The sequence below is a fragment of the Gracilinanus agilis genome, chromosome 4 (genome assembly GCF_016433145.1).
Source record: "Gracilinanus agilis isolate LMUSP501 chromosome 4, AgileGrace, whole genome shotgun sequence".
NCBI classification, from domain to species: domain Eukaryota; kingdom Metazoa; phylum Chordata; class Mammalia; order Didelphimorphia; family Didelphidae; genus Gracilinanus; species Gracilinanus agilis.
Window position 1 is genome coordinate 513,105,007 of NC_058133.1, and position 66,364 is coordinate 513,171,370.

General features: G+C 41.3%; 2 protein-coding genes across 2 annotated transcripts; one reads left to right on the plus strand and one right to left on the minus strand.

Annotated features, from left to right (window-relative positions):
• The first annotated feature begins 15,251 nt into the window (after positions 1-15,251).
• Positions 15,252-21,837, plus strand: OTOS (otospiralin). Its single transcript, XM_044673225.1, has 3 exons — positions 15,252-15,309; positions 16,303-16,329; positions 21,653-21,837. Exons 1-3 carry the CDS (start codon positions 15,252-15,254, stop codon positions 21,835-21,837), a joined length of 270 nt encoding a protein of 89 aa, XP_044529160.1.
• Positions 21,838-32,616: 10,779 nt separating this feature from the next.
• Positions 32,617-60,735, minus strand: LOC123246897 (zinc finger protein 432-like). The gene is made up of 7 exons (XM_044675675.1): positions 60,583-60,735; positions 60,290-60,434; positions 59,723-59,799; positions 43,627-43,753; positions 39,062-39,157; positions 34,624-36,068; positions 32,617-34,455 (listed from the first exon to the last, which is right to left on the minus strand). The coding sequence occupies exons 1-7, from the start codon at positions 60,733-60,735 to the stop codon at positions 33,712-33,714; spliced, it is 2,787 nt and encodes a 928-aa protein (XP_044531610.1). The 3' UTR covers positions 32,617-33,711.
• Between the last annotated feature and the right edge of the window lie 5,629 nt (positions 60,736-66,364).

Here is a 66,364-nt window from a genome sequence, read left to right on the forward strand (position 1 = left end):
GACCTTTATCCATGGAGCATGCATTCCTTCTAATGCCTAACTCCCCCATGAATTTATGAGGGAGAGATCTTTTGTGTAAATTAGGAGCCACGATAATATGTACTCAAGATGGTGATATTACATTAGAACTACCTGAGGAATCTCTAAATGTGTTCCCTGTACTCTTTCTAGTCAGGAGATGGAAGAAACTCACACCTCTGGAATACCAACAGATATACCTGAATCTCTCTGGGCTACATCTTCTTCTGATGTAGGCCTACTGAAATCAGCTGTTCTGGTTCAAATTAGAAAAAACGGTGGCTCACCACTTTCCATTCTTCAGTATCCATTATCAAAAGAAGCTAACAAGGGAATTACCCCAGTGATAAATTCTTTAATTAAACAAAAAATAATCCCATGCAAATCAGAATATAATACACCTATCCTGACTATTAAAAAAAAAAACAAAATTAGCTGAAAATGGAAAACCTGTTTATCTATTTGTTTAAGATTTTTAAGTGTTGCTAATAATCATGTCATCAAAAGACACCCTGTTGTTCTAAGTCCATCGACCATTATTTCCTCTATTCCTAGCACCACTAAATATTTCACAGTAGTAGATTTGTGTTCTACCTTTTTTTCAATACCCATGCATGAAGATTCCTGAAAAATATTTGCATTCACCTGGAAAGGGTCTCAGTACACATGGTGTTATCTGCCTCAAGGTTATGTAGAAAGTCCAATTTTATTTTCCCAAATTTTGACACAATATTTGGCAAATATCGAGTTTAAGGAGAACCATTTAATACACTTTGTGGATGATTTGCTCTTGGTCTCACCAAATGCCACAGCATGCCAAGAAGATATCAAGCATCTCCTATTGGAATTATATGAGAGGACACAAGATTTCAAAGGCAAAAAGGTTCAGTTATCTCTCTCAAAAGTAGAGTATTTAGGATTTGTTTTAGATAATGGTGCCCACTTCTTTTCTCCTAAGCATGTCGAAGTGTGATATTGGAAATTTGGGGACCCTCGAACTTATTTTGAGGTCTCTGGTCTAAATTTCCTGTGGACATTTGGATCTCATTTCAAACTACATTTCCCATGATTCAATGGGCTTCCTTCTTACATGGTAATGTGAGCCAACATAAAGAGAAGCTTAAATAGAGAGAACTTGATTGGTACTTGCTCTTTCCTAAGAAGCAGCCAAGGGGTAAGGTATGGTGGCACATTTGAATTGGATCTTAGCAGGCACATGGTTTTCTTAATTATCAATATGGATTACATTAAACCCTTAATATTTTTAAATATACCCTTCTATATTAATTTTATTTATAACAGAAGATATCAAAAAATGAGTGCCCCATCCACTAAGAGACAGTTGAAAGCAATTTTGGAAACAACAGCATTTTGCAGGCAAGATATTCCTTGCTATGGGAAAATCACCAAACCCCCTTATAATACTGACAAAATATACAGTCACTGAACCACTTAAGTTGGAGACAGAATACCTAGCAGTACTTACTAAATTAAAACAGGCTATTCCATCTGCCCCTGCTCTAGGCATCCCAAATTACAACAAGCCATTCACTATAACATGTACATTCCACTTCCTCATTAACACTTCTGGAATTCTCACCTCTCTCCCCAAACATTGAGGCCAAAGCCACATGGTCAATTGTCCAGTCCTCTTTGCCTAGCTAGGATGACCTGGAGTTGTTGTACTACCAGCAAAAAGTTCCAGGGACACATATCACCTTCAACTTCTAGGAAAGCTGAGACCTGGGAACTCAAAAGCAAGATCACTTCAACTAAATCCTTCACCCTGAGGCTCAGATCTTGGTCTCAGCTGAGAACTATATCTCTGGTGGTGATATATATCATCCATTATATCTAGGATGGAAAGCATCTAGGATCCTTTCCAGTAAAATCATGGATAAAACAAGAATATTTAATGACACTACTTCTATATGACCTACGTAAGGGTTAAATTATGGAGCTCGACAAAGTGAGGAGAGCAGTTTAACAGAAACTTTGTTTAATTTAAGAAAGAAGTACTGATAGAAAGATAGAAAGGAGGAAAGAGAGATTATTAATCTTATACCCTATAAATATACCTAAAATTCCTAAAACTACCTAAAATTTCCTAAACTATCTCTAACTATCTTCCCAAGACAAGTTCTTCTGACTGGCAAACCAGGCCTAACCTATTCTACTCCATCTGTAAATATTCACTAACTAACTCTACTCTATCTGTAAAATTTTAACTAACTCCCTAAAATAATAGACAGCCACCACTCACTCACTCCTTCAATGTTTGCTATAGCAGCCCAGCTGTCAGTAGCCAACTGCCAGCAGATCCTTGCTTCAGAGAGAGACCTCCTGCTCTCTAGAGATCCCAGAGGCAAAAGAACCCCACCTGTCCGCAGCTGCTTCCTTTCTCTCCTCACTGGCCAACTGTCTCCCATAACTTCTTGTCAGAGGGCAGGCTACTTCCTCTCCTCAGTCTGGTCTCCCTAGTAACAGAATCTTCAGCTTTGGCTCACTTGACTCCTCAGTTCTGATCTACTTAGAAACCCTGCTCTCTAGCCTCTTGAGGAGACAGAGGGAAAGATTAAGAAAATCCCTTTAACACTTACTACAAGAAATGCTGGCTACAGCAATAAGATAAAACAAAGAAACTGAGGGACTGACTGTGGGTAAAGAAACAAAATTACCACTTCTTTAAAGAACCCTCAGAGGTCAGGTAGGTGGCCCAGTGGATAGAGTACCAGGATTACAGATGGGAAGTCCTGGTTTCAAGCATGATCTCAGATACTTACTAACTATGTGACCATGGACAAGTCACTTAACCCCAGTTGCCTAGTCCTTGCTGCTCTTCTGCCTAGGAACAGATTTAGTATTAATTCTAAGAAGGAAGGTAAAAGTTTAAAAAAAAAACAAATTTTGGACACAAAATTAGAGAGTTGGGAGGCACCATACAGATGTGATTGTAAAATGTGCATTTGTAAGCCTGAAGATGCTTAAGAGGTCTGGAGCCCAGCAGCTACTTAGTGTTCTCTAGCCAGATGACCGCTTGGGGAAAGCTCAGCCTCTTGGAGCTTCTTTTTTCAAATTTTCAAATCAGAAATGATACTTGCACTGCCTACCTCACAGGGTTGTTGTGAGGAATGTGCTTTGTAAGCCTGAAGATGTTTTATGGTTTACAACGTAAGTTATTAATAAATGTGAGTTAATTCTAAAAAAAAAAAAAAAAAAAAAAAAGATGAACCCTAGAGAGTCAACTAAAATTTAAATAAATAAATTGAAATAATAACTTCAGCAAAGTTATAGAATACAAAATAAATCTGTAAGAAGGAAACCTGCCCTCCTCCCTTTCTTGGATCAAGCAAGTGATGTCATCTATTATTGACTACTTGGTGTGAGCCTGAACTTGACCCAAAGGATTGTGTGAAGGAAATCATTGAGTGAACTGGGTCAAGAGGACAGAACAGTGCCAGAAAAAAACAGCAAACAAGATGGGGGCCAGGTGATGCCCCCTGGGCAGCTCAGGCAAAATAAAAAGCCACAGTTGGCTTACAAGACATAACGTGTGAGAGTTAGTGGGTGGAGAAAAAGTTTTATAAACTGAGGCAAGAGCAGATTTCACTCTCTTCTCTTCTATGTTTGTTGCTGGCTAGACTTCCCTGTGAACATGGTGAAGGGGCCCTAATAGCTATGGAACAGAAAAGAAAGTATATATCTCTCCTATTTTCCCATCTTTTTCCACTATTACTTTTGATTTAATAAAATTATTCAATTATGTCCAGTCTCATAATTTTCCCTTACAAATCCACACAAATGATTCAAGTTTCTATATGAGACCAATAAAACCTTGCAGGAGGAGAAAGAGAAATTCCATTTAAAGTTATGATAGAATATACAAAAATAGTTGAGAATCTACCTATAAGATACACACAAGAATTATATAACTACAAACCAATCCTTGTAGAAATAGAATCCTAAATAATTTTTAAAATAGGCGTTGCTCATGGATATAAGGAGTTAAATTTACAATTCTGCCTAAATCAATTTACTTATTCAATGCCATCTAATCAAACTATCAAAGAATACTTTATAGAAGCATGAAAAAATAAGAAAAATGATATTGTGTTCAATAAACCTAAGTTTATTAGGTTTCAAAAGTTCAAAAAAACCTAAGAAATAATGCAAAAGAAGGAGAAAGAAGGAAGCTTAGCAGGACCAGACTCAAACTATGCTATGAAGGAGTAATTCTCAAATAATTTGGCACTGGTGAAAAAATAAGACATTAATTAGTGGATCAGAGGAGATACACAACATACAGAGAAAAGAATTTTTAATCTGGTTTTTGACAAACAGAAAGACCTCAGCTACTAGGATGAGACTCACTCTGGTAAATAACTGCTGAGAAAATCAGGCAGCAGAATGGAAGAAATTAGATTTAGATGAATAACCCATACCATCTCCCAAGAGATGGTCCAAATGGATATGTGCTTTAGCTATAAAAGGTCAGAAACATGGAAAAATTATGGATAGAAGAAAAGTTCATGAGTAAACAAGAAACAGGTGATCACAGCAGATAAAATGGAGAATTCTGGTTACATATTCTTATGGGGAAAACCAGGGGAGTTAACTTAAATATTTTATGCGGGTTCAGGAGGGTGTGAAGGAGACAGGAATGACAAAAGGTGGGACCACACAAGGTAGGGAGACTGGGTTTAACTGCTAAGGAAATGTCTGTTAACAGAAGTGGCAGTTAGGCCTGTCACCCTGCACCATCTAGACAAGGGGCCTATGGAAACTTGCAAGCAAATGACAAGAGTTTGTAACAAATTTAATTAAGGGAACTGTGGTAAAGGATGGGAATAGGGGTTTCTACACTTCCAGACTAAGGGCAAACCACAGGGTCAGGGGAGGGACTTATCTACACTCAATGGAGACCTAAGCAAGACAGGGCCCAGAGAATAGCAGGACTGAAGTGAGCATCCTCACAGCAGAGTCCTGACACACTCCAGCGATGTTGCAGCTCTTCCAGGACCACTAGGTGTGCTCTTTCAGGTGGGTAGATTCTGGGAGCTTAACCCAGCCCAAGTTAACCTGCCACTCAGGTTGGGATTAATAGTCTCTACCAAAATCTCCCCACAAGTAGATGTCAGTCTTCCTTCAGGATCTCTGGAAATCTGGGTGCAAACTCCACTTCCTCTGCGGTCTCCCAGGATCAGTTACAACTTGTCCCAACCACCATGGAGTCCGTCTCAGAGAGAGACACACTTCCTGCTTCCCCATTCCATTTAGAATTCTCTAGCCCTTCCTGTTAGGTCTCCTAAATAATAACTAAGTAATCCTCCTCACAACAATATGTCATTTGAAAACAAAGCCCAAAACCTGAGTTTTGGAAATAATTTTATTAAGTCATTTGACAAAGTAGGATAGGTAGGTAAATGGTGTGGCTCCCTCTTAGCAGCTCTCTGTGAGATTATATATATTGTCCAGGAAAACATACTAGCACATAAACTGTTCATACATAGTTAGGCAATTTCCAGAAAAAGGGAGTACTGAGTGGACCAAAAAACACAAATATTTTAGATAGATTCAAGACCTGGATGAACCCAAAACATTTCTCATAGCCAGCACCAACATTCCTGGAGAATCACTGAAGCCAGTGCGACATTCTAGGTTTAAATAAACTCTTGTTACAAAAGGCTAGATTTAAACAATATAGGAATTAATAGATTTTCAGAACAATTTAACAAAGTATTTTTTCACACATAAAATTTAGTTAAAAAAAAACCACAAATCTAATTAATCTAAGATTACAAGGGAAACATTAAGGGGGGGTAGAAAATTTTTGTAGCAAGTCTCTCTGATAATAGTTTCATATCTAAGATATATAAGAAACTGATGAAAATGTATAAGAATCATTGTTCAATCAATGGTCTTGTGATATGAAGAGGTACTTCTCAAGAAACCAAGATTTTCTATAGCCATATGCTTCAAATCACAAATAATTAGCAAAATACAAATTAACTCATCTTATCTGTCAAGATGACAAAAAAAGAAAATGATCAGATGTGTAAGAAATAAAATTAATATAAATACAAGGCTGAGGAACTTATGAGAAAGAAAACTGGCCACATTCAGAGGAAGAACTGTGGGAGGAGAAACACAGAAGAAAAACAACTGCTTGAACATATGGGTTGATGGGGATATTATTGGGGATATAGATACTAAGTGATAACTCTAGTCCATCTACCAATAATATGGAATTAGGTCTTAATTAATGATGCACGTAAAACCCAGTGGAATTGCACATTGGCTAAGGGGGGTTAGGGGAATTTTGGGAGAGGGAAAGAACATGAAATATTCAAAATAAAAACTTGAATATCTAAAAAAAAAAAAGAAATAAAATTAATATAAATAGAGGGACCCTGAAAGCAAGGACACTGATATACTAATGGTAGATCTATAAAATGAATACAAACTATGAGAAAGCTTTGTGACCCCAGACAAGTCACTTATCTCCCATTGCTTAGCCCTTACCACACTTCTGCCTTGAATACTGGCTGTGGATTCAAGGATTTTAAAAAGAAAAAAGAAAACCCCACCATCCTGAATTCTGGGGGAACAAGGCCTCATGAGACTAGTGCTGGGAGGAGTCAGCCCATTTGGAGTTGATTTTTTTTTTTTTTGATCACAGCAATGTATCAAGAACTGCCCACTGCAGTGTGGAGGTAATGATATCATTCACTGCCCCCAACCCCGCCAAAAGTGTTGGCCTCCATTTGGATGAGCATCCAAGGATTTCTAAAAAAAACCAAACACTGATTATTTAATCATAAAGAAGGGTTTTTTAAAGTGTCTTCATTGATCTGAAAACCTAAGAACTAAATCTTATTTTAAAAATACCAGCTTGGCTAAGAGCTAAGTGCTCACCCTCCTTCCAGGCCCCCAGAGGAGGAAGTGGCTGTCACATAGAAGGGGCTCACTCTCTGCTCCACCCCTCCCACCCAAGTCTTACCCAGAAGATACCCCTGAGGGGTGAGATCGGTGGGACCAAGGGGCCACCACCACCAGTGACAGAGAGTCCAAGGGCAGGGCAGCCCCTGAGCCCCAGGGCCTACTTCCAGGTCAGTCCCAAGCAGGCCACTGTCACCAGTGGGTTCCCCGTCCCAGCCTGACCTACTGGAGTTTCTCAGCAGGAAGGTCATCAAGAGGCTGTCTCCGACCCTTCCATAAAATCCCCTTCTGGTGGCGTCACCCACTGGAATGGGGGCTCCTGGAGAGGAGGGACCCTCTTTTTCATGCGGTCCTCAGAGCTTAGCCCAGAGTTTTGCATGTAGTGACATGAAATGCTCCTTTATTCAGCGCCGCCCCTCCTCCGCCGGCACTGAGCGTCAGGAGCCCCCATTCCAGTGGGGGAACAGACACCCCCTCCCAAAGGGTCCAGCGCTGGGTTTTGGCCTCCCTGCCTACACTGAGCAGAGCAGGGGACACCCAGAGGAGTAAAGGGGAGAGGGATCAAAGGTCTTTCCTAGGCATGATGGGAACCCTGAGTCCTGGGTTAGGAAGAAGTGACCCCCAGGAGGGGGTGGAGCATGTCCTGGGAGTGGGGGGGGGGTCACCCAAGAACCTCCATCTGTGCCTGCCAGGGCAGCCTGCCCAGCCTTCCCACCTCCCCATATTCTCACACCCATACAGGATCCCCCAACACTTTCTCCCACTCAGGGACCACGCACATCCACGCAGAACATAAGCTCTGACAGGACCCCTAACCCCGAGCAGGCAATACTCCCCCCAGGGGAGCCGCGAGAGGGGTAGCCAGCCTGGAAAGGGTTCTAGCCCAGGGCAAGGGCGGGAAGCTTGTACCGGCTCCCGCCTGGGGCTCCGTCCCCAGGCCCAGGGGGGGAGTGGCTCCCCGAGCCATCCTCACAGGGGTGGGAGTGGCCGCCACGTGCGTGGCCAGGCGGAGGGGGCATCTGAATGGGAGTGACGCGGTGACCCACGGACCCGCTGCCCTTCAGGGACATCAGCCCGAAGGGGACCACTGAGCCCCTCTCGCCCAAGTAGCCAGGATCGTGGGGACAAGGGGTTCAGGTACAGGAAGCGGACTTTCCCAGCCAGGGCGGAGCTGGACCCAAGGATGGGTCAATGAATGGGTGGGGCCGGGCTGAGAGTCAGGAGGTGGGGAGGGGCCAAAAGGCTGGGGAGCTCAGGCCCACGCGTGGGCACACCCACGTGCCAACACCTGCGCCCACACCGGTGGTACACGCGCAACTCTGTCACTTGCGTGTGTGTAAGTGGAGGGGCACGCGGATGTGGGTGCCGCGCCTGCGCACTCTCTTCGTTTTCCCCCACCACTTTCTCTTCCGCCCCTCCCCCCCCAGGATCGGCCCTCGGACCCGCGCCCTCACCTGACAGACTGTGGGGCCCAGCACTCCGAGCCCCAAAAGGGCCATTCCCACAATGCATTGGGCTAGAGGGAGGTGAGCGATCACTGTTTTTATAAAAAAAGGAGTCTTCGGTTGAATTCTGGGAAATAGAGTCTGGCTGCGGGGAGGCGGTCTGGACGCCCTGCGCATGTGCGACCCTGGTCCCCCCCCTTCCCCAATGGAGAGCCCCCGCGCCTGCGGCCTCAGCATCCTTGAAGTCTAACGTCACTTTGGCCTTGACTTTGTCCGTAGGCACAGACGTGTGTACGTAGCTATGCGCACTGGCGCGTCTGCGTCCGAGATCCCCTCCGCGTCTGGGTCTGTGGTCCTAAGGCCAGTCGGGGCCAGGCCTAGGCAAACTAAGTCCAGGCACAGGCTAAACTGATCAACTGCTTGAGGAGGATTTCCCTGTCCCCAAGGAGCGCGGAACTGCTGAGAGTTTTCTTCAGGCTTCCTATCTAAGGAGCATTTAAGGCTCCAAGTATACATTCCCTTCCCACAGGACAGGATTTGGTTAGGTGAGGTCCGTAGGAAGACGGGCTTCGAGTTCCCCAAAGACTACGGGAGGAACTTCTCTGAGTCTCGATCAATAATAGGAAAAGAAACAATTCTCCCGACATTCCAGACGGCTGACTCACCGGGATCATCGCCTTCAACGGAGCCCTGCTGTCACGATCAGCTCTTTATATCGCGAGATGAATTGTGTGGATAGTAAAGAAGTGGAACTCTCTACCACATGCAATAAACCATTCAGATCCGTAACTTGGTCCTTCTAAAAGGGAGAGGCAAAGCCTGTAATCTGTGCCTTTGGTTCCCCTATATTCTGCCTTCCATTTAGGCAGCCTAAGGAGAGGAGCCACAGAGTTGGCTGTTGTGATGATAATTTGTCATCTTTTATTTCCTTTTATTCGTTTTTATTATGAGGGGCAGCTCAGGGCCATTTGTCTCTCTCTTTTTCCTTTCTTATTTCTGTTTGCCACTTCTTTCTCGGGAGGTGGACATTCACAAGTTATTCTTCAACTATTAATTCTGTAACTGTATAAAATGTTCTCTTGGCTCTACTCATTTTGCTCATATAATTTCATGAAGGCCTTTCCAACTTAAAAAAAAAAATTAACCTGCTCATCATTTCTTACAATGCAGTAGTAACCCATCACAATCATATACTATGTCTTGGGCATCCGTTCTCCAGTTGATGGACATCTCCTCAATTTCCAATTCTTTGCTGATGGTATAGGGGCACAGGGTCCCCTGGACACCCCAAGACAGTAGAGGAACCCCAGGTCAAAAGAATATGTGAGGAATTTCCCAATCCTGATCCCCCAGGAAAGAAAGCCAGCCCTGATGCAACTAAAGGGTCAAACTGCATGATCAAAGGATTTTCTGAGTGTTCTGATAAGAGTTTTTAGCACACCTTCTATTTGCATCTCAAACATCACTAGATTCTCTAAGATATGTGACACCCTCCTTTATGATAAAAACTCAACAAGTCATAAGTGTATACCTGTGTTTCTATCCCAAACACCAAGGCACCTCACACAGGAATGTCATCTAATCCCCCTTGTCTGTCCCCCTCCCTACCTTCCATTCCTGTCACACAGTCTCTCTTCCCTTAAAGTATAAAATTCCTAATGAACTGGAGGAATTCCATGTGAACTGAAATGATCTCCAGGAAGTGATGCAAAGTGAAAGGAGCAGAGCCAGGAGAACATTGTACACAGAGACTGATACACTGTGGTACAATCAAGTGTAATGGACTTCTGTACTAGCGGCAATGCAATGATCCAGGACAATTCTGAGGGACTTATGAGAAAGAACACTATCCACATTCAGAAGAAGAACTTTGGGAGTAGAAACACAGAAGAAAAACAACTGCCTGATCACATGGGTCAATGGGGATATGATTGGGGATGTAGACTCTAAGTGATCACCCTAATGCAAATATTAATTATATGGAAATAGGTCTTGATGGATAACAAATGTAAAACCCAGTGGAATTGGGTGTCTGCTATAGGAGGGGGGTGTGGGCAGGGGAAGGAAAGAACATGAATCTTGTAACCATGGAAAAAATATTCTAACCAATGGAAATGTGTGTCAGCTGCAGGAGGGTGGGGCAGTGGAGGTGGAGAAGAGAGTAAGAATATGAATCATGTAACCATGGAAAAGTTTTCTAAAAATAAAAAAAACTTAAATTAATTAAATAAAACTTCCCCAAACAACAACAAAAAATTAAACAAATAAATAAATAATTTGCTCATGTTCCGATGGGGGAAAAAATGAAGTATAAAATTCCTGGACCCCTTCTCTTGAGGGAAGCAGATTTCACCTGTACCTGCCTCCCAGCCATTCACTCAATAAATTCTGTTTTTAAAAGATTCCTTGGAGCCTGGTAGTTCTTTAAGACTGTACCCTCCTAAACCAGATAATATCAAGTTCTCCCACAATACTACCACAAAGAGAACTGCTATAAATATTTTTGAACATACAGGTTATTTTCCTTTATTGATAGTTTCAACCAACTTTTTAGCTCTAGGATTTGGCGCATATGCCATCATGTCTTCTGCAAAAAGAGATGGTTTTATAATCTTTGTTCATTCTGTTTCCTCTCATTCCTTTTTCTTCTCCTATTGCTATAGCTAGCTTTTCTAGTACAATATTAAATACTAATGGTGATAATGGGCATCCTTGTTTTTCCCCTTATCTTATTGGGAAAGCTTCTAGCTTCTCTATCATCTCTCTAGATCAGGGGTCCGCAACGTATGGCTCTCAAGACATATCTGGCTCGTTTGAGGGCCAGATATGGCTCTTTCTGCAGGAGCCATAAAGTCCATTTTTTTTCAGGCGCTGTTACAGGAGCATGCACTGTGAGCACTGTATGGCTCTTGTGAAATTACATTTTAAAAAAATGTGGCATTTATGGCTCTCACGGCCAAAAAGGTTGCCGACCCCTGCCCTAGATGATACTCGCCAATGGTTTTAGGTAGATAAAAATCATTTCTCATTTGTGGATCCTCTTGTTTAGTTATTTCACTCATGTCTGACTCTGTGACCCCTTTGGGGGGGATTTTCTTGTGAGATCCTAGAGAGGTTTGCCATTTCCTTCCTCAGCTTATTTTACAGATAAGGAAACTAAGGCCAATAGGGTTAAGTGACTTGCCCAGGATCACCCAGCTAGTAAGTATCTGAGGCTGCATTTGAACTCAGGTCTTTCTGACTCCAGGCTGGGTGTCCTATCCTATACCACCTAGTAACATCTTAATCTAAATCTAAATACAATTTAATTTGTAACCTGTTATGAAGGCGGTAATGGTACTAATGGGCCTAGAGCCGGTAATCAGTCTAGCAGGAGGTTGAGTTGGATGTTATGGAGGATGGGCAAACAGCTGGGAATGAATTTGGTTCAGGTTTCAAATCCAAACCCTGATAGCTAAGTGCCCAGTGAATCTTCACTGCTAACTGCTAGTTAGTTCCTTTAAGATGACAGGCAGCAGACCCCTCCCTGCTAAGGTAACTGCCTCTTATTGGATGATGGCAGACCGGCAGGAAGTGGGTGCTTGAACTTCCTGTCCCAGCAATGGAGGTTTGGTTCAACCTCACTCAGGATTCTCTCTTCTTCCTATTCTCCTTGACCTTAGTGGTAAAGGAAATAACCACAAGATTCTCAGGTTAAAGCTAAAGGATTTATTGAAACTGGGGAAGGAATAGGCAAGGTAAGAGGGCTTGGTGTTACTAAGCTGTTGCTAAGGTCAAGCTGGTGATGCTGACAAAGGTCCTAAGAAGATCTTGGCAGGCCAAGGGCTGGCTGCCCTCGGCCAGAGCTAAGCTGTCTCTGGTCAAGAGGTTGATCAGATCTTCTGTGAAGCCATCCACCGACTCCACAAAGATTCCTAGTGGGTTGGACACTCAGAAAGGGGAGCCAAGGACTGAATGAAAATGGGTTACAGGTTAAGGATTAATGGAAAGAGAACATAAGGCGAGAATAAAGATACGCAGACATAGAAAGTTTTGGCATAAGGTAGACAGACAGCGAGTAAGCTCTGGTGGTCAAGAACTTCTGCCTCAACTGTCATATAGCTACTTTTATTAGGGTTACAATCATACACGGGGGGACGAGGGAGCCAAGTGGTCTGATGTGAGGTAAACATCACGAGATACAGATTCTAAAACAATGGATAGAGGAAACATCTAGATCCGGAATCCATATGGCCTAAGGTCTTGATACTAATTACTTGTTTTTTGGTAAAATAAGGAGCCTGAGATAACTGACCAGTCTTCCAGAGTGTAGCCTTAGGGAAGGGCTAGGAATTTGGCAAGGTTGAGGTTTAATTCAACTCAAGGTTACAGAAATCACTCATAAGCAATATAAGAGTCATTTTTGAGCACTCTTAAAATAATATCACAATTAATGTATACCTGGATTGCTACATTCTGGCTAATTTAGTTGATAATAAAATAGATGTTGTTGAGTTGCTCTTAAGGATGGTCCTAATATCTTGGCTATCCTAAGTTCCTAACCACAATTCCTCCTCCCTCAAACCCTCACCACTCCCACCACCCAGGCCCAGGGAAAGGGGTAAATGAGCGGACAGGGTGAAGTCTTGGGAAAACAGAAGCCAGACTTGGGTTTGCAGGGGCTTTTATAGTCTTAGCCCAACTGCCAGTTGGCATCTGGCCCATGGCGCATGCCATCGTCAAGATTCCATCCAGGGTAACTGACAGCTTTGCCTAGGCTAATATTGCAATGCAAAAACCCTGCATTACAAACCTGACTTACTTTACTTATAGAGTTTGTTTGATAACATTAGGAGGTTAGTAAACTAACTGAAACCAGCTCTATGGGATGTGAAAATTTACGTAAGGTGTCCAACATTACTCAGAGAAGAAGCTAGAGAAAGGATCCCAATTGTTCTCAGCTGCTTGGTTATTCTGGTGACATGTAAATCTCCCTTCTCACTCAGCCTATAGTAGACCCTCTCAATGTAGGTTAATCTGTAACCTGACTTAGTTTACTGATAGAGTCTATTTAGGTTTGTTTCCTTAGGAGATATATGACATGATTATACTTAACTAAGTTCAGCTTTTATGATATTGAAGGAAGGATGTGATGTGATAAGGGATGTCCTCCTTAAAAACAACAACAACAACAACAAAACTGGTAACCTGAAAGAATATATGAGATTATAAAACAGTATTTAAAAGAATTATTTCTCGGTCACCCTGACAAAATTTTGTCTCTAAGAAGCCTTGTTAGAATCCTAATCTTGGTTGAGAGGTTCTTTGTCTCCCCCACCTGAACCTGTGCTTAAGCACAATAAAACCCAAGTTTTGACTTCTCGAATTTCTGGGTTGTGGTATCTTTATTTCAGCAGCAGTAACCTCCCACAAGGACTCAGAGGAGAGCTATTTCTCCCATCCAAGCAGCCCAGGCAACTCTGCAGAAGTAGAATGGACTACACCTTCAACAGGTGCTAATAGTCATTATTATCCAATATTCTCCAATATTCACTAGAATTCTTCAAGTCACTTGTCATATATGTTAGAGTAGAGATTCCCTCCATGTATGGGCCAGACTAAGAGGCTGCCATGGCCCTGCCCAAGTTTCACAGCTTGTGATTCTCTTGCTTTTACTTAGTCTGAGCCCAATTAATGTACATTGGGGCAAAGGAAGGCAAGTAATTAGCACTTGCCATTATATTTTAGTTCAATGCCTAGTATTTAGATACTCATTCAGCAGTCCCAGGTCTCACCTACCCAGCTACCCTAGCTGGGAATCTGTCAGGAATGCTGAGGGGAGGGATTCATGTTTTGTTCTCTAAAGTCCCTTCCAACTGTCAAATGATAATACAATTAGGTTTTATTTTGCCAACATTGGGTTCAGCCTGAGAAGCTTTAAGCAGGGGTTTAGTCCATAAATTGAAAAAAAAAATTCTTAATAGCTTTATTTCCATCTAATTGGTTTCCTTTATCCTACAGATTTTATGCATTTAAAAACATTACTCTGAGATGGGGTCCCATAGGCTGAGCCAGAAGGGGTTCATGACTCAAAAAAAGTTTAAAAGCCCTGGAGAATTCCTTTTGTGAATATCCTTCTCTTCCTGCTTTGGATTTACAAGTGGGATTCTTCAGAGCTGATTTCTGTTTTCTGTTTTTTTTTTGTTTTTTTTTTTGTTTGTTTTTTTGTTTTAACACAAGTGGGGCTATGATGAACTACAGTTCAATTCTTTGCAGAAGGAAAAATTCAGATTGGTGCTTCCAGAAAGTGACGTCTCCCTTCCTTATCCCCTTGCCTTTCTCAAGAGAGCAGTTCTCTTTATGCCATCAACAGAAGCCCATTCAAGCTGGACTGCTGAATCAGACAAGAAGTAACTTCTGAGATAAAAACTGGAACCAACCTCAGGGGGGAAAACAAAGGTACGATTTCTTGGATTTCTAGGATCACACTTGCACTCTCGCTTAAGTGACTTAGGCTTAACCTCTCAAAAAGAAATCTATAGATGGAAGGGCACGCAGGGGGAAAACATATTTTAGTAGTTAAATTCAAATCACCCTTGCTAAGAAAATAGTGAGAGATTGTTCCCATAAAGAGATCTAAGTTTTTAGTTACCATAGACTATTTGGTAGAGGTGCCAGAAATGTGTTTCCACGGCCTACGTGTTGGTTTAATTATAAGGGAGGATTCTTTGGGGTGAGTGTTTGAGGGGACTCAATGTTATTAGGGAAGGGTGGTATGTAAAAAGCGTCAATGTGGGTGGTAATGATGGGCCTTTTCCTCCTTTGTTGGACAGTTGACATTTGAAAGATCAGCAGTGGGATTTGGGGAAGATGAAATTCATCATTATCAGCCAGCTCTTCCTCTGCCTGCTGATGGGGACTTTTGTAGGTGAGTTGGCTACTAAGAACACTAACTTTTCATTGTCCCCTGAAACATTTGAAGTGGCTGGAGGTAGAGGGGATAAAGGTCTGGGCTGAGAGTCAGGAAGATCTCAGCTCAAATCCAACATTAGATTTTCTCTAGCTTTGTTAGGCAAGCCACCTAACCTTATGAGCCTCAGTTTCCTCTTTTGCAAAACCATAATAATAGCATCTACCTCAGGACTATAGAGAATAATGGACTAAGAGCAGGAGGGGACCTTTGATATCATCTAATCCAACCCCCTCATTGTACAGATGGGGAAACTGAGGGCTAGGAAGATTCAACATTTTTGCATAAAGTCCCATGGGTAGCAATGATCTTAGTGTCATGGGATCATGGATCAAGAACTGGAGGGGACCTTCTAAGTCATATAATCCAACCCTATCATTGTACAATGAAGTTGCTTTCTGTGAGCCAGTGACTGGTTGTGCTAGGACACAAAGACAAAAAAACAACTCCTGCCCTCAGGAGCTTACATCCAAAAATTATTTTTTTCATAAAAAAAATCATTTTGGATTTACAGATGAAGAAACTGAGTCCCAGAGAGGCTAGTCACCTCCTTGGTACTTTGCAGAGGTAGCAAGCTTCAGAGGCAGGATCTAAACCTGGATCTTTGGACTCCAACTTGGGTATTTTTTTCCACTCAAATGAGAAACCAAGTGTGAAGTGTTTTGCAAATTTTAAAAATACCCTATTTGTGCCAACTGTTACTTTTACTTACTGCTTTGCTTTAAAAAATGCCATGGCTGATTTAGCCTCTCTTCCTTTCTGGCACATCTATGTTAATTGCCAGTTCTGGGTCTCTCAATGTCCTTGCCTTTTGCTCATGATGGATTCTTCATGATGGCTCAGAAAGCTGACATCAAGCCAACTGTCAGCCTCATTCTTACCCTTACCAGAAGCTTCCAACCCTCTGCTTTCCCCTTCTCCCTAAGTGACACATTTCTTCTTTATTTGTAGGTGCCAAGCCAGTCCAAGAAGATGAAGGTAATGTGATGGTGTTCATTTCTTACATCTGTGCGTGTGTGTGTGTGTGTGTGTGTGTGTGTGTGTGTGTGTTTAAAAGGATTTAAGAGATAAATAAAAGAATTTAAAAGAATAAAAAATGGAGCAGGAATGATGGGGGAAGAGTAAAGCTAGGCAGGGGGGAAACATTCCCTCTTATTTTAGGCAAATTAATGGCTATCAACACTAGTTTTTCTGTTAACTTGCTGTGCACATGTTAATCAGTATCTCTGGGACAAGTTCTGTACCATACCAAAATGGTGGGTCCATCAGAAAGCTTCCATCTTTGGGTGATCTCTCTTTTTTTTTTTAACCCATACTTTCTGTCCTAGTAACAACTCTAAGCTAAAAAGGACTTGGACTAGGCAAACAGGGTTAAGCGACTTGCCCAGTGTCACAGCTAGGAAGTATCTGAGGCTACATTTGAACTCAGGTTCTCCTGACTCCTGGCCTGAAACTCTCTCCATTGGGCCATCTAGCTGCCCCTGGGTGATTCTCTAAAAAGCAGGATATATCTGAAGAGTCTGGGCCCTGGATCAGGAAGCATGGAAGAGAAAGGGTATACTTTCTTGGGCCTCTCCTAAGGGAGGTGTTCAGATGGGGGGCGGGGGGGAGAGAGGGAAAGAGAGGGGGGCAAAATCAGTCTTCTCCATTTCTTTGGCTCCCATTCAGTGCTCCCCTCCAGCTCCAGAGAAAGAAAGTAGGATATTATGGGAAAAAACACTAACTTTTGAATCAGAAGAACTGGATTCAGATTCTGCTTTACTTTGGACAAGTCACTTTAATCATCCACACCTCAGTTTCGTCATCTGTAAAATGAAGGGTGGGACTCAATAGCCTCCAAGGTCTCTCCACAGCTAGATCTATATGATCTTTAGGTGTTTTCCTCCATCAAAAAATATTAAATGCTCTTCTACAGCCAAAAGCATGCTAGAAGTGGGAAGAATGGTCAATCTGGAGTCTAGAGATGAGACTTACTCTGTCCCAGTGGGCAGATGAGTCCCTCAATGTCTCAGAGACACATTTTGCTCGTCCATGAAATGGGAATGAAAATATCTTTAGTACCTTCCTTACTAGGCTTGGGGGTTTTATGGAGAAAACTTATGCACAAACTTAAACAGTCATAACAAGGTGAGTTTTTGATGATGGCCTCATTTCTCAGTCTTTGAAGCCATATTGTAGTCCAGTCAAAAGAACCCTGACTTTGGGATGAGAGGAACTTAGTTCAAATTCCACTCCTGGTGATTACTGTATGATCTTGGGCAAGCCACTTCCCACCCTTGGGGCTCAGTTTCCTCATCTGTAAAAATAAAGAGGTAAGTTGGTCTCTTCTGACTCTAGATGAATGATTCAAGTGGCAGATACTTGGGTATCTCTTCCTTCCAGAAGAACTGATGTTTTCATAGAGGGTCGTAAGAAAAGCAAAAACATGAAACTTTAATGGGTGGAATTTAGGCATAGGGTTTGGCACATTTGGGGCAAGGAAGTATTTTTGGCCAGGACCTGAAGTTAAAAAAGGCATAAGGGGGACAGCGTGGCCCATTGATTAAGCAATCAATAAAGATCAATTTTAACTTGCCCTATTAGGTAGGCACTGGTCTAAATAATCAATGGCACAAAAACCAAAATGAATTCATCTCTACCCTCAATATTTAGCTGATCATCTAGATATTAATAAGGATGTACAATAGAGACCCAGGAGACAGGAGGTCCTGGGTTCAAATCATGCCTCAGACACTGTTATAAAATAAAACTAGATGCTGATGTTGTATAGAGGGAGAGGATGAGATGACACCTCCCTCCTTTATAACAGTGCCCAGGCAGGATCCTTTAGGTCAATGGATGTTATCCCTTCAGGTCTCACCTGGGGTTGATTGATGGTGTATAATGGGCTCTTTAGGTTTGTCTCTGACTGCGTATCTCCCTTCCCAGAGAAGCTAGGAAATAACCACTCCAGGAAGGTACTTTAAAAGGCTTTGACTGTATTTAACAAAGATGGATAATGGGATTGGATAGAGGTATTGGGAAAACCCTAATTAAATTTGGTAATGATAAACCCTTAAACTGTAGGTAAGTAATGAATCAGGATGGTTAGTCCCTCTCTGGTCCAGCCTGGCCACAGCCACACCAGAGTAGGCAAACTGCTGCTTGATGTTTCAGCTTCTTCTCCTTTGCTAGATGATATGGCTAATCAGTCTTTGGGATATCCACCCTTTCCACCCTCTTCTTCTTCTCCTGCCCACTTCCTGGATCCCTCCCAGGCCCTGGGAAACCTAGATAACTAAGATGATTGATTTCCTAATATCTAGGGACAGTAGAATCAGAGATGATGGTCTGGGTACAGGTTGATGATGTTAGCAGGAACAAACAGGAGGATCTTGCAAGGTTGAGCTCACACGTCTCAATCCTCAAAAGACCAGGATCCACAGATCTCAGGTCTCAGGGAAAGAAAGGAACCCCTGCCAGGGCTGCCAGGGTGGTTTTATATCCCCTGGGCCAACTGCTCTCTCCCTCTGGGAACATTCCGATATCCAACTGATCCACCTGTCAATCAACAGTGTGGATTCCTGGCTCCCAGAGATTCAATATAACAACACTATCTAGCTGTGAGACTCTGGGCAAGTCACTTAACCCAACCCCAGTTGCCCAGTCCTTATGGCTCTTCTGCCCTGGTACCAACACACAGTATTGATTCTAAGATAGGAGGGAAGGGAAGGGCTTTAGGGAGAAAAAAAGAAAAGGATGCACAGAATAGATACACAATAGATAGCAGGTCATTTTGGGAGGGAAGCACTAGGGATGAAGGGGCTCAGGAAAAGCTTCATGGAGAAGGAGATGCTTGAGCTGAGTCTTAAAGGAATCAAAGGATTTTAAGAGGCAAAATGGGAAAGACCCAGATGTGTAGTGTGATAGTTAGATTAAGTCATTAAATCTAAAGATGGGCAGTGTAGACTTAATCTAACAGTAGTCAGTAGACTCCAGGTTGAATCCCAGTTCTGTTCCTGCTCCCTTTGTGACCCTGGGCAATCGCTTCCCCTCTCCAGTCTTGGTTGATTCCTCTGTCAAATGAGGGGGTGAAGCTAGCTGATGTTGGGGGTCCCTTCCAGCTTTGAATCAGTCTAGAAGATATTAAGTTGAAGGTGGATTGACTCATTTGGTCTACACCCCGATTAGGTATTGATTTTCTATTATTGCATTTACGGTAGGTTGGAGCTATCCTTTCTGCCTCCAGGAGTACAAGGGACAAAAAATGCTGGCAGAGGCGGTGCAGCGGGGAGCCTGGTCACACGGGGACAGTGGAGCGTGTCCAGCTCCAGGTTTCCTGACTGTGTCTCCCTCCTCCCAATACAGCCCAGCTCCCTTCAGAAATAAATAGTTTTTTCTTTGGGGATAGTTTGCTTTTGCTGAATGCCAAGCCACAGGCTCTACTCTGAAATGAAAGATCAGCAATTTATGCTTCCTGTCCCAGACAAATGGGCTCAACTCCTGTGTCCTTGCTTTGTGTGTCCTTCCTTCCCTGGAGACTGTAGGGCGATGCGGGGGCGTTGAGATAGAGGCAGACCAGTTTCGGTTTGAATGTTCTGCATTTCAAAGGACTTGGCAATCCCATTTGTGCTTCTCAATTTTGAGTTACTGCATTCATTCGTTCGTTCATTCATTCATTCATTCATTCATTCATTCATTCATTCATTCATTCACAGGGAATCACAGCCTTAGATTGGCAGTACCATGAAGTGAGGAGCCTGTGGATTAATCAATGGACTAAGTAATCATCAATGGCTCCTTGGGTACTCCTGCTTCATGGCCAACACAGAATCCCGGAGCTCAGGGAAATTAAGAGATTGATTGGCCCAGGATCATACAACTAGTTAGTGAGGCAGAACTTGAACTCAGATCTTCCCAACTTCAAGCAGAATGCTTTAGCCATTGCCCCATACTTCCTCATGAGGCCACCCCAACCTTTTGTTTCTAGGAAAGCCATTCTCTAGATTGCTGGATCTGGGACAGAAACGTCCACCTCCAGGCTCACCCGCTTCCTTTTTCCATCCTCTGAGGCAGCGGAAATTGGGCCCAATCCTACAATCAGGTTCTGTGATCTCATGACTGCTCAAGTTCTAGATTGTTTAAGGTCACCTTGTCCTGTGCAACCTCGGGACGCCTTAGGGTGCCCTGAATCCAGTGGCCTTTTCTGAGAAGGCTGCTAGAGCTCGTGTTAGAAGAGACCTCACAGATCATCTCTTCCATCCCCCTCATTTGACAGATGAGGAAACTGAGTCTTGGCCAAGGACACGGGTAGTAAGCATCCAGCTTATCTAACTAGATTTAGCATTCTTTCCTCTATACCATCCGGCCTCCCATGAGGTGAGGTTTGAGAGCCTCCTCCTCCATGAAGCCTTCTCAGAGTACTCCAAATCGCACCTGTCTGTCACTAGGGGCAATTAGGTGGCCCAGTAGATAAATGTATTGGACTTGGGAAGTTATGACTACAAATGCTGCCTTGTCCCCTTACTAGTTGTGCGACTCTAGGCAAATCACTAAGACTTTCTCAGTCTCTGTTTTCTTATTTGTACAAGGGGGGCCACAATAGCACCTACCTCCCAGGGGTCTTCTGAGGATCAAATGAGTTCTAAGAAGGCTTTGCCAACCTTAAAGGGCGACAGACAGATTAACCATGTTCACTATTATTATTTACTGATCTCCTGGGACCCTTCTTGTTTGGACAACACTCGCAAGCACTTAAATCCATTTTATTTTTTGCATGGGACTTTCTCGTCCCACGAATGTGGGATAGATTGGCTGAGTGAAAGGAAAAATCTGTGGATGGAGAAGACAGAGGAAAGGTACAGGATGCAGAGGCAAAGGGCCCAAGTGCTACTCACCATCTGGTGACCCTGGACAATGCTCTAGGCAAAGTCTCTGGGTCTCAGTTTCCTCATCTGTAAAAGAAGATCGAAATCCAGCCTTCAACCTGCAATCTGATTTTCCTCTCCAGCACTGGGAGAGTATCTTCCGGGATTCTATTGGGCTGCTGAATGGGGCCAGTTAGGCGGCATAGTAGATGGTGTCATGAGACTTGGAATCTGGAAGCCCTGAGTTTGAATCCTGTTTCAAGTTCTTACTGGCTATGTGGCCCTGGGCAAGTCATTCATGCTCTCTCTCTCTGGGGCTTTCTCACTTGAAAAATGAGGATAATAATAGCACTTCGCTCCAAGGTTGTTATGAGAATCAAATATATGTAAAAAACTGCAACCTTTCAAGGACCACATCAATGTCAGTTACTGTTTTTATTTTCTCTTTTTATCAGATCCCTTTGCGGAGCTGCCAGCCTTACCCTACTGGCCTTTCTCCACCACAGACTTCTGGTCCTATTTCGAATACTTTCAGACCCTGGGAGCCTACCACCAGATCAATGATTTGGCCCGAACCTTCTTTGCCCATTTTCCCCTGGGCAGTACCCTGGGTTATGATGTCCCTTTTCAGGAAGACTGAATCCTTTCCAGGTTCCCTAGAACGGAGAGCCTGGAATTTCAAACCAATCTGTCTATATTTCCTTTCTTCCTCAAACTGCATGTCCACAACGTAAGCACTTAGTACATACTCATTGTTTAAAGCAAAACAATGCTTCATCGTTAGTATAATGTCACTTCCCTCTTTGCAAAGCTTCAAATAATGCTTTTTTGGGGAACAACTCTTATGCTAAAATATTAATAAAGACATTTCGAATGGGCTATTTGTATAGTGTTTGTCCAGGGGGAAGATGGGAGCTGGGAAAATTCAGAAAAAACAAAGTGGCCACCACGACGAGACAATTCCATCTTAGTTCTACTCGTGAAAGCTCCATCGATGTCTTGACTGTGTGAATGGGGGTGTCCCATCGTATTCTGCCCTGGTCAGACTAAACGGGAGTGATACTAAGATCTGGGTACTTCATTTCAGGGACGTGCCCGTGAGCCCCACTAAGTTTAGAGGAACATGAACAAGATGGTAAAGAGGCTGACCACCATGTCAGGTGAAGCATGGTGGAGGTCAGTGGGGCCACTTAGTCTGGAGAGGAGAAGAGAGGGGAAGCATTAGGACTGTCTTCAAATGCCTGAAAGGCTTTCAAGGAGGAGGAATTAGTCATTTTGTGTAGCCCCAGACAACCAAACAAGGGGGAAATGAAGAGTGAAATGTTGGGGTGGATTTTGGCTTAATCCAAGAACCTTTCCAGCAATTAGAACTGTGAAGACACATAGTTGGCTGCTGTTGGAGGTTGTGAAGTCCTCATCCATTGAACTGCTCAAACAGATGTTTGGCTGTGGGTCCAGGACACTGCCAGGGAGACTCTTGCATTGGGAAGAGATTGGACCAGAAAAAGCAGTAAGGCAGCAGAATCTGGGATCAGGAAACCTAGGTTCAAAAACTAGTTCTCTAACTTACTCTATAAGGTTAAACTAATTACCTCAATTCTTTGGTTAGGAGAAAGGGGAGGGTTGCATTGGGAATGTTGGTAATCCACCAGTAAAATCAACCAAAATGGACAAAAAATGAATAAATACTTTGGGGTATCACTGCACGAATGACCAAAGATGGTGCCTTTGAAGCATTCAAGTTCTCATTTCTCAAGGACACCATCTTTGAAGTCCTGAAAGATTTAATTCAGCATGAACCCACGTGCGTGCTACCTTGGGTGATGGTTTTAGGTTAGAGTTAGCATTACTGGGTTTTTATTCAAATAAGTCCATTTTCTGGCTTTCTCTTTTTCTTGTAAAAGCCAAAGAATGTATCAAAGGCTTTTCCTCTTGCCTTCTCGACAGCTTGATTTCTGGCCGTATTTTTATTAAAGAAGACAGCAAGAATTAGTTGGGCAAATTAAATAGTAACAGAAGACAAGAGTCCATGGTCCTTCGATACGGGGTTTACAGTTTAAAGCCTGAAAATTACTGTCGGGTGCTACTATTCAACTGTATATACCATGAGAAGTGACATGTTAGAGTCCCGAAATACCCATATTTTTTCCACTAAGGTTTTTTTTGGCTCCTGCTTCTGTTTCCTGCATCTCCTCTCATTACCTGTTCAAGCATTTCAATTTAATCAGACTTCAATAACACTAGGAACCTCAGGGGGGAAAAGGCCTCCAACACAACCTGATGTCATTCCCAGACTTACTTTCCCCCCCCCCCCCATCCTCCTTCTGCAGCATCTATAGACAACCAGACCCTTTGAGGCAATCTATAGATATTTAATTATAGCCCTAAGCTTAGGGAAGACATGCTTTACAAAAGTCTGCTTGAGGCTGGACCAGTACGCAAGGAAAGTTTCTCACAAAAGGTGGAGCAAGCAAGGATGAATGGAGAAAAGAAACCAAGCAACTTTTTGCCCTTTTCCTAAATAAAGTCCATTATTTGTTTGTGATATTATAAATTTTCACTGTGAGGATCAAATAAGATTTGTTTTGGAAACTTTAAAGTATTCTATAAATGCTAGCTATGTTGTGTGTGTGTGTGAGAGAGAGAAAGAGACAGAGACAGAGAAAGAGACAGACAGAGAGAGAGACACAGAGAGAGAGAGAGAGAGAGAGAGATACATATTTTTAAATTCTCATATTTAGCTTCAGGTACAAAAACCGTTTCCAATGTCCAATACCATCAAAAGAATTATATTAGCTATGATACGGTGCCCATCTGTTAGTGCAGATGACAAACAGGTAACACCTAATGCTTAAGGAATTGTTTACATCTCTTTCCTAAACGATATTATTTTTAAATGAAAGAATTTTAAAAGGGAAATTAAATACCCAATTCTGTGTGGTGATTCAGAAACAGAAATAGTAAACTTTAGGGGGTTTTAATTTTATTTATTTTTAGGTTTTATATATTTACATGTTATGTATGATTCATACCTTTTTGTATATTCTTGTAATGTTTAACTCATTTGCTAAGCAGGAACTTTTTTTTTTTTTTACATTTTTAAACCCTTAACTTCTGTGTATTGGCTCCTAGGTGGAAGAGTGGTAAGGGTGGGCAATGGGGGTCAAGTGACTTGCCCAGGGTCACACAGCTGGGAAGTGTCTGAGGCCGGATTTGAACCCAGGATCTCCCGTCTCTAGACCTGACTCTCCATCCACTGAGCCACCCAGCTGCCCCTACGCAGGAACTTTTGATGGACTTGTCAGTTACTGAAAAAGACAGTTCATAGAGATTCTTTAATGGTAAGGAAACTATAGTTTGGGATGAGAATTTGTTCTTATATTTCAACAAGTCAGCGTTACGTGCTTTTGTGACATTGGAAATTTGGACTATAGGATAATATAGATGCCTACTTGCAGAATAAAAGAAGATAAATAAAATCACATCATTTGTTTTAGGAACAAACCTAATGATCAAACTTTGAAAGTCATTCTTTTTTCAGGGGAAATATGGCTAAGATTGTCCACGATATTTTGTCCAAATTATCTAGCTTAGCTTCCAGGAAAGCAGTTGGTAGCCCCATTTCTCTCTTCTCTCTCATTAAACCAAACAATTTTGACAGCAAGAAAAAGGAGAAGGAGTTAAGAATTAAAGCAAAAACTTTCTGATAATAGGATGGGGACAAAATGGAAGCCACCCTCCTCCTCTGCAGGGACAGGCTTGGTAACAGGGATGCTCTATCCAAGGACCAGCCTTAGAGGGCTCATCTGGTGACAGTTACTTAGCAGCTAATGCTTTCTTTCAGTCCAAGCAACTCTCGAAGATCTTGCACTAAAGTGCAAAGGGGTCAAAGTCTTCTTTGCAATCTGCACGAGGTTGATGTCGCAGATCTTTGGAATTAATCGGACTGAGGTTGTCACCATAGATAGCCATTGTCTGTAGGTTCCTGACTGTACCACCCCACAGAACTAGAAACGATATTTGTTTGAATATCACTCAGTCATTATACCATCCCAGGGCACATAGATAAAATTCAAATTATGTTCTTTGTGCTATTTCTACAGCGTGAGTGTGAACCCAGTTCTCAATACCAAGATTATCAAGACTTTCCACTTTCATAGAATAATGTATAATATTGAATATTAGTGAAATAATCATAATAATAGTGAATTCTGTTGGGAGCGGGTCCACAAAGCACATGCATTAAGAGCCATAGAATAAGGCTTTGAAGTAGCCTCATATATCAATCAAAAAATACTTAATAAGTGCCTACTGCATGTCAGATGCTGTATTAAACTCCGGAGAAACAAAAAGAGACAGAAATCAGTTTCTGTCAAGGAGCTTTATTATCTAATTGACAAGACAACATACAGACAAATATGTACAAAGCAAGCTCTGTACAGGATAAATAGGAAATAATTTTAAAAGGGAATAATCAGGTTTTTGGGAATAGAATTTGACCTGTAATGTTGCCTTTGTAGAGGATGCAGTGGATAGAGTACTGAGCTTGGGATCAGAAAGACTGATCTTCACAAGTTCAAATCTGGACGTTTACTAGCTGAGTGACCCTGGGCAAGTCACTTAATCCTGTTTGCCTTAGATTCCTCGTCTGCAAAGTGAGCTGGAGAAGGAAATAGCTGCAGTATCTCTGCCAAGAAAATTCCAAATGGCATCATGAAGAGTCGGACACAACTGAAAGACGATGGAACAAATCTGTTGCCTTTGAAAATCAAAAATTACAGGGGCAGCTGGGTAGCTCAGTGGATGGAGAGCCAGGCCTAGAGATGGGAGGTCCTGGGTTCAAACCCGGCCTCAGCCACTTCCTAGCTGTGTGACCCTGGGCAAGTCACTTGACCCCCATTGCCCACCCTTACCAATCTTCCACCTATGAGACAATACACCAAAGTACAAGGGTTTAAAAAAAATCAAAAAAAAAAAAAAAAGAAAAGAAAAGAAAATCAAAAATTACAGAAAATCTTAAGTGGGTTGAGCTAGTAATTAAACTGTGTAGAAATGAAAAGGGAGGGGGCAGCTGGGTAGCTCAGATGGAGAGTCAGGCCTAGAGACGGGAGGTCCTGGGTTCAAATCTGGCCTCAGACACTTCCCAGCTGGGTGACGCTGGGCAAGTCACTTGACCCCCATTGCCCACCCTTACCGCTCTTCTGTCTTGGAGTCAATACACAGTATTGACTCCAAGATGGATGATAAGGGTTTAAATAAAATTTTTTTTAAAATGAAATGAAAAGGGAACCAGAGCAAGACATTTTGCATATAGTAACTGATTGCCTAAGGAGCCACAAAAATAAAAACACAAGGAATTTTTAAAAATGTGTACTTGTCTAGAAAGTGATGACTCTAGAGCCTGCCAAGGAGAGGAACATAATGCCAATTTTCTGCAGGATTTTTTGTGGTTAATATTTAACCTCCCCAAAGCAGTAAATACTCTGATGTAGGTTATACCAGGGCTTTCATGTAATACATATTTCCGTATTGCTCATGTTGTATGAAGACACATAACACAGAGACAATAAAACACTCATGAAAGAAATAAAGGGGAAGATGATGTACTTTGATCTGCAATCAAACTCTAATAGTTCCTCCTTTGGCTGTGGAGAGTATTTTTCATCATGTGTCCCTTGCGGGTATCTTAGGAACTTGGGAATGGTTTCATCCTTCGTGGTTCGTCATCGGGTAATATTTCTTCTACTACATACGATGTTCTGCTGGTTCTGCTTCCTTTTCTTTGCATCAGAACAACTATCTATCTCTTTTTTTTTTTTAACCCTTAACTTCTGTGTATTGGCTCCTAGGTGGAAGAGTGGTCAGGGTGGTCAATGGGGGTCAAGTGACCTGCCCAGGGTCACCCAGCTGGGAAGTGTCTGAGGCTGGATTTGAACCCAGGACCTCCCGTCTCTAGGCCTGACTGAGCTACCCAGCTGCCCCCAGAACAACTATCTCTTCATGTCGGCTTTTTTCTTTCTTTGAATAAATATGGACAAAGGAGTATTATTTGCATGAGGTTCTGTGGTTCGTCGTGGAATGATGTCTCAGGCCTCTAACAAGTCTGACGGGTGATTTTGAAAAATGAATCGTTTGTGCTTTGGGATACCGGATCGAACAAATAGCATTCGGCAGATGTGTCGAGGGCGTGATGACATTTTCTCATTTTGTCGCAGCAAGTAATAACCAGGACTTTGAAGACATCGCCGGTGGCAAGGATGGTTTTTTGAATCTGTACGACGGGCGGGCGGCTGGCACGATATCGCGGGGAGGGCGGGCACCCTTCTCATACATGTTAGCCCTTTGAGCCCTGATCTGGTTTCACTGTAAATCCAATCCTGTCTCCTTGGTGGCCAGAGACACAGAGCACCTTTCTTAGCATTATAATGGAGTGTTTTGTGCACAGAGATCTAGCAAGACAAGGGACTGCGTATGAACCACGTGCCAGCTGGATGAATGAATTTCATGGCCGCTTACTCTATCCAGAAGCGCTGGAGATCCAAAGAGAAAAGGCTGAGCATCCTCGCCCTCGAGGACTTCAGACTTCAGTGGGGGAGACAACACACGTGGGGGCCGGTTTCAGTTGTAAGTCAGATGGAAAAGTCTCTTAGTCCTCGGGGTACGGTGCAAAGCCGAGGGTCGAGCCTCTCCTTTAATATAATTTAACCTGATAAAATATCAGTTTCAGATATTGAACCATTTGACTGTGCCAAAGACTTCAGTGGCAAAAGTTTTCTTTTTTGGGTGTTCAATTATGGTGGCTGTAGCACCTGTAGAAGAACCTGGACAAGGGTCACATCCCTTTTTTTGTGTGACCCTGGGTGAGTCACTTCCTTTACCACCGTCTGCCTCAGTTTCCTCAGTGATAAGATAGACACAACGAGTGCCTACCTCCCACAGTTGTTGTGAGGATTAAGGGAGATAATGTTTGTCATGTGTTTTACAAAGAATCTGGCACACACAACCTGCTTAATAAATGCTTGAACCCTTCTTTCCCCACCCACGATGATAGCTGAAGGCACTGAGTTGGGGACGTTGCTCTTCCCATGGCTTGTGACTTCAGGGTCCTGGGCTCTTTCCAGGATCCAAAGGGACATGCTGTCAAGGTAGTAGAGATGGCTTGACTTGCCTGGTTCATGCTGGCTCTCACCTCTTCTTCAGGGGATTTTGCTGCATCAGCTGGATCAAGGGTCGGCAACCTTTTTGGCCGTGAGAGCCATAAACGCCACATTTTTTAAAATGTCATTTCGTGAGAGCCGTGCAGTGCTCCCAGTGCGGCTCCTGTAACAGTGCCTGAAAAAAACTGACTTTATGGCTCCTGCAGAAAGAGCCAGATCTGGCCTTCGAAAGAGCCATACGGTGCCGACCCCTGAGCTAGACCGTCCTGTCAGGAAGGGGCTTCCCCCCAGACGAACGCCCTTCCTCTGCCCGTTCCTGCTCTTTCCATGGGACTCTTGTGCACATTTTCCAATAAACTTTACCTACAAGATTTGCCTGCTACTCTTGAGGCTTTCCTCTTTTCCTCTAGTTCTTCCAACATCTTAGGAGTAGCAATGAAAAGCCAGGATGCTGCCATCCAGCTTTCCTCCTTTTCTTATCATCTGGGTCTAGTCTTTCACAACTGCTCAAGCACAAGTCATCTGCGGGTGAGCATTTATGAAGTGCCTGCTATGGGCCAGGCATGTGCTCAGCTCCAGAAATACGAAGACAAAAATAATATCATTCCAGCCCTCAAGGAACTTGCATTCTATCAGGGGAGACAACAGACATAAGTATATACCTATTATTTACAAAGTAAATAGGGAATCATGTTGGTAGGGAAGGAGCTGGTCATCTTTGGGAGCACATTATAATTTGCTTCTGTCCTTCTGCTACAGATCTCTCTAGTGTCCAATGAGATCATGTACGTAAAGTGCTCTGCAAACCCAAAAGCATTATGGATAGTATGAACTATGATTTTTAATTGCTCTTCATAATTTAATTATTTCAAATGTATGATGATTCAAGATGTATCCCTAACGAGCTTCAGACAGAATAATGGTAAATACAACTCTGTACTTCTCATAAAAGCATTCTTGCTTTTTGGTAAAGCAGGATGTTTGCCCTCCTTTTTGTACAGCCAAGTCGCTAGCCACAGCTGCTGAGCATTTCATTAATTCAACAGATAGGATGAGTGTTTATTAAGCATTTTCCCATGGCTAGCTGTTGTGGAGGATAAAAGAGCATATGATAATGAAGCTAATCTCCTCCAATAAAAGCACTCCAAAAATTAGGACAAGTGCAATTGAATCATTTATTTATTTAACTGAATTTCCAGATACCTACATCCTCTTCCAATGAATTTTGCTCTTGCTTATGATGGGCTTGGAAATCAAGTCCAGGAACTCGTGAGAAGCCTTGCTGTGAGTTAAGATATTCAAAGGTCCACGATTAAATTGCACAACTAATTTTAAAAACGAGAGAAACAACTTCTTTTTGGGAAGCCACGTGCATGTGAATTATTTATCTAGAATGAATAGTTACAAACTGGCCACAAACTGGGCTCACTGGGGAGTGTGCCTGCAGGAGGTGGGCTGTGGAACAAGGGAGCCCGATGCTTTGAGCAGCCTGAGTGTCCTTCAAAGAATAACAAACAGATACATTTTCTAGTATAGTTTCTGGCAAGATTGTTGGTATTTTTGCTCGTTTATATTTTGGGTGTCATTACTGGAATAAAAGAGACAGGAGCAATCTCTATAAGCCACAGACATTAAATAATGATAGGGTTTGCAGGAAAATAGTAACCTGTGTTATGATAAAAAATGATGAGGGCCGAGATCGAAAGGAAGAATAGTATTTTAATAAAAGCCATGCTGATAGAGATAAACTGACCACACGCCTGTACGAAACCTATTCCAACCTCACCTCAGCCATTTACCTTTTTCTCTCTCCGCGTGCTCAGGTAGCTAAAGAGGAAGTCCCAAGTCACTTCCCCCTATTTTAAAAACCTTCCCTCACCTTGAATACGTAATCCAAAACAGGAAACCCATTGGGGATCACGGGAAATGTAGTTCCAAGTATCCCAAGTGATTTTAAATGACACACCTGGAATGAATATCTTCTGCCCAGGTAGAAATATTGGGCAGCAAGACTGCTTGGCCTTTAATGTTGAATCTGTAGTTATGGGACTCGACTTCTAATCTTAACTCTGCCACTGACTATCTGATATTTAAGCTCTCTGAGCTCATTTCTTCATATGTAAAAATGAGTTTGGATCAGATGGTTCCTTAAGACCTTTGCAGCTCTGGTTTGTTTTTTTTATCTTCTCACCTGTGTCATAAATGAGCTTGTTCAAATGCGTTAAATCTGCCCCCTCAACCCCACGCCCTCCTGCCCCCCAAACCTGGTGTGACTACTGAAAAAAAAAATGAAAAGAGGCTCATACATGCAGGGCTAGAAAGGACCTTAGAGGCCATTATGGGTAGACCAAAATTAATAGAGAGATGAAGCAGGAGCAGGAAGAGCAAGGGGAAGGTTCCAGGGTCACTGAATAGTTGATGCCTGTCAGATTCACTCCAAATGGGCTACACCAAGTCGAGTATCTAAATATATGTGTGTGTGTGTGTACATATATTTAAATAAGGAAATCACAGAATAGAAATATTATATATGAACTCTCCCAGTTGACTGAATAAACAGCAGCTATAAATGAGCTTTGAATGAAAGGGGCTGGGGATGACATGTTAGTATCTGAAGGACTGTTCTGTGAAAGAAGGAACCGTCTTGATTTTGTCCAATTCTCAAAAAGGGTTGTATGCCAATGGGAAGCTGCAGAGACAACTCGGAAGCCCTGACTGCTGGTGCATGACGATAGATGGTATATTTAGATTGACTAGTTAGTGGATCAACACCTAGTTTTTAAACCCATCAAATACTTGAAGTCGGTCTCATCATTGGAGGGGTGGGGGGGGTGGCAGGGCACACATCTAGCCCAGCTTACATGGCAAGGAAGGACCTTAGATTTGCAAAACTAGCCTGGCCTATTGGGAGTAGGTTTTAAGCTGAAAAATAAACTTCTCCCATATCAAGGAGGTGCCAGAATAGATGATTCTCCACATCCCTTCTAGCCTTTTCAACTGTCCTGATGCTAGACCACTTCTCTCTACCTGAAATAGCACCACTGGACAGCCAGAAAGATGCTTCCAGTTGCTGAGAATGAATCTACCCAATTTTGGAATTTCCCCTGGGGCCAAACTTTCTCAGCAGGTAAGTGAATGAGCTGCAAATTCAATGACCCTGTGCTTGCTGGGTGTTTTACCTTTCTTCTAGCTAATCTGCAGTCATCCTATTACCCATACATATATCTTAAAATCCTCATTTCTGTTTTTCCAACTATAGCTGGCTAGTAGGTGCTTAATAAATATTTGTTAGATTGCTCCAAGTTTCATTTGAGGAGATTCCAGAAGGGGTAATCCACCATCTTGAGGCAGTTCATTCCCCTTTGACAGTTCTGATTTCCTTCCTGTGAGCTGAAATTTATTTCAATGCAGTCCACTGCTCAGTCTTGATTCTGAGGGCAAGCAGAACACACGGAATCCCTCCTTCACTTGACAGCTGCATCAATCTTGAAGAAAACTCTCAAGTGTCTTGAAGATAGGGACTCTTTTCCTTATGCAAAAACACTGAACAGACCACTGTCTGACATATACAGGGTGCTTAACAAATGGCTGATTGGTTACTGGTCACCAGTGCATTTTTTCAGGACCTTTACTGTACTCAGAGAACTATTACAATTAAAAGGTGGTCTAAAGACTCAGCGCCAGATTTATAGGCATTTATTAATTTAAAAAAAAAGATATTGATAGTGAGAGACTGAGAAGTGTCAGCCTAACCAGAACTGATTCTTCATTTGGCTGGCTAAGGACCTATCCATAGTTCAAAAGCTAAGATAAGCCAGCAGTGGAGAATTTTGAGAACCAGTCAGTCCAGGTCTGGAAACAAAAAGAGATCCCACATGCTTCCTGTCTGGGTTTAAGAACCCTCCCTGCTCACTCACTTTCAAAAGTCAGGAGGTAGTGACATTCCAGTTCACTAGGGATGCCCATAGTCACACTAGCTCTGCCATATTGTCATTCCTGCTGCTGCTGACAACAGGGGAAACCAGAAGACACCAGCTTATGTCACATAATGAATTACAACCCCTGAGGGATGGAGGTATTTTCCTTCACACAGAACCACAGGACTCAGATATTTCAAGATGACATTTATTTTTTTCTTTTTAAACTCTTACCTTCTGCCATAGAATCAATGCTACGTTCCAAGGCAGAAGAGTGGTAAGGACTAGGCAATGGGGGTTAAGTGACTTGCCCAGAGTTACACAGCTAGGAAGTGCCTAAGGCCAGATTTGAAACCAGGACCTCCTAGGCTTGGCTTTCAATCTACTGAGCTACACAGCTGCCCTTCAACATGACTTTTAATGTGGAACAGAATATCACTCACTGACTGTCCAGGAATTTTAAATCTCAGTTATTGCCGAAGGTAGAACATTTTTGTCTTTTTAAGGGTTTTATTACATCACTACCAGTGCCCAAACAACTCTCACCTATATATGGTAATAAGATTCTAAATGATCCCCCTGCTCAAAACCTTTCCCTCCTGCAAGCCATCCTCCACTCAGCTGACAAATTGAATTTCCCTAAAGTGTAAGTCTGATGTTACTCCACCACTCAATCAGTTCCAGTAGCTTGTCAACAAGCACTTATTACCTTTAACCTTAGGATTAAATATAATCTTTTGTTTCACATTTTAAACTTGACAGTATGGTTTCTTCCTAGATTTACTCCCCTACAAAAGCCCTATTCCTAGTCCAGCTACTCTGGTCTTCTTCAAATTACACACACACAATCCTCCACCTCCCAAGTTTGGGTTTTCATACCATCTGTGCTCTAAATTCTCTCTTCTGCCTTTTATTTTCACTGGCTTCCCTCAAGATTGTTCCAATTCCACCTTCAGCAGGAAACCTTTCCAGGTTTCCCCAATGGATAGTGCCACCACCACTGTAGTCATCTCCATCTACTTTGTAAATATTTTGCATTTGCCTAGTTACTTCTGTGTTGTCTCCATAAGTATCCTCCAGGAGCAGAGATGCATTTTGCCTTTTCTTTATGTACACTATGTTTGACACAGAACCAGGGAGATAATAAACATGTAGTAGATGCTTACTAATTACTTCTGAAGGTTATTGCATGCCTTTATCCCTACTGAATTTCACCTTAGTTGACATTAGTCCCACATCCAAACTGGTCATAGATCCTTTTGGAGCCTGTCTTTGTCACATGGTATGATAGCTATCCCTCTCATTTTTGGATAACTTGAAAATTTGATAATTATGTCATCTGTGTCATTGAAAAAAATGTTCAATTGCACAGAACCAAGTGGAGATGCTGTGGTACTAGACTAGATTCCTCCTGCTGCACTAACATGAAACTGTTCTATGCTACTCTTTGTACTTATTACATTCAAACTGCTTTACTCCTTTATGATTTCTCTGGTGTCTAATAAGGTATCCTTTCTTGCTGAAGACTTTCCCACATTCATTACATGCAAAGGATTTTTCTCCAGTATGAATCCGGTAATAACTTTTGAGTAGTCCATGGTCAATGATGGCCTTCCCTTTTTCATCATATGAAAAAGGTCCCTCTCCACTATGAGTTCTTTCATGGCTAATAAAGTTTCCTCTCTGGCTGAAAGCTTTCCCACATTCATTACATTCAAAAAGTTTCTCTCCAGTGTGAGTTCTCTGGTGTCTATTAAGGCTTCCTCTCACACTGAAGGCCTTCCCACATTCAATACATTCAAAGGGTTTTTCTCCAGTATGAGTTCTCTGGTGGGTAATTAAATGTGCCCTTTCATTGAAAGCTTTCCCACATTCATTACAGACAAAATGTTTCTCTCTGGTATGAATTTTCTGGTGGGTAATAAGGCTCACTTTGCATCGGAAGCCTTTTCCACATTCGCTACAAGCAAAGGGTTTCTCTCCAGTATGAATTCTCTGATGTGTAATAAGATTTCTTCTTTCACTAAAGGTTTTCCTGCATTCACTACATTCAAAGGGTTTCTCCCCAGTATGAATTCTCTGGTGTGTAACAAGGTGTCCTCTCTGGCTGAAGCCTTTTCCACATTCATTACATACAAAGGGTTTCTCTCCAGTATGAGTTCTCTGATGAATGATAAGACTTGCCTTTCGAGCAAAAGACTTTCTACATTCATTACAGGCAAAAGGTTTTTCTCCAGTATGAGTTCTCTGATGGATTATAAGGCTTGCCCTCCAACTGAAGCTCTTCCCACATTCCTTACATTCAAAAAGTTTCCCTCCAGTATGAGATCTCTCGTGAGTAATAAGGCTTACTTTGCATCGGAAGCCTTTCCCACACTCATTACATGCAAAGGGTTTCTCTCCAGTATGAATTCTCCTGTGGGCAAGAAGGTTTCTCCTTTCACTGAAGGTTTTCCCACATTCATTGCAAACAAAGGGTTTCTCTCCAGTATGAGTCCTCTTATGTGTACTAAGGTGACCCCTCTGTCTAAAGCCTTTCCCACATTCATTACATGAAAATGGTTTCTCTCCAGTATGAGTTCTCTGATGGATGATAAGACTGACTCGGTGCCGGAAGCTTATTCCACACTCACTGCATACAAAAGGTTTTCCTGAAGTATGAATTCTCTGATGGCTAATAAGGTTTCTTCTTTCGCTGAATGTTTTCCCACATTCATTACACAAAAAGGGTTTCTCTCCAGTATGAATTCTCTGATGGGTAATAAGATGGCCCCTCCTGAAGAAGCCTTTCCCACATTCATTACATTCAAAGGGTTTCTCTCCACTGTGAATTCTTTGGTGTCTATTAAGGTGTCCCCTCTGGCAGAAACCTTTGCCGCATTCATTACATGCAAAGGGCTTCTCTCTGGTATGAGTTTTCTGATGACTAATAAGGTGTGCCTCCTGACTGAAACTTTTTCCACATCTACTACATGCAAATGATTTCTCTCCAGTATGAGTTCTCTGATGACTAATAAGTTTTCTCCTCTCAATGAAATTTTTCCCACATTCATTACATTCAAAGGGTTTCTTACCAGTATTAATTCTCTGATGCTTAATAAGGTATCCCCTCTTGATGAAGGCTTTCTTAAATTTAATATATACTAAGGATTTTCCCCTCATTTGAATTGCATTAAGTTTTGCCAAACTTTCTCTTTGACTAAAGAACTTCTGATATTTATTATGGTTGTAAAGTTTCTTGCCAACATGACTTCTCTGAGCTCTGTTACAGCTTGATATTCTGCCAAGGGATGTTTCACATTTCTTTTGCTCATGTAACTTTTCTCCAACATGTAGTCTATGAAATTTAATTAGGTCTGAGTGGTACCTGAAGGATCTTTTGCATTTGTTAGACTTGGAAAGGTTCCACCAGAAGGAGAAAGCATTAGATGTAATCAGATCAGAAAAACTGCTGAAGGTCTTTCCAAATGTTTTATATTTAAAGATGCTTTTTCCCATTGTCTCTTTCCATAGTGCAACCAATGTTGATCCCACATTAAAATGTCTCCCAAATGCATTATATTGAGGTACCCTAGCATTATTAAAAATTATTCTGGGAATATTTGTTACTTGTCTACATTGCCTTTCCTGGTTGTCCTTCTGTTTCTCTAAATTAACATCGTATTCCTCAGCTTTGCTCATCTTGAAATGACAGATAGTGTCCTTTGGTAGAATTTTCTTGGATGATGCTCCCATGTGATTACCCTCCATTAGACATGAGTCCTTGTTTTCAGAGTTGATCTCACCACTAAGGGAATCTGAAAGAAATTTCAAAAAAGTCATGAGCCATTTTAATGAGAGATAAGCATTAAGTCCTACTTTATTTAAGCTCACTCATCTCCAAAGGTACAAAATAAGGGAAGATATGTCTAAATAGTAGTTCATCAGAAAAAGAGATCCAGGAATTTTAGTTATATGGGGGCTTAACCTAAGGAAAGTATATGGCAGTCAATAAGGCTACTATTATCTTGAGTGGCACTGAGAGTACAGAATGCAAAAAGCAAAAGGCCTGCCCTTGCCTAACCATGATGTAGTAACGCGTTCAGTTTTGGGAGGGACATTATAGGAAGGGTATTGACCAGCAGGAGACTCTCCAAAGGGGAGCAATCAGCAAGGTGAATAAGCCAAGATATCACCCATGAATCACCTGAAGGAACTGGCTGAATGAAATGGAATCATTTAACCTGAAGATAACTTTCTCCAGTTCCCCTGGATACCTTGAGGGTAGGGGAATTCCCACCAAGGAATTTCCTTCACTCACACAGAGCTTTCACCTCAACTAACAGGTTAAATAGTACAGCTGAGGCAGAACTTAAAACAGTTTCCATTCTCCAAGGCCAGACTTCTAATTTATGCTGCTGCCTTTTGCAGAACACTGAAGGGGACATAATAATTGCTTTCAATTATCTGAAAACTTTTCATGTAGAAGAAGCAGAAATTGTAGAGACAAATTTAGTCTTTAAAGTCAAGTTTCTTAATGGAGTGTTTCAAAGTGGGATGGAATGCTTCTGAAAGGATTAGGTTTCCTCTTAGTGAAGAACTTTAAGAACAAGCCTGGATGTTCACTTTTCAGCTATGTTGTAGGGTGCATGTTTGGTGAAGGATTAGACTAAAGTAACATTGATGAACATTTTTTGGATCACATGCTCAAACTACAACTTCAGGCCACCTATGAGCCACCCACCCCCATTACTCCAGACAGCAAAGGGAGGAAGTGCTTGCATTGGGTGGCTGGACAGAAGGGTGGAGCATGCAGAAAAATGTCCTCAGGTGCTGTAGAGGGGCGGAATGGAGCAGCCCCCTCAGTGCTGTGGGGCAGGCATTCCCTGCCTTCGCCATTATGGGACTAGAGGGTGAGTGAGATCTCATTCAACTATGAACTGCAGTAATTCTCTGCCATGTCTAAATTATGGAGAGTGTGTATATTTATCATTTCAAGTAAGGGAAGTAATAATAATTATTATTAAGGGAAGTAATAATGATGAAAAAAGTATAAACATGTCATTTCAATTATATATAAAAATTAAGCACCATTTAAAAAATATCTTTAGAGAAAAGATAGAAATGCAATTTATTACCTAGAGGATAGTGCGACAAAGATCTCAAGCCTTTTCCCTTTCTCCAACCAATCCAACCTTTGTATTTTATATAAGCAAGAGGGACACGATGAATAGTTGAAAGTAGTTACTGGCTAAAAGATCTGGATGAAAAGAGTAAGCAGTCTTCCCTTGTCATGTACTAATCACTGCTCCATCCTATAGAGCAGTGATTCCCAAACTTTTTTGGCTTACTGCCCCCTTTCCAGAAAAAATATTACTTAGCCCCTTGGAAATTAATTTTTTTTAATTTTAATAGCAATTAATAGGAAAGATAAATGCACCTGTGGCCATCACCACCCCACCAGGATCGCTACAGCACCCACCAGGGGGCGGTGGCGCCCACTTTGGGAATCACTGCTATAGATGATAGATGCAAGCTGAAAAAGTTCACTTCACTGTGGCCCTGCCCTATGGAGGAGAGACTTACCAATATGGCTTTCCCCTGGTCACTAGGGGAATAGAGTTTAGGCTCTCATGAAAATAATTAAGTGCAGATAAAATCAAGACAGATGACCAACAATGACAAAACAGAGTAGCAGACACAATACTAGGAGAAAGTGGCCAAGGTCTGCTTTCCAGTGGTGAACAGTTCTAGCCAAGAGGATGATGACATCACCAGAAACAAACTTCTGGGTCACATAGCCAACAAATGGAGGACTGGACACTTTCTCTGATTCTCACAACCTCTTAAACCTCTCCAAAATAGGAATTATACATAAAAGATGATGTAATTTCTGCTATTGCCCTGAGATAACAACATTGTAAATAATTCATATGGGCTAAAACACAGACATCCTTTCCTCCTCAATGTTATTTGATATATTTCAAGAAATGTTGTTCAGCCTTCATTTTTGAAGAGGACCAATGAGATCATGATGTCTTGACTGGGGTGTGAATTGGATTTAAGTGAGGCAGAATTACACAAAGTTGTCTCTTCCAGATACATCAAAGTCCAGTACTGGTGAAGAGGAGACTAAAAGATTCTTATTTGCTGATGACATGAAAGTTTCCTTAGAGAAAGCAATTGAGACAATAAGTAACTTAAACAGCAGGATACTTACTAAAATTAGGAAAACCAACAGGAGGTCTAGGAAGCAATTAAAAAACCCAGTGACATAACAGTAAAAGCAAACTGAATCAAACAAAAACAAAAGACAGTAGATACCTAGGAGTCAATCTACCCAGACACACCAAAGATATAAATAAACTCAATTCCAAAATACCAGTCAATCAATCATCATTTAAAAGTGTCTTCTGTGTGCCAGGCTAAGTGCTGGGGGTACAAAATACCAAATGAAACAAGAATGAAAACAATCAAAAGAATGTAAGGGAAGAACAGGGAAGTATCCTACAAGTCATAAGGTGCTATAGAAATGTCAAAAAACTGAAAAAAAAAAAGAGAAAAATCTCTAATATGCATCAAAGGCACTAAAATTAGTTATCAAATTCAATGTCAATTGGACCATGCAGAAATAAGATGATTACACATCTTTTATTACATAGTATGGTTTTTTCTGGAAACAATATATCAATAAAGGATAAGGGCTTAAGAACTCTGTCATATTCTATGCTTAAGGGATTTCTCTTTAATACCATAACAAAATAGATTAAGGGAGATGATGCTTGCAATGATTCCCATTTTACTTACTGACCTTCATAAAAGATTCTGTGGCCTTTTCTAGCTGGCATCCACGGTGCTTCTCCTCTAACCAATAGGGAAATGATATCCAGTTTGGAAACAGGAATCCCTACACACAGATAAATGAGAAAGTGATGAAGACAGAAAGTTAACTGGGAATTCAATTCTACTTAAAATAAAGCAAGCAGTTAAGAAGGTACAGAAGGTGGTACAGAGGATCTCAAAAATCTTTTCTGTACTCTGTAGGAGGATGGTCACAAGTCCAGGCCCAATTCCATGTCTATTTATATTTTCTGTCACAGAGAGAGATAGTGGTAGACAAGCTATTAACCCATATGCAGGTCATAACCTGGGCAATAGACCCTTTCATCAACTTGGCCTTTCTCCCAGGAATAATCAGGCCAAACTCCAGAGGGCTTAGATGTCTTCCAGAAAGCTCTAAAACATCCCAGGGATTGAAGCAGTCAGTACAACACTATCCTGAAATAGGAACACTGGGGGAGCTCGCCGTGATCCTCTTCTCTTCAGCCCTGTCCTCCTGTTGCGTCTCTAGCACAGGGGTGAACATTCCTGAAGGACATACAGGGACAGGGGGCTGAACTGCCTTGGGGAAATTACAAAGTTCCTTTAATGACCTCAAGGTTTCCCTGGAAACAAAAGCCTATCTTTCTCACATCAACACAGAACAGATGTTGTTCTAAGGCAGAGAGATAAGGAATAGGACCATCTCAAAAATAACAGAAGCTGGCACTGCACAGAGGGTAATGAATAAGGAAGGGCTTTAGGCAGGCTGTAACACATAGCCAACGTGGAGAAACTTCTAAGAGCAAGAATAAAAGCTATCTCTAAGGAAATGCACGATGAGAAGAGAAGATGAGCTGGTTCCATGTGGAAGGTGAAGGACAGTCTATGAGCTTCTCAGGTACCCTTCAACATCTCTGAAGAAAAAAAGAGGAAGGTCTCCAGCACGTAGAGTGGATAAAGTGGGCTCCCTATGGCAAATTGATGGGAGGATGTGGGCAAGGGCCACAGAAGGTGGTCAGGGACACATGGGTTTCTATTTACACCATTCAATGAACTTCCACATCCATATTTGAATATGGGACACAGATCTAAATTAGGCTGAGGAAGAAAATTAGTGCACTGGACCCACTCCATTCTAAAGAATTAAGGCCTTGTCATGCATATTTACCAAATGTCAGGTATTGATTAGGTACATATCGTGCTCTAAGATCTGTTCTAGGCATTGGGGACACAGAATAAAAATGGAATAACCAGCCCATAAGGAGCTTCCATTTTAATGGAGAAGCTACACACACACATACATAGACATACATACAAAGGTAATACAAATTACAACATACATACAATACAATATAATACAAAATACAATATACATATTACAATATACAAAATACAAAAAAAAAATCAATCTGAAGTAAGCTGATGGAGTGGGTCTGAGCAGCTGTCAAGGCAACCCTTAGAATGAGCTATACAACAGTATGGAGGGCAGAGCTGGGATGTACTGTTTGAGGAACAGCAACTGGGCCCAGAAGCCTGGCCAACAAAGTGAGCAAATGGAAAGACACATGTGAGAAGCTTGAGAAGAGGAGGGTAGTCAGCCTGGGATAGGACTAGCATTAGAACAATGGGGTCTAGACTTAATTCAAAAGGCAAGGTGCAAGGAGATTAGAGAAAGAGCTTCTAGAGCATGGTAGCAGGGTGGTCAGAATGTCTTCCCTCATCTTCCTATTAAACTTTAATTATTTACCATGAAAACGAAACTGTGCTGGGGAGATAAAAAGTTTAACTAAGAATATCAAAATGAATTACACGATCTTGAAATAAAGGGTGATACCATAAACAAATAAGAACACAGAATAGTTTCCCTGTCATACCTATGTATAAGGGAAGAATTTATTACAAAACAAGAAAGAGAGGACATTACAAGAAATAAAATGGGCAATCTTGATTATATTAAATTTAAAAGTGTGTATGAACAAAAACAATACAATCAAGATTAGAAGGGAAACAAATAACTGTGAAAAAAGTTTATAGCAAGTGGCTCTACCAAAAGTCTCATTCCTCAAATCTATCAAGAAGCGAGGAGGCCAATGTGGAAGAACACAAGTCATTCCTCAATTGACAAACTATCAAAGGTTAAGAACAGGCAAGACTCAGATGAAGAAATCAAAACTATCTCTAGTCAAAAAACACCTGGAGTGAAAAAACACTTCAAATCACTATTGAGCAGAGAAATGCAAATCAAAACAAATCTGAGCTATCACCTAACACCTATCAGATTGGCTAATGTGATGAAAAAGGAAAATGATAAATGCTGGAAGGATGTGGGAAAACTGGAGCACTCATACACTTTTGGTGGTGCTGTGAACTGATATAATCATTCTGGAGAGCAATTTAGAGCTATGTCCAAAAGGCTATAAAACTGTGCATACCCTTTGACCCACTACTAGGTCTATATCACAAAGAGGTCATAGAGAAGAGAAAAGGACCTACTTGTACAAAAATATTTACCAAAGCTCTCTTTGGAGCAGCAAAAAACTGGAAACTGAAGGGATGTCCATCAATTGAGAAATGGCTGAATAAGTTGTGGTATATGGTTGGTAATGCAATACTATAGCACATAAGAAATGACAAATGGGAGGATTTTTTAAAAACTTGGATAGAATTGTATGAACTGATGTAAAGTGAAGTGAGAAGAATCAAGATGCAGTGTCAAATATTGTACAATGATCAACTGTGAAGGAATAAAGTATTATCAACAATGCAAGAACCCAAGACAACCCCAAGGGACTCATGATGAAAATGTTATCCACAGTCACAGAAGGAACTGTCAGAATATGAATGCAGATTGAACCATGCCATTTCTTGCCTTACTTCCTTCATGAGTCTTTTCTTATGTGTACAATGTCTTCTTTCATAACATGAGAAATAGGGAAATTTGTATTGCATGACAACACTGGAATAATAATAATCCATATCAGATTGTTTGCCTCCTGAGGAGCGAGAAGGGGAGGGAGGGAGAAATTTGGATTGCGAAAGAAAGGATTTGTTAAAAAATTGTTTCTACATGTAATTGAAAAAATAATAAAATGAATTAATCAGAAAGAAAAAAGAAAGTTTAGCTAAGATATAGTCTCTGTTTACCTCATGGGGGCTGCCAATATAGAGGAAGTGTTAAGAGGACATTTAGGAAAAGTATTCCCTGGTGGGAAAGGGAGGGATGGCTTCCATAAAGAAGTAGTCACCTAGTTCCCCTGAGATTTAGCAAACATCTAGGACCCAAGGGTCTAGTAGGGGTTTTTAAACTGGAACTCATTGTGAAAGGGAATTCTTTATTCTCTTTGTCTATTTTGAGTTAATCAATCAAGAAACCCCTACTTAACACTTTATTAGTGCTCCATCAAGTAAGAGAATTCACAAGTCACTTACTTAGAGAGCTCCACCTTTTTAACTCAATCAGTCAGAAATGTGTGAATCCTTTAATAAGAGTTTATACCCTCAGAGGGTGTAAAGAGGTGGATTCCACAGACATTTCCCCCCTGGGCAGTGCTAGGCAATTTGGAAGCTTTGATTGTGATCCCGTGAAGAGGGGAAGAGACAGGAAGTGACATGGAAAAAGTATTATAAAAAGTCTGGAACTTCCTGTCCTCATCTCTGCTCCTTTGGACTTCTCCTCAGGATTTATGGATTAGAGAGATCCCTGCCTTGGTGGCTCTGTGAAGAGACCCTCTCTGGTGGGACACTCCCTTCAGCGTGAGTTCTGTGGAGAAACTCTTTTCCTTGGATCCTGCATCAGCTTGCTGGTGAGTAACTCGGACTTCCACATGGAGATTGGAACTTTGTCAGGGAGTGAGCTGAATTTCATTGGATCAGCACTTAGGGTAGGCTAGGTAACTCCTTACCTCTTTCGCTCCTACATCTCATACTTCAATTCTTTCTCTTCCTTGTTATAAATAAAAGCTGTTAACAGTTTTTTCTGGCTTAGGAATAATATTTTGAATTCGGCGACAACAACATTGAATTTATAACTCTCTTATTATTTAGTCAAAACCCCAATTTAACCCTTACACCATAGACTTTGGGTAGTCAGTAGAGAGATTTCAAGAAAAAACTTTACTTAGATGGGGAAATTTTTTTTTCATTAACCATGACTTTCTTTTGTAATTCTAGGATTTTATTTTATGCATTTAAAAATATTATTCTGAGAAGGAGTCAAAGCATTTTACCAAACTGCCAAAGGGATCCATAACACACAGAAATGTAAGAATCTTTGATCTAGAGTAAGAATGCTACAGCCTCAGGGCCAACACAAGGAAGTGACAGAACTTCCTTACTATAGACAAAGAACTTTCACTTGAAAAGACAGAACAGAAACGTTCTCTCTACTGGCTATAAAGGATCTGGGACTCTCTGAATATGATGGGTAGTCTTAAATATTGTTATACAATAAGCAAAATTTGGCTCAGCATTTCAAAATTCCCACAGTGGTACAGTGTGAGACTGCAAAGACACCCTAGTGGGCAGATTCTGAGGCACAGGGCTAGTTGTGCTTACCTATAGAAACCAGGTTCTCATAGTTGTCCAACATCACATCCCTGTACAGGTCCCTCTGAGCTGGCTCCAGGTGCCTCCATTCCTCCCAGGTGAAGTCCACAGCCACATCCCTCAACGTCACTGGTGCCTGAATAAAGCAAATTCCATGTTAACCCTGGGCCATTCTTTCAAGTCATTTTCCTAGAAGACTACATCCCTCACTTTGTACTAGATCAGTGGTTCCCAAACTTTTTTGGCTTACCACCCCCTTTCCAGAAAAAATATGACTTAGCACCCCCTGGAAATTATGAAATTATTTATTGAACTCAGAATAGAATGTAATACAAAAAAAAAGTGGCCATCATCGGCCCCCCCTGGATCACTGCAGCACCCAGCAGGGGGCGGTGGCGCCCACTTTGTGAATCACTGTACTAGAGCTTTCCCAATGACTCAAATTCACCATGCCAAATTCTTTCTGCAAGTCCACCCCAAGAAAGCCATGCACTTTACTCATAAGGTTCCAGATCATCCCACAGAATCAGGAGCCAAATTAGTCTGGTAGACAATATGAACATCAGCAGTCACTCCAAATATTAAGTTCTACCATTCTCCATTACTGAGTAACTTATAAGGGGTCAATCGACTGAGGAGTTTCCCATAAAGGGCATAGCAGGCTGAGTGACCTCCCAAGTTCCAAGTGCTGAAGTCACTCTTGTTTTCTTTTACCAGTTACCAACTCCTCTGTACCATGGAGACCTAAAATAAAATGTTGTGGCCTTCTCCTCCTGCTATAACATTTACTTAATACACATACTCTGTGTAAACCTGTGCTGAGTTCTTTGGGGGTTTTTTAACCCAAACTTTGACTTAGCATCAATTTTAAGATAGAAGAGTAGCAAGGACTGGGCAGTTGGGATTGAGTAACTTGCTCAGGGTCACAAAGCCAGGAAGTGTCTGAGGCCAGATTTGAATCTAGGACCCTCCTATCTCTAGACCTGGCTTTCTATCCACTGTGCTATCCAGCTGCTCTGGTGCTTATTTCTAAAGATCTACCTCTTGTCCTTCAATGGCTCAGTGACCTTTGAAGGCTCCTCTCTCTACTTGTTAAGATTACAACCCAAGGATTCCTCTTCAGCCCATGTGACCCTTGTCTCCAATTCCTATGATCAACTGAATATTCCCAGGGGATAAAAAAAAAAAAAGAAAAAAAAACCATCCAGAGGGGGATTGACACGCAGGCCTTCCTCTCAGTCTCCTCACATAAATGTAACTTGTGGGGCAGTCCATCTCTCATCCCTTATTCAACTTAGTTAACTCTTTCTGGTCTTTTATGGTCATATTTTTCTACTGATAACTTCTGTGCTGTATGCTATGCTTCATAGGCATCAACCTATCTACTCCCAACTCACACCCCTTCAAAGCCTTCTGGTTGCCCAGCAAAGTCAATTTTCCAGAAATGTTTTTAAGTTATGACTGAAAAGAACTACCTGAAAACCAACAGTGAAGTTATTTCAGGCAGGCATTTGGGGTCATCAAAGGCACTATATGGTTTCTCAAATACTATTTGGCTGCTTCCTTCCACTTGTTCAGTCACTTGTTCAGTTCATTTCTAATCTTCATTGTCTGAACAAAATGTGCAAATTTAGAAACTGATTCTATGGCCAGTACATACAATTATTTATCTAAAATGGTCTGGACAAGAGGTATTCCCCCCTACTTGATTTTTTCCTTTCATGAAAGTCAGGTCAAATTTTTGGGTGCTTAGAGATCTCTTTCAGGAGGCTAAAGTGTACTGTGTCATTTCACACACACCCCTTAAATCCTTATCTCCTGTCTTAGAGTCATTACTGTGCATTGGTTTCAAGGCAGAGTGGTAAGAGCTGGACAACGGGAGTTAAATGACTTGCATAGGGTCACATAAGTAGGAAGTGTTTGAAGCCAAATTTGAACCAAGAGCTTATGGTTTCTAGGCTTTGCACTCAATCCATTGTACCACCTAGTACTAAGGTCTTGATAGAATCAGAGCAATCCTCTTCTAGACAGACCCTGGCAGAAGAGACTCCATAATAGCAGCAGAGTCTACCTCTTTTAAAGTATAAATGACATACTCTGGTACTCATCCAAAGAAGTTATCTTTGTTGTTATATCATCCAAGTAATCTATGGGACACATTGGCAGTGGAAAAGCTTAATGTTGCATTTTGCTCTACCAAATCAAATACTAATTTGTGGTCATAAATAATCAACCCAGTAGAAACCCCCATGATCTACACCTTTAACTTGCTTGTCTGAAAGTCAGGTTGTGTTATGTAATACTATCTGAGAAAGACTGTCTATTATTCCTTTCTCACACTTTCATCAAGAATCCCTTTGTTATATTTTAAGTTTTTCCTCATAAAGATTTTATAGCTGGGGAAATAGTTATCAGAGTCAGCAGGTATCTATTGATATCTTTTTGTTGGAGACAGCTAGTGATTCAGTGGATAGAGAGCTAGGTCTGGAGATGGGAGATTCCAGGTTCAAATTTGACCTTGGATCTTTTTCTAGCTGTGTGACCCTGGGCAAGTCACTTACCACTCCCTTTATCTAGCCCTTACCACTCTTCTGCTTTGGAACCAATAATCAGTATTGATTCCAAGATGGAAGACAGGGGTTAAAAAAAATCTTTTAGATGGATCTTTTCAGAAGTCATACATAACAGCCTATCAACTTTTGTAAGCTGGCAAATGTTCTTTCATGAGTTCTTGGCAACTGATCCCTTAATATTCTCAAAGCAATGCTTAGACTTTCTTTGTTTTGAACTTGGCCTATTCCAGGTCTACTTTCTCTATGTTTTTCTTCAGGGTGGTTTCTATTTGCTTTTGATACATAAGAGTTTTAGGTATCAGAGAACAAGCATGGCATGGCAGCTTCATCCCAGATAGCTAAGAGATGGCTTTTAATTTCCTGACAAATGCTTCCCATGTCATCTGTTGTCTTCATTCTGGTTTCATGAATAATTATAAGGATCATTTAGTTTAATTTGGTCTCATCCCAAGATTTTTGTAAATATTCTTCCCTTGTCATTTATTCCTGTTCTATGAATTAATTTTTTTGTAATAACAATCACTGGGTTTGACTGGGGACACCAAGTCAGTCAAAAAGCATTTATTAAGAACATTATTAAGAACTGCCAGGTACCGGCTGAGAATATAAATATAAGCAAAAAAGAAACAGTACTTGCCCTCAAGGGGTTTCCACTCTAATGAGAGGAAGACAACACACAAAGGTAGTTGAAAAGGGGAGAGGGAGGGAAGGCATTTAGCATGGGGCCTTGATGGAGACGTCTGAAATGAAGTCCAGTGAGAAATGAATGGCTGGCCTGGATACCTTCCTTAAATGGAAGTTCTGGGAGGAGTCATTTAATTGGGTGAGTGGGGAGGGAAGAGGGTAGTTCCAAGGCATAGATTCAAACTGAAGAGATTTCTAGGATGGAAAGGTTTCTGGGGCCTGATAGAGGAAGACCAGAGAGCACCCTGATGAGAAATGGTGAAGACTGAGCCATAACTAATTAAATTATGTTGTATACAATAATTCCAACAAGTAGTCACCCAGCCTTTGACTTAAGACCTCCAGGGAGATTTGCTTTGATTTATATTTCTCTTATTAGTGACTTGAAACATTCCTCCATATGTTTGTTAATAGTCCCTAATTCTTCATTGATCCAGTTGGTTCATATCCTTTGACCATTCAACTATTGGGAAATAATTGCTTTTCATTCTGTTGCTTTTCCAGATATCTTGGGTACAAAATTGATATGAGAGATATTCCAGAATTTTTTTCCCAGATGACCAGTTGGAGTACTTCCATTTTTATTCTTTATAGGCTTATTTTAAAACCTTTCAATTTCACGTAATCAAAATTGTCTACTTTGTCTTGTAAGACTGTGTCTAACCCCTTCTTGATTAAAGAAAAATCTCTTAACATGACCAAGAAAATGGAGGACTACACATTTGATCCTATGCTCCCAAACTCTCAATAAAAACTATGTACAAGGAACAAAGCAATTCCCAATTGTCTCCAAGGTCTAGAGCACCAAGAACTGGAATGAGGTAACAATTCAATAACAACAGAAAAGTCTCATTCCTAATTTCCAAATTACTTAGTACCTCTTCCCACACTGACCTTCCCTCTCTGGCAGGACTGCACAAGCCTTCAAGCTTTCAAAAGAACTCGGCTCTTTCCACCATTTCACTAGAGAAAATTGTACAGCAGAAGCTTGCTCTGACTGAGATGCCAGTGTGGGAGAACTGAGGAATAGAGGAAACAAAGATAGGATGTGTGTGTGTGTGTGTGTGTGTGTATGTATGATATACTCTACTAAACCATTAGGAAATTAGACTGGCATTCAGTTGGGGCCAGTTGTATCCCATCAGAAGAGATGGCTATTGGGCATCAGAGTAGATAAGATACTGGATCTGGAATGAAGAAGAGTTCAAATCAGGTCTCAAGACACTTACTAGCTGTGTTACCCTGGACAAATCACTTAATTTCTCTCTTCTTCAGCTGCCTTAACTGTAAAATGGGAATAATAATAGCACCTACCACACAGGATTCCTATGAGGTTCAAATGATATATTATTTGCAGAGTCCTTAGCACAGTGTTGGAACATATTTAATTAATAATCTTTTTAAAAAATTAATTGATATCTTTACATTGCCTAAAATGCCCCTTGTAGCCCAGTTCTCCCTTCCCACATAAAACAAAAAAACTTTTTAAAATCTCAAATGAGATATTTGCAAAGCACTTAGCACAATGCTGGCACATAATGAGAGCTTAATAAGTGTCCATTTCCTTCCTCCATACCAAAAGTGACATGAGGCAAACACAAAGGTCAGCAAAACATGAAATATGAGAGAAAGCCGAGACAGATTTTAAGTTGACTGAACTTAAAAGGGAAACTGACTTCAAAGGGAAATTGTCAGAAAGTGTGATAGGATAACCTAAGGAAAAAGGACTGAAATTATATCTCTGGATGGGGGGGGGGGGGGGGAGAGAAACCCTTTAATTGAGTAGACAATAAGCAGATAAGCCAAAAAAGGAAGAAGATAATAACAACAGAAGGGAATATGGCTTCCAGATCAGCTAAAAGATTCCATATTTCTATGAATACATCTTCTAAGACAATGGGAAATGAATCAACACATGATGAGGCAGAAGTCCTTGGATTCTGAAAAGAAAAAGGTGCTAAAGCAGGATGTTTTTGAATGGTTTAAAATGTAATAAGAATTATGAAGGCATAATTTATGGCCCAGTGAGCAGAAATAATTGGTAGAATAGAAAAATATCCATATGCAAAGCTCACTAAAGAAACAAGACAGGACACAATTGATTAGGAAATAAATATATAGAAATAAGGCATAATATAATCCAAGAGAAGCAAAAAGCAATAACATTAAAAGAAAACATGATCCCTATGTGATCAAAATATATTGATCTTCAAGACAAGCTGAAAAGAAAAAACTTGAAGATTATAAGTCTCTCAGAAAAACTTGAGAAGTAAAGACAAGAACATTATAATTCAAGAAGTAATATAAGTAAACCATCCAGGGCTTCTGATTATAGAAAACAAAATGCCATCCAAAAGAATCAATAGATGCCTTCCAGAAAAAAAAAAAAAAAACACTGTGCTGCAAACTCTTAAGACAAACAGCAATTAATTTTTTCTGATTAATTTTTAAATGTATATTCTTTTTAAATTTTGAATTCCAAATTCTCTCCCTTCCACTACTCTCCTACCAAGAGTGCAAGTAATATATCAATTATACATGTGAAATCATGCAAAACATATTTCCATATTGCAAAAAAAAAAAAGAAAAATAGAGAAAATTATACTTCAATTTGTACTCAGAGTTCATAATTTCTTTCAGGAGGTGAACAACATCATCCCGAGTCCTTTGAACTGTCTTAGATCATTATTTTGATCATAATAGCCCAGTTTTTTACAATTCATCATTATTACAAACATTGCTGTTACTGTACACAATGATCTCTCAGTCCTTCTCACTTTACTTTATATCTGTTCAAATACATCTTATCATGTTTTTATGAAACCATCCCCCCATGTCATTTCTTATAACAAAATAGTACTTGATATCCCAAACATATGTCACAATTTGTTCAGCCATTCCTCAACCAATGAGTATCCCCTCAATTTTCAATTCGTTGGAAACTCAAAAAAGAGCTATAAATGTTTTTGTACAGAGGTTCCTTTCCTTTTATTTCTTTAGGGTACAGACCCGGTAGTGGTATTGTTGGGTCAGAGTATGAAGTTTTATAGTCCTTTGGACATAGTTCCAAATTGCTCTCCAGAATGACTAGAATCTTCATAACAATACCAGTATTACATTAGTGTTGCTATTTCCCCCCATCTCCTCTAGAATTTGCCATTTCTAATAGGTGTGAGGTGGTACCTCAGAGTTGTTTTAATTCACTTTTCTCTAATCAATAGCAATTTAGAGTATTTTTTCAATAGAGATACCTTTCATTTCTTCTGAAAATTGTCTGTTTATATTTTTTAACCATTTACCAATTGGAAAAGACTCCTATTTGCATAAATCCGATGCAATTGTTTGCGTATTTGGGAAACAATTTTAAAATTATTTTTATTATTTATATGTATTATTATTATTAGAGAAACTTACTGTGAAATTTTTTTATATTACTTCATTGCCTGTGGTACCTTTTAGCAAAACGTAGTTTCCCTGAATTCTCAAAACCTCTTTTAATTAGGTCTGTTTTTGCTTTTTTTTTATTTTCACTTAAGTATTTTTCCATGGTTACATGATTCATGTACTTTCCCTCTTTTCCCCTCCCACCTCCCAGAGCCAACAAGCAATTCTACTGGGTTATACATGTATTTATCACTCAATACCTATTTCCATATTAATCATTTTTGTAATAATCTTTTAAAAACAAAACCCCACATCCAATACCCATATAAACAAGTGAAATCAAATGTTTTCCTTCTGCATTTCTATTCCCACAGTTCTTTCTCTCAAAATGGATAGCATTTCTTCTAATAAGTCCCTGGGGATTGTCCTGGATCAATGCATTGCCATCAGTAACAAAGTCAATTACATATGATCGTCCCACAATGCTTCAGTCTCCGTGTATAATGTTCTTCTGGTTCTGCTCATTTCACTCCATATCAGTTCGTGGAGGTCTTTCCAGCTCGTATGGAAATCAAGCAGCTTATCATTCTTTATAGCACAATAGTATTCCATCACCATCATACAACCACAATTTGTTCAGCCATTCCTCAATCAAGGGATACCTCCTCATTTTCCAATTTTTTGCCACCACAACAAGCACAGCTATGAATATTTTTGTACAAGTATTTTTCCTTATTATTTCTTTGAGGTATAAACCTAATAGTGGTATTTTTGTTTCTGTTTTGTCCGAGATCGTGATTGCTAACCCCAGCTTTTTTATTTCAGCAGGAACATAGATTCTGTTCTAGCTCCTTATGTTAACTATTTTAAGTTTCAAGTGTGTCTTGTTAACAACATATTGTTAGATTCTAATTCTAATCCATTCTGCTATCAACTTCAGTTTTATAGCTGAACTCATCACATTCAGTTATGATTACTATGCAATTCTTTCCATCCATTTTCTTCTGTTCATTCTTTTTTTAAATCCAGTTCCTCCACAAGTCTGTTTTGCTTCTTCTGATTACTGCCTTCCTTAATCTACCCTCCTAATTCTGTTAGGTCATATGGTTTTCTGTAAACTGTGTCTGTATACATATTCTTCCCTTTTTGAACCAATTCTGATGAATGAGATTCAAGAATTGCCCAAACCCCCAACCTCATTTTTTCCTCCACCATAAAAGCTCTTCCTTGTTTCTTTTATGTGAGAAAATGTTCCTTATTGTCTCTCCCTCTTTTTTCTCCTAGCCCATCCCTCTTTCTCAGCCTTAATTTTTTTTTTTTGGAGATCATTCCAACATAATCAATTCAGACTCATGTCTTAAATCTATATAAACTCCTGCCCTAAAAATGATAAAAGTTCTTAGGAATTACCTATATTACTTTTCTATATAGGACTGAAACCACTTTAACCTTGAGTCTCTTATGATTACTCTTTTATGTTTATCTTTCTATGCTTCTCTTGAATCTTGCATTTGAATGTCAAATTTTCAACACAACCTCTAGTCTTTTAATCAGGAAATGCTTAAGAGTAATCTGTTACTTTCATTAAATATCCACCCCACCCCACTTAAAGGATTACACTCAATTTTGCTAAGTAAGTTGTTTTTGGTCGTATTCCTAGCTCCTTTGCCTTCCAGAAGATCATATTCCAATCTCTGCTCCTTTGATGTGAAAGACACTAAATCTTGGATGATCCTGATGGTGGCTGTTTCTTCTGGTTGCTTGCAGTATTTTCTTCTTGACTTGGAAGCTCTGGATATTTCTGGGAGTTTTCATTTTGAGATCTCTCTCAAGAGGTGATTGGCAGATTCTTTCCACTTCTATTTTATTCTCTTTTTCTAGGATATCAGGGCAGTTTTTTCATATATCTTTAAATACGCTATCTAGGCTCTTTTTGTGACCACAGCCAATTAGCACCAATTTCACTTAGGGCCAACAAAGGGTCCCCTGTAATCTCTTTCTGACTAGTTATTCAACTCCCTTATTGGCCCTTTCTGAGAGTTCCCAAAGTTGCTATTGCTACCATTATGACTAACTCCAAGGCCTACCATTGTTACTACTGCTGCATGCATGCATTCTTTGGACTGTTTTCTACCCTGTGGTCATAGACCTCTCCAGCTGACTTCCTAATTTTTCTTAAGTTGGAAAAATGTCTCATCCTGACCTCTGCCATTCCAAAATTTAACTTCAGGCATTATTTTTAAATTGTTTAGGGGGAAAGTTGAGAGTTCATTTGAGTTGTTGCCTTTAATCCTTCCTCTTGATGATGATTAATTTAACAATTCTATTGATGTACTACAAATTCTACAAATGACCAAAAGAAAGATCTTTAATTATAAAGGAAAGAAAATTTGAATAACACAATATTATCCTTCAGCCACCAGAAACAAATAAAAAAAGCATTTCTTTAAGGAAAGGATTAAGATGCAACTGAGGGGTTATACTCTGCAAACCTGACCCTAACCATTAATTTTTTTTAAAAAGTTCAATAAAGAGGCATTTGAAGCACTCTAACGAGGAAAACCAGACCCAAGAAGATTACCTGTTTTATAAACACCCCAGACAATAGAAAATACAAGAAAGGTAAGCAAAACCACAACCAAAAAGGCACAGATACAAAATAAATCACTCCAGAAAATGAAGAAAAAAAACTAAAAATGAAAAAGATACCTATGAGGATAGCAAACAAAATAAATAAATAACAGTGCCTATTAAAAATTTCTTTACAAAGAGATACAGGTGAAAGAAGTCAAATACAAGAACTGACAGTGGAAGGACAGATCTGAAATATCATGAATGAAAATGCTCAGCATATAGGTGGGTCATTGTTGGGGACTTTGGTTTTTTGTTTTGTTTTGTTTTGTTTTTGGTGGGACCAAATTACAGAATGGAAGGTCACACAAAAAGAAAGAGGGGAGAAAGATTATAGAAAGGAATATTTTATATACCCTAGGCAAGTGAAAAGCTAACAATAAAAGGAAAAGTTTTTTTCTCTTGGGAAGAAGAGAACACAGGAGAATGGGTGAAGATATTAAAGGAAGGACTGAAACAGATAATGAAAAGGTTTATGGTTTAGATAGTAGAAAAGGATTACACTGAAAACTCTCATGAGAGAAGGAAAATATTCTATAATATAAAATATTCTCCAATGGCCAGGGTCATTCCATGAGTGCATTCTGCTTAGAGAAATCCCTCATCCTGCCTCAGAATAAGAATCAGAGCTAGAAGCAAATGCTATCCAAGAGTTGGAGGGAAAGACCCAGAGAAATTATGTGAAGTTTTTTTTTTTTTACAAAGAGTATTACAACAACAAAGGAAAATCCTTATAACAGAGTAATAATTCAATCCTCTTTGTCACGTGCAGGAAATGGCATTTTTAAGAGTGTTAAAAAAAAAAGATGGGGAAGGGAAAAGATTCATAAGATAATAAAGAAATTAGAAAAGAGAATTCAAAATACCTTAGAAACTTTAGTTTCATGAAGAATATAGAGACTAAAAAAGGATAAGTATAATGATCATAATGAAAGAATAAAAATCTAGAATAGACAGGAAAGATAAATAATGAAAAGAATAAGGGAAAAGAGATCCTTCCTAGAAAAACATTGAAAAGAAAATATAAGAATGGACAAAGCAAGGTGAAGAGGAAGAGAGGAAAGGGGATTTTACCTGACCAAGAGAAAAAATAAGAGAAGAATTAGATAACTAGAAAAAAGGAAGAAAGAAAAAGGAACTGATGAGCAAAACTCTTAAAATCAGGAAAAGACATAACAAATGGGAGGTGGGGGAAGAGACACACTTCTGGACAAAAGGAATTGAACCAGGGAGATGTGGTTGCCTTAATGTAGATAACACTTAAAATAAACAAAAAGTCAAATTATTACCTTTACAGAGGAAAAGACAATATCCTAAGGTTTTTTTAAAATAAAGACAAATGGATGAAAAAAGAAATTTCATTCTATAACTTTAATTGCAAATGTATTAAATCCAATAAAATGACAAAGAATAACAAACTAGAGGGAAAATAAAAGCCCACAATCTATTGGCAACAAGAAATCATCAAAAAATGACCATGTATACAGCTTAAAAATGAGACTAGAAAAAAATATTGCACATCAAAATGAGTCCAAAAAGCAAGAGCTATAATTGTGCTACTAGAAAAATTATGTTCAAAATTCACAACATAAAGATACAAACAACAAAATGACATCATACTATTATAGACAACATATCAATATCAGTATTAACCTCATGTCCTAAATGTCTTGTCAATTAAATTCACACTGGCAAAGCAAATTACAGGACATAGAGTAATACAATCATGGCAGAACATTTTAATGCCTTTCTTAGTTTTTGGACAAACTTAATGAAAAGGAAAAATAAGGAATTGAACAACCTGCTAGAGAAACCACAGCTAAAAGACTTAAGATGTCTTTAAATGGGAATATCAAAGAATATATGTATTTCTTAGTGCTATACAGAACTCTTCCAAAAATAGTTCATTTCATGTGCTTCGGTACAGAGATATTGTTAAAAAATGCAAAACCGCAGAAATAGTAAATATATCCTTTATAAAACATAATACAATAAAAATATTAATCACTTTAGGGAGCACAAAAGACAGACTGAAATGGAGATTTAACAATGAAATCCTAAATGACGAGTGTGTCGAAAAAAACAATTTTAGAGACAAACAATAATTATGTTAAAGAAAATGATAATAAAACATACCAAAAGTTTTGGGATACAGTTAAAAGCAGTCATCAAGGGAAAAATTAAGCCCTAAAAGCATGCATTAAAAGAAAACATAAAAAATGAGGGTTAATGAACTGAATGTGCATTTTTTAAAATTAGAAAGCCACCTTACAAGTAAACACAACCAGAAGAGATTTTAAAATTAAGAGGAGAAAGAGATAAAGATAGCCATATTGCTATATTGTTTGAGGAACTGTGAATTTTGGAAGCAATTAGAATTATGCGAATAAAGTGAGCAAAACATCTATATTCTCTCGCCCAGAAATTACACTAGGCTTATAAACAAAAGAGGCCATTAATGGAAAAAAAAAAAGTGCCCAGATACATCAAAATATTTAAAGCAGCACTTTTTGGGATAGCAAATAATCAGAAACCAAATAGATGTCCATTCATTACAAAACAAAAAATAAATGTTGCAAATTATAAAGAAGAAATATGGCTTGATAGAAAACATCACCATCCCACCTTCCTGAGATAAGGTCCACAAATGTGTTACATTGCATAGTTTCAGACGTTTTTGATCTCTCAGTTTTACTGATTTTTTTCCTCTTCATTTTCCTTTTTCATCTTAAAAAATAGGACTTATAAGGAATGACTCTCTAGGATAGTGATAGAAAACCTTTTAGGGACAGTTCCAGGCCCCTACCACCACGGCCATGTGCCAGACCCCACTCCCCCATTACTCCACATAGGGGAGGAAGAAGGTGCTCCCATTGGGCTGCTGGGTAGAAAATCAGGTGAAGAGGAATATCCTCAATGAGTGTAGAAAGAGGAGGGGAGTGGCCCAGGCATTCTGCTCCCCTCCACCTCTGCCACCTATGAGTCACTGATGACCCCTTGTACACTCCCATTGGGCTGCTAGGCAGAGGGGCGGGGGATGTAAAAAGATGCCATCAGGCATGGTAGAGAGGGGGGAGGGAGCAGCTCCACCTGAGTCCCTCTGCCTATTAACGACCTTGTGCTCACAGAGAACACTCTGCATGCCTTCTTTGGCATCCGTGTCATAGGTTCACCATCACTTCTCTATGAAGTGTGGGAATTGAGTAAACCACTTTGACTCCATCTTGTGACTCAGTTCCCTTCCTATTCAATTATGGGTCTAGTTCAATTACTGTCTTGTGAGAAAACTTTATTGCATTGTCTGAATCTAGCCCTGTGTGACTGAGGTGGACCGCCTCTACTTGTAGCTCAAGGACCTTTAGATCTAGGTGACCAGAAACTCAGTCAGATCCTAAGACTGATGCAAAGAGTTTTGTCCCAATTATACAAGTCAAGCAAACCATATATCTTATCTAAAAACTGGCCCCATATTGGTTAATGTTATTGTTTCCCTGATTCTTTCATTGAATATAGTCACTTGGGAAAGAAATGAATGCTTCTTTTTCTGATTTCAGGTAATTATACCTGCTTTCTCTCCCCCTCTCAAATAAAAGTCTCTAGTCCTTCCTCCAATTAGAAATCAGATTGTCTAATCTTGTTTCCTGGTTTATATCCTGTTGTTGGCTTTTAATGCATAAAAATCAACGAATTAGTTATAAAAACCAAAAAGAGAATCCCTCTCATATTAGTGATTTTTTTAAACATTCTTTTTTTTTTTTTTAAACCCTTGTACTTCGGTGTATTGTCTCATAGGTGGAAGATTGGTAAGGGTGGGCAATGGGGGTCAAGTGACTTGCCCAGGGTCACACGGCTGGGAAGTGGCTGAGGCTGGGTTTGAACCTAAACATTCTTTTTATTCACAGTTTGTACTCCTTTGGAGAACTATTCATTCAAATGTTTTGATCATTTATCTATCAGGGGATACTTTTGGGTCACGTACTTTCATTATTTTTGCCACTATAGACTGTGTAGCAATTCCTTGTCAGGTTATCCAATACAAAGTTTTGTTTGTTTTTTTATCCTAAACCCACCCCCAGGTCAAAAGTTTCTCTTCTTAACCCTCCAGTATGGACTATTTATATCTTTTGTCAGAGGTATTTTCTACATCTGAGATAATCATATGGTCTGGGATATTTTTGTTATTAGTAAGATAAATGCAAATCAAAACAAGCCTGAGGTTTTACCTCACACTTAGCAAATTAGCAAAGATGCCAAAAGATGGGAATAAACAATGCTGGAGTGGATATGATAACAGGCACAGTAATGCACTTTTCATACATGAATTTGTACAATCATTCCTAAAAACAATTTGGAATGACACAAAAAATGTGGGTAAAAGGTCCATATCCTTTGCCTCAAAGATTCCACAATTTAACATATATCCAAAGGAGTTGCTGATAAAAAGAAAGACTACACATACACCAATTAATCAATCTACTAGTATTTATTATAGGCCTACTGTATGCCAGGCAATTGATATTTACAGCAGTTCTTTTGTGGTGGCAAAGAAGTAGAAACACAGGAGATGTTTATCAACTGGAGAATAGCTACATGAACCACGTCACATGAATGGAAAATTACTGTGCTATTAGACATGATAAATAATAAATCCAGAGAATCAGGGAAAGATTTACATGCATTGATGCAAACTGAAGCAAGCAGAACCAGGAAAAAAAATATAATCATTCTAACGAAGCAAATGGATAGACCAACAAACATGAAACAAGTCAAAGTGAATGTGGCAGAATTTCTAATGACTCCAGAGAAGAGACATGAGAAGACAGCTTTGCTCACTCCTCTACAGAAGTGGAAGGCCCATGGGGATAGCTCACAAAATATATTTTCAATTTTTTTTTTGATGTATTGATTGGTTTTTATGGGCTTTTCCCCCTCTTCTTTCTCTCATGCTTTTTAATTCTTTATGATATATGAGAAAAGGGAAAAGATAAAAAGGGAAATTTAGACAATGTCAAAATAAAAGATATTAAATGTTTTATTTAATTGTATCTTTTATTTGTAATATATAATATACAGTATGTTAAATATTTGATCTTTCATTTTAATATTGCCTAAATTTCCCTTTCCCACATATAACAATTTTTCCAAAACTGTGAATATACATGTATGTGTATATATATATATATGTGCACCTCTCTGTGTGTGATTCTAAAATATCTAGAAAGTGTTTTCTTAGACGTTTAGCTAATTATGGGGAACAGTACTTTACTGAAAGATTTCCTTTTTTAATAATTAAATTTTCATTTCCATAAATTAAATATCAATTCTTGGTTGAAAAGTTAGCAGTTGTTCAGTTCTTTCAGTCATATCCAAACCCCATTAGGGGTTTTCTTGGCAGAGATCCTGGAGAGGTTGGCCATTTCCTTCTCCAGATCATTTGACAAATGAAGAAACTGAAGCAAACAGGGTTAAGTGGCTTGCCCAAGGTCATACAGCTAAGAAGTATCTGAGGCTAGATTTGAACACGGAAGATGAGTCTTTCTGACTCAAGGCCCAGCACTCTAAACCCTGGACCACCCAGAAGCCTAGCTGGTTGAAAAGTAGCCTGATATAACAGATAGAAGGCAAGCCCTGGAGGAAGGTGCCTATGATAATTGTTACTGAATATCTCAGTTCTCCAGGACACTGTAATTCTAGTAGCTATAAGACTAATAAATCTTGTACAGCCTGTGTGTACTGGTGACGGGGAAGTCCAGGGGCATAAAACAGTGAGTATAATTTTTGGTTTTTGAGAATTTTTTTCTGCTCTAATTTCTTTTTGTAATTACTGGTTACTCTTCTGATAAAGAGGAAGAAAAGAAATATTGGGGGGGGGGGATCTACTTAAATAATTAAAACCAGCTAGTATATTCCCCATATATCTTATTTTAAAAACACCTTAAATCCTATTTCTAAAAACCCAAAGAAACCCACTATCTCCTAAAGCATTCACTCCACTTTTTGGCAGATTAAGAAGTCCGAAAGTTTTCCTTCATCTGAAACTTTTTTTTTTTTGACTTCTGCCTATTGCTTCTAGTTCCTACCTCTGAGGTCAAGCAAAACAAGGCAACTCTCCATCCTCTTCGTTGCTCCACAGGATACACGGTCAAAGCTCCCAGGGTCCCCCTACATCTTATCTTCTCCAACCTAAATGGAACTAATCCACCCTCTTGGCTAGCGCTAAATGGCTGCCCTCCTCCCTATCAATCCCTTTCCTAAAAAGAGGCCAGACAGACTGACCACAGGACTTCAGCAGTTGCAGAGTAATGAGGCAGGGGAAAAGGACACCTTCGGGCTCTTATTTTTCAATTCCTTTCTCCAACCTTCTTTTCCGCCTTCCTATTTAGTGTCTCTACTTCTGCTTCTCTCTATCTAACGTTCTCTTGCCTATCTCCTTTCTAGGCACATAGTAGGTTTTTAATACATAGTTATTGATTGATTGGCTACTTGCACATCCCTCCCCCTGGCAAAGGTCTTTAAGTTCAGAACAGTTTCATTTTATGTGTGTTTCCCCAGTGCCTGGCATATACTGTTGAATTAGCCCCCGGGAGGCCATCTGGTCCCTCTTTTTAGCATTCTGGTCTAGAAATACGTTTGTCTTTAAGTCTGTAGCCTTTTCAGCTCTCGGAATTATATTCTCTTTATCAGTGGCCAGACTAGTCAGAGGGTTCTGGAGGAGAATGAAGGAGGCACCCGGGGTGAACGGAGCCCAGCGAAGGGATGTTCCCCTAAGGAAAGGCTACTCTGCCAACAACTGGGGCACAAACCCGGCCACAGGGCAGTCAGCCGGAACTCACCGGAGTCCTGCCGCCCTCCAGGTCCACGATTCTGCGGTCTTGAGGGGGAGCGGCGGAGGCAGCCGTGGATGGCTGAGCTGGACCAAGACAAAGAAGTGGTGGGGAGCCCTGCCCGAGCCCGTCCGCATCACCAAGCCCACCTTTCCATCAATCTCCCCCGCGCCCCCTCCCCCACCCCGGTCCAGCCCTGCTCCCTGCAGGCACTTGACTGTTTCTTGCATTTTTTTTTAAACCTTTACCCTTCCGTTTTACCCTTAATGGTGGGGCATCGCTTCCGAGGCAGAACTGTTAACTGGGGTTAAGTGCCCTGGCCAGGGTCACACCGCTAGGACGCGTCTGAGGCTGAATTTGAGCCCAGGACCTCGGCCACCTGGCTGCCCCTTCATTGTTTAATTACGGATCGGCCCGGTGGAGCCAGGAGAGGCTGGAAGCCCAAGGTGAGTGAAACCATTAAAGAGAAGCGGGGAAGGCCGGGAGCTGGGCTTCTGCGGCCCCCTCCCTCTTCTGGCCCGTCCATACCCCGGGGAGCAGGAGGCCCACGCCCTCCCCAAGTCGTGTCCTCCTCACCTCTCTTCCCAAGTTTAGCGGCCAAGTGGTCCATAGTCCCCTCCTCCTGGGGTGTCTGCCCACTGCGACCCGCAGCCCCACACCACCTGAAGCCGGGGGCTGGCCTCACCACGTGGGTCTGGTCTCCTTGGCCATCTTTCGCCTTCTAGAAGCCCCACAACTCAGGGACTTTCCGGCGGATCTTTCCGGTAGAGCCCGGGTCTGGGGTCCCCTGAGAACACGGTCACGTGTGGGCATCCACTCCGGCTTCCATACTTATCCGTCCAAGATTAATCAAAGTCACCCAGACCCGCGCCCGCTTTGCCACGCTCCAACCCACCTGGGAACTTTCCCACCGCTCCCCGGCACTCGGCAGACAAGCCCACACAAGTACGGACGCCTCCCCAATACCAGCCACTCACGTGCACATGCGCGGCCCATACTCGCGCGCAGGTGCACTCGCTCATTCACCCCTCCGGATCAGGTGCCGGAGCCCCGTTTGCTAAGGAGCTGGGAGGAGAAGCCACGACTGCGCACTCCTACCCCACCAGCTCTGATCCGCCAGGGTGGTGGTGAGGTGGTGATGGTGGGAGGGCAGAGGCATGCTGGGAAATGGAGTTCAGTGACAGAGCCAGACTACAGCTACCAGAAGGCTCTGCGCATCTCCTCTCCTCGAAGGGCCGCGTGCCTCCTCGAGGTCCAACTGGCGTTATTCCCGGGAGCCTCAGCTCAAAGAACCGCCCAGCCGCCCACCGCTGGCAGGACCATGTCCTTCCCAAGGGGACTGGACAGCTTCTATTCCAAGTCTGGCACCCACAAGGCCTGGGCACCGTTCATCCAGCCAGCCCGTGGAGCAGAGGAGGAAGCTGAGGCTGGGACAGAACTGAGCTCAAACGCGGTTCATGGGGCTCCTGATCAATCTAACATGCTCCAAAGTGAATCCTGACCCAGTCGAGGAGTTTCCTGGCAGAGATACCAAAGGGATTTGCCATTTCCTTCTCGAGCTCATTTTACAGATGAGAAAACTGAGGCAAACAGGCTTAAGTGACTTATCCAGGGTCACATAGCTAGGAAGTGTCTGATGCCAGATTTGAACTTATGTCTTTCTGGCTCCCGGCCCCGTAGCCACTCCATGATATAGTGAGTGAGGAGAGGATAGAGTATGGAGAAGTAGAAAGACTACCTCTGAAGCTAGGGGATCTCTGGAGATTATGCAGCAGATTTGTAGTGCTCTTAGCCATCATTTCATCATTTTCTCTTCCTTTTTATAGCAGCACATAGAGAGGAGTGAAGTTGACTTATGATGGGATTAATACAAGGTTGGGACTTGACAAGGTCTGATCAAGGATAGGAAGGTAGAGGAGCAAATGATTAAAGTATATAGTGTAGAGTTGAACTAAATCTCCATGGGTTTAAGAAAGGAAAGGGAAGAGAACCTAGCTAGCAAAGGTGTCAGCTTGAGAAATAAATTAGAGGTGTAGAGACTGGAAATCACAGTGAGCATGAAGAAAAGGGTTAGGAATTATAAAGTCAATTAACCAATAATTAGTAAGCACCTACTTTAAAGCAGGCACCAGTTAAGCAGAAGGAAAAATAGAATTACACAGGAATTTCAAAGTTCATGAACATGGGAATCTGCAAACTGGAGGAGTAGGCTGTGGAAACTGAGTCGATTGAAGAATTAGTAAGTTAGGGCATTTGAGACAATGTCTATATTCATCCATCCATCTTCCTATATTGTAGTGACCTAGTATGAAGATAGGATTTGGCGTAAAGAGAAAGACTGTAAGGCAGGAACTGAACTAATAATGACAGAAAGTGAATGTGCTTCTGGTCAGTAGATAATAGATACCAAAATCTTGTTGGGTGACAAATTTGCACTGAATGAGCCTCAAAGGATAAGTTCCTGAATGTTCATAGTAGATGAGTCTGGAAGTAATTTGGGAGCAAGAAGCGTTTTAATCCTTTCACCTTAACAAAATTATGGGTAAAACTGCAACTAGTACAGGAAAGGTTAGGCAAGGCTAGGCAGTATAAACCAGGAGTACACATTTTAGAGGGTTTAAGAAGATGGGAAAAGGGAAAGTTTCAAAACTAAAGGAAGTTCACTTATTTTGACAGGCATTCTAGAGACCGTAGTGGAAACAGGTAGGTCTGTAATGGGTAGGGGGAAGGAGGTGTTAATGGGGACAACAGAACAAGCAAGAGAGCAAGGGGAGTGGAGTTTGTAGAATGACAGCTAGGAACTCAGCAACCCTAGGATGAAAGGAGGAGAAGAAAAGTTTGCTTTGAGGAGTGAATCTAAGAGAGTAAGAGTTCCTGGACAGAGACTCATTGAACAAAGCAGGTGATTAGAACCTTCCTTGAGTTCCACCTAGTGGCAAGACTTTTGGTCCTGTGAAGGTCAGGAGGCCCACCCCACAGCAAAATGGAGCAGGTGAGAAGGTATGGCCTAAGAAGGGAATCTGGACGAGAGGCTGGTGCTGGCAGTTGGAGGTAGAACTGGTCGGGCAGGACCTGGAGTGTGATCAGGTCTGGTCATGGCCTCTAGGACACTGGGAAAGGCCCCTGAAGAGAGGACAGAGATGGATTGTCTGAATGTATTATTGGACCAATACAGGGCTTACAGGAGGGCCCAAGACATTATTTGGAGAGGATGTAAATTATTCCCTTTTGCCTCAGACAGAATATTCATAACCAGTAGAAGAAATTTCACCCTTTCTTGTGAAGTTTTCTTTACCAATAAAATGTTCCAAGTTCAGGGGGGAAAATGCCAGCCCTGGCCTCTAGATGGTTGTGCCCACCTTGAGAATTCTTGGTCTTTACTAGGAAATCACCAAAAACAACAAATAACCACTCAACATGATCCCTTTCCTATAATGGGCTGGACCGAACTGAAGCAATAAGAATTTGACTGATTTTGTCACGTTTTCCATAGACTCACACAAATAGAAGTGACTGGGTAGTAGAGAGGGGGGAGAGACACGGTTGCAATCTTCAAATATCTGAGGAGCTGTCATGTTGAAGAGGTATCAGACTAATTTTGCAGATGAGAATGCTGACCCTCAGTGAAAAGAAGCTACTTAATTAAAGGTTCACACATAGAAAGTGTCAGAGATGGGAAGAGTTGAGATTTGAACATAAGCCCTCTGGCTTCATTCAGGGTTCTATTTTGCCAGTTTGTTTCCTAGTTGGGGAAGAACAGCTTTTGTCTTCATCATTCTGGAGTGCTTTTGCTTCTAGGGAGCCCTAGCAGAGGACCACCAGGAGGGTCAGGTAGACAGGCTCTATCCTATTACCTTCTCTGACAGCACCATTATCTACAGCCTTCCAGTCCTACAGGTTTACCCTTCCTTTAAATTCTGAACACAATTCCACTGTGGACTCAGGGTTGCCATTATTTCTCTCTAGGCCGGTGATTGCAAACCTATGACACACATGTCAGCACTGACACACGTAGCCATTTTCGATGACATGTGGCTGCATACAGAGAAGTATGGGGTGGCATGCTGAGAATGAAACATTTGCTGTAGTGTAGTGTAGACACTCTGTGTACTATAGATGACAATTCTACCTATATTAACTTACCTATTTTGGTTTATTAAATAGTTATATATTACAATTGTGCATTTTTGTTATTTAAACTATAAATATCATGAAATTGTTTTTTTTTTTTCTCAAAGTGACACACCACCTCAGTTATGCTCAGTTTTTTGGTGAATTTTGACATACCAACCTTAAAAGGTTGCCCATCACTGCTCTAGGCTCTACTCCTTATTCTGGAAATTCTCTACCAGGCCAGTCTTTACCTTGAAAGTTCATTGTACTCTAGGACTTCTCACACTGGAAATATACTGCCTATGTGGCCCCTTCTTCTGATTGATGGTTCCTCCCAGAACTACTACCTCAGGCCAGTTGTGTTTCCATTCTCCAAGTTCTGCTCTAGACCTCCATCATGCCTTGACTCAGGTGCTTTCTTTCACCTTCCTTTTATGGGTTGTCTTCTTCCTTTAGAATATATGTATAAATCCATGAAGACAGGGATAAATTTGGTTTTATTTGTATTTCCAAGAGTTACCTGTGGGAGGTAGATATTATTACCCTTACTTTTCAGTTGAAAATCTGAAGAAAACAGATTAAGTGACTTGCTCAGGGTCACACAGCTAAGAAGTGTCTGATCTTCCTGATCCCAGGCCATAGGCTCTATCCACTTTGCCACTATCCACTAACTGTCTCACATGGAGGATGGAGACAGGAAGATCCTAGTTTGAATTCTGCCTCAGAAAAATTGGTGGCTGTGCAATTCTGGGCAAGTAACTCAGTCTCTCTCTGCCTGTTTTCTCATCTATAAGAATGGTGTTGGTTCCTTACAGCCCTAAATTTATGGGGGACAGGTTTAGTTTGCCCCTACCCACTCAGATATCACAACAGGGCATCATCTTAGCCTTTGTGGCTTTAATAGACCCGAAGGCAGAGGTCATAATCTGGGAGAAACTTTCTAATCCCTCCTTCCCATTGCTGAACTTGGAAGATGTCTGCCTCATTCCCACCTCTTGTCAATCCTTTAAAAGAAGCTCCTCCGTTCAAACCCGGCCTCGGACACTTCCCAGCTGTGTGACCCTGGGCAGGTCACTTGACCCCCATTGCCCACCCTTACCACTCTTCCACCTATGAGACAATACACCGAAAGTACAAGGGTTTAAAAAAAAAAGGAAGAAGAAGAAGAAGCTCCTCCAGGAAGGGATGATGGGAAATTCCTCCAAACAAGGGAAAAGAGGCTCCAGATTTGTCACAGCGGGGCTGCCCTCAGACTCCTAGGCAGGTAGTTTCTCTCCTGCCTCCCCCCTCCTCCCAACTGTAGTAGCCAAGGTAGGGTGGTCTAAGCCTATCCACCAACTCTCCTGTTGTCAGCCCTCCGATTGACGGGGGAGTTTCACTTAGGGACACTGGGGACCCAAGGCAGTATCCTCAAGGATGGAGCATCCCAGAGCGGCAGTGCACGCCAGGAAAGGGGACGACGATGAGCTCCCCGAGCCACGGAAGTATCCACGAAGATGACCCTCTGTCTCCTCTGAATGTCCTTCTTGAACTTCCCCCTCCTTTTGAGACCCCTTCAATCCTCAGGACCTCGGCTGCCAGCCGCTGCTAGGGGCTGACTCTTGGGTCTTCCTCCCGGCATACCGTCTTCTTCGTTCTCAGCTCCTGGACCCCACATCAGGCTGATTCTTGCGGGGCCGAGGCTCCAGGGGAATAAGAGAAGGCTCAGAGACAGGTAGGACTCCTTCCTAGTAAGCAGGCGCAGCGGACCCAGTTGGGAGAGGACCATCTGGTTGAATGCCATCCGAGGAAAGCGCATGCGCAGCTTAGTCCAGGAAGTGCCGTCCTGCCTCGAAACTTCATTTCCCAGAATGCATCGGAAGGCGCCCCCACCCCCCTCAGGTGGAGAATGACGTAAACTTCCATTATGGGAATCGCCCTTCCGGATGTCCGAGGGCTGAAGCCGCGTCCCTTCTAGGAGGCCAGATTCCCAGTTGGGGCCCCGGGTGCGACTCCCGGGGCTGAACTCGTGTGTGAGTGAAGGAGGGAAGGACCGAGGGCGGGAGTACGCACGCGCAGAGGCCGCCCTCCTTCCTCCCGGGGCGAGTCAGTGCGCAGGCGCGCGCTACCACTCCACCTCTTCTCCCCACTGTACAGATCAAGGGTTGAACCGATGTGCCTAAGGTTCTTTCTCTGGAGAGCGCGCGCTCGAGTGTACGTGTTGGTCTATTTGTGTGTGTGTTCCTTGCACTTTGGCATGCAGCCTCAGGGGGTACCTGGGATCGCGTGTGACCCCCCCCACACACGGGAAGGCCTATCCTAGAGAGTTTGGCCACGGATTCCTCTTCGAGGATCCCCCCCAACTTTTCCTGTTGATCCCTCCTGACCCCTTTTCTGCCGCAGCCCCTGGAGCCTGTCTTGCCCGCCCTCCTGGGGTGACCCTGTGCCCCCTTCCTCCCTCCCTCTCTGTGCCCCTCCCCCCCGTCCTCCTCCATTCTGTGCCCTTCCCCCCCCACTCTGCGCCCCTTCCTTCCCCAACCCTTGTTTCTAGTTCTCCAG

Coding starts and splice junctions, on each gene's coding strand:
- OTOS (XM_044673225.1), top strand. CDS start 15,252: ATGAAATTCATCATTATCAGCCAGCTCTTCCTCTGCCTGCTGATGGGG. Junction 15,310..16,302: donor GCTGATGGGGACTTTTGTAG/GTGAGTTGGCTA, acceptor CTTTATTTGTAG/GTGCCAAGCCAGTCCAAGAA. Junction 16,330..21,652: donor GCCAGTCCAAGAAGATGAAG/GTAATGTGATGG, acceptor TCTTTTTATCAG/ATCCCTTTGCGGAGCTGCCA.
- LOC123246897 (XM_044675675.1), bottom strand. CDS start 60,735: ATGAGCGAGTGCACCTGCGCGCGAGTATGGGCCGCGCATGTGCACGTG. Junction 60,435..60,582: donor TGGAGCGTGGCAAAGCGGGC/GCGGGTCTGGGT, acceptor TGGGGCTTCTAG/AAGGCGAAAGATGGCCAAGG. Junction 59,800..60,289: donor CGCTAAACTTGGGAAGAGAG/GTGAGGAGGACA, acceptor GTCTTGGTCCAG/CTCAGCCATCCACGGCTGCC.